Source organism: Arachis hypogaea, chromosome 16 (assembly GCF_003086295.3).
Source record: "Arachis hypogaea cultivar Tifrunner chromosome 16, arahy.Tifrunner.gnm2.J5K5, whole genome shotgun sequence".
NCBI classification, from domain to species: Eukaryota; Viridiplantae; Streptophyta; class Magnoliopsida; order Fabales; family Fabaceae; genus Arachis; species Arachis hypogaea.
Window position 1 is genome coordinate 106,363,552 of NC_092051.1, and position 60,948 is coordinate 106,424,499.

At 32.6% G+C, this 60,948-nt stretch overlaps 2 protein-coding genes, 2 non-coding genes and 1 pseudogene across 4 annotated transcripts; 3 read left to right on the forward strand and 2 right to left on the reverse strand.

Moving 5' to 3' along the window:
* Positions 1-10,883: 10,883 nt before the first annotated feature.
* Positions 10,884-10,991, forward strand: LOC112760091 (small nucleolar RNA R71). Its single transcript, XR_003180545.1, has one exon. It is a non-coding gene; the product is annotated as a small nucleolar RNA R71 (small nucleolar RNA).
* An 18,745-nt stretch (positions 10,992-29,736) lies between these two features.
* Positions 29,737-33,231, forward strand: LOC112754609 (protein FAR1-RELATED SEQUENCE 11-like). Its single transcript, XM_072220930.1, has 5 exons — positions 29,737-32,120; positions 32,208-32,256; positions 32,363-32,408; positions 33,025-33,085; positions 33,169-33,231. Exon 1 carries the CDS (start codon positions 29,751-29,753, stop codon positions 30,444-30,446), a length of 696 nt encoding a protein of 231 aa, XP_072077031.1. The 5' UTR covers positions 29,737-29,750; the 3' UTR covers positions 30,447-32,120; positions 32,208-32,256; positions 32,363-32,408; positions 33,025-33,085; positions 33,169-33,231.
* Positions 33,232-43,575: 10,344 nt separating this feature from the next.
* Positions 43,576-46,337, reverse strand: LOC112754612 (uncharacterized; the record flags this gene model as incomplete). The annotated part of the gene is made up of 7 exons (XM_072220600.1): positions 46,330-46,337; positions 45,408-45,588; positions 44,702-44,799; positions 44,514-44,581; positions 44,248-44,320; positions 43,851-43,912; positions 43,576-43,727 (listed from the first exon to the last, which is right to left on the reverse strand). Coding segments are annotated over exons 1-7 (642 nt in total), but the record flags the coding sequence as incomplete, so codon positions are not given.
* Positions 46,338-46,437: 100 nt separating this feature from the next.
* On the forward strand, positions 46,438-53,146 carry LOC112754610 (protein NRT1/ PTR FAMILY 3.1-like; annotated as a pseudogene).
* Positions 53,147-57,978: 4,832 nt separating this feature from the next.
* On the reverse strand, positions 57,979-58,086 carry LOC112760084 (small nucleolar RNA R71). The gene has a single exon (XR_003180540.1). It is a non-coding gene; the product is annotated as a small nucleolar RNA R71 (small nucleolar RNA).
* Between the last annotated feature and the right edge of the window lie 2,862 nt (positions 58,087-60,948).

Genomic DNA, 60,948 nt, shown 5'->3' on the forward strand with positions numbered 1-60,948 from the left:
GAAAATCAATTCTCATAAATTGTAAGTTTTGAAACTGGATTTATAAGTGACATAGAATCAACTAGGTTAAACTCTTATGAATTGTGTGGTTTTATAAATTAGAAACGCTCTTTAACTCTTTTTTGATTAACTAACTAAGGGATTAGCATTAAATTAGGTTAAAGAAAAATTGAATCACCAAGGGATTGGGATTTAATTACTAATGATTTGCCTTAAAAGAATTGTTGTATGGTTAGAATGGAAATTGAAAAGTATTGATCCAAACAATTAACATCTCTGAAACCTTAGCTTTCTCAAATATATATTTTTTCTATACTCACTGTTTGCTTCTATTTTACTTTATTCAATTTCTGTTTATGATTAATTGCTTTTAAAATCCTAAATCATTAGTTTGAAAAGATTAATCAATTGATTTTGCTTGCTTGATCTGTTAATCCTCGTGGGATCGACCCTCATTCACCTGAGGTTACTACTTGATATGACCCGGTGCACTTGCCGGTGTTATGTGGATTGCAAAAAAATCCGCATAAAGTTTTTGGCATCGTTGCCGAGGATCAACGTAAGGAGAGCATAGCTACATGGGAAGACTTGGTTACCAAGTTTCTAAACAAATTTTTCCCTCCTCAGAGGCTTACTAAGCTCAGAACTGATGTTCAGACCTTCAGATAACAAGAAGGAGAATTCCTATATGAAGCGTGGGAGAGGTTTAATAAAGACAAGCTCAGAAAATGCCCTGATGATATGTTTAAAAATGTCTTGGTCAGAGTGGAAAAATTCTTCCTTCCAATGGATTTTATCATTCTTGATATGGAGGAAGATGAGTATGCCTCAATCATTCTAGGAAGACCTTTCCTAGTCACTGGAAGAGCCCTTATTGATGTTGAAAATGGTGAGTTAATGTTGAGGGTGCATGATGAACATCAAGTATTTCATGTCTTTAAAACCATGCATCATTCAAGTGATCAAGAGGATTGCATGAATGCTGAAGCCAAGGATCCGAACATGAAGGAATAACCTAATGAATCACCCCCAAAGATCCCACCTTCATGCCTAAGTAGAATAGAAGAGAAGAATGAGGTACAACAAGCTGGTAATTCAATTGAAACTAACAAGAGCTTGCAACCAAAACCTCCTTTTGCAATCAACAAACCTCCCAACATCAACCCTAAGTTTGGTGTTGGGTGTGCATCAAACAAGGAGGAGGATCCAAAGAAGAAAGTACCTAGAGATTGGAGGAACAAGAAAATTCCTACTGAAGGCTTTCCACCCGGAGACAAAGTAGTGCTATCTCACCACCCACTGTTGCCATACACAGTGAGCAGAGTTCTTTCCTTTGAGCATCTCGAGCTAACATATGAAGACACAAGAAGGAAGTTCAAGGTGAGAGGAGAAGAGGTGAAGCACTATCAACCTTAGCAAGGAACAACTGTCAAGCTAGTGACATTAAAGAAGAGCTTGTTGGAAGGCAACCCAATACTTAGTATTCTTTTATTTTATTTTATTTATTTTATTTCATAATTGTTTTTCCACAATAACTATCACTTGAGTTTGTTTGTGTGTGTAGTACTTGTGATCTACTCAGGAATTCGGGGAATCTCTTCAAGCTTCAACATCATCATGACCATTGCTCTTATCAGGGTTGTGTATGTGTTTATAAAATGAGTTTGGTGTGCTACACCAACCTCATATCTCACTAGGTACTTAGCCTAGTTCACATAGATGGTATCTCACTAAGTTTAGTGTTCTCACACCAAATTTGGTATACCACATTAACCATGCAAACACATTTACAACCTCATCATTCTACCTTATTTTAGCTTCAATTTCAATCTGTCATGATTTAGGTTTCTTTTACATTAAATAGACCCCTACATTAATTAAATTCTTTCACTTTATAATCCTATTTCCATTACCATTACTTGTTCTTTTCTTTGATGCTTGAAGACAAGCAATTATTCTAAGTTTGGTATTGGAGGTCATGCTCTACATAGCCTAAAAGGTGATCAAGAAGAAGGAGAAGAAGAGAAAAGCAACAGAAATTAAGGTTGTTTCCTTCCTTTTTTTTTAATATGCATGTGTTTCAATTTTTTTTATCTTATGTAATGCATTTAAAATTTCTAAATCTCTTGTCCATCACAATCCACAATTATAATTGTGCTTGCTCCCGAATATAAGTAATGAGTCATGTGCTGAAAAGAAACAAAAAGAAACAGGAAATAATCATAAAAGAGCATGACAAAGTGAGTTTGGAAAACCAAATTAACTAAGAGTGTTCAACGAGATCTGAGCCACACTACTTGAGGCTTTAGTTTAGAGGACTTTTATGGGATCCTTATACTTGACAGTACCTTGAAGAAGCAAGAATATAAGAAATAATAAGCAAGAAAAAGGGGTTATAAGAGAAACCAAAGGCTCTGAGTACCACTGACTAAGGAAACTGAAAAAAAATAAGCTTAAAGAGAATCCTAATCAAGTGCTTGTGGTGCTTATATATCAAGCTAAAAGTTTGAAGAACAAAGCATTCAGAAGTCACGGTTAGACTCAAGGTGCAAAGCACCCCCTAAAATGAGAAAGCCAAAGGCTCTGAGCACTAATGGTGGGGAAGAATGAAAGAAAAATAAGCTCAAGGAGCTCCCCAACTATGTGCTTGTGATGTTTATGTATCAAGCCAAAAGCTTGAAAACAAAACATTTAGAGTCACGGCTAGGCTCAAAGTGCAAAGCACCCAATAAACTTAAAAGGTGAAAAGAAAGTAAATAAGCTGCTTCAAGGGGATGAATCAAGAAAGGATTCCATAATCCAATCTGGACAGAAGCCTTGAAAGATTACAATCAATTATGTTGAATTGTGCATAAGTGAAACGGTCAACCAAACTCATTTAGATTGCAATCCTTTACCCCTATTTCATAAGGTTAAGATATTTGCATTAAGCCATGATTCTTTGCATGCTTGAGGACAAGCAAGATTTTAAGTTTGGTGTTGTGATGCGTGCGCATCTTTAGTGTTTTTTCTTCTTTATTTTAATTGATTTATTAAGAATTTCTGTGGATAATTAATAAATTTAAGGTTAGAATGGATATTATTTTGATTAGTTGAATTTTATTGATTACAGGAAATTTTAGAAGAAAAACAGGAAGAAACAAAACAAAAATGAGGAAGAAGAGCAAGAAACAGAAAGCTTTCTGTAATTAACTAAAAGCTTCCTGGAAGAAGAAGCTCTCTGGAAGAAGAAAGAGTGAAAGGCAATGGACAACTCTCATGTCATGCGTACGCGTGCCCTACGCGTACGCGTGCCCCACATGTACGCGTGACCATCACACTCCACATACGACACTAGGGTTTTCATGTACTACGTTGGCATAATCTTCATGTCAAACGTACGCGTGACAACCACTTCTCACGTAGTACGCTAAAAATCTCACGTACAACGCAGCAAGCACGCATACGCGGGGGCCATGCGTACGCGCAACAAGAAACTTTTCAGAACTCACGCGTACGCGTGAGGCATGTGTACGTGTCGTTAGATTGTCACATCAACTCCAGGGCAGTTCTTGAAGCTAATTTGAAAAAGGATCACGTACAATGTAGCCCACTTCGCGTTGTACGTGAGCCCAAAAAATACCTTCCAAAACCTCAACTCAAGACCTTCTGCTTTTCAAATTTTAAATCTTTGAAGGATCATTCACAAGCTCATTAAATGCTGACGGTTACTAAAGATCACAAGCAATCAAGGAAGATCTTTTCGGTGGAAAATAATTATGAAAAGATTTGATTCTATTTAGTTTTAATTTAATTTTGAATTTTGAATTTTGAATTCGGTTATCTTTAGATTAGTATTTAAGGCAGAGGGAGACACTTTGTTGGGAGCTCTCTCTTTTTCACCACTTTACAATTTTTTAATTTCTTAGGGATTTCAAGAACAAGCATGAGTTTCTAATTCTCCTAGGTTAAAGTGAGGAGCTTTGTTAGTCTATGGATTAATGCAATTACTTTTTCTGTTTTTTAATTCATGCAATTGATTCCTCTTTAAGAAACGGTTTTCGTTTTTCATTTCAAAGAGTTTGAATGTGTTAGGAAACAATTCTTCTTTGACTTGAATTTTATTAATCTTTTGGAAATTTGATTGATTAAATTAAGCTTGAAAATTGATTCTCATAAATTGTAAGTTTTGAAACTGGATTGATAAGCAACATATAATCAACTAGGTTAAACTCTTATGAATTGTGTGGTTTTATAAATCAGAAACGTTCTTCAACTCTTTTCTTGATTAAGTGACTAAGGGATTAGCATTAAATTAGGTTAAAGAGAAATTGAATTACCAAGGGATTGAGATTTAATTACTAATGATTTTCCATAAAAGAATCGTTGTATGATTACAGTGGAAATTAAAAAGTATTAATCCAAACGATTAACATCTCTGAAACCTTAGCTTTGTCAAATATATATTTTTTCTATACTCACTGTTTGCTTCTGTTTTACTTCATTCAATTTCTGTTTATGATTAATTGCTTTCAAAATCCTAAGTCATTAGTCTGACTAGATTAATCAATTAATTTTGCTTGCTTGATCCGTTAATCCTCATGGGATCGACCCTCATTCACCTAAGATTACTACTTGATACGACTCGGTGTACTTGCCGGTGTTATGTGGATTGCAAAAACATCTGCATCAATGATATCATCTGTCGGTTATACAACCAATCCGACATATCCGGAGCAAGTGGAATCACTCCACTGCGGCACGTGGAATCATTCCACGGTAATCATAGGCAAGTAGAATCACTCTATTTCGGCAAGTGGAATCACTCCACTACAAAATATTGGCAAACGGAATCATTCCGCTGCGGCAAGTGGAATCACTCCACTACAAATAATTCATTTTCAACTTTATTCCCTTCATATCTCCATCATAATCAATCATTTATCACCACTTAACATCATAATCAATCTCATCATACCTTAATCACATCTATTCATTCTCATTCCTCAACATCATAACCATCTACCATTCATCATCACATTACCCTTTATCAATTCACCAACTCGTCTCTTAAGTCCTTACTTCCAATTTCTCTATCCTCAATTATACCAGCTCTAGACTCTTATCAGTGTTTATAAATATTTAAAAGGCTAAAAGAATGGTTAAAAAGGCTTAAAATCACACTTTTGCAAAATCTGGAGGTTGTGCGTACGCATGCACGGGTTGAAAATTTTTGGTACGCGGAAATCAACACACCCCTCTACACCCCTCTTGGCCGAAACACTCCCCACTCTCCCTCTCCTCCATTTGGTACGCGGAATCGTGATTACACTTTAATTATGTAAAATTCATTGCTCTTTCTTTCCCTGGAAATGGCGCCAAAAACATGATGCCAAGACCATGGTTTACAACTCCGTGTAACTAACCAGCAAGTGCACTGGGTTGTCCAAGTAATACCTTACGTGAGTAAGGGTCGAATCCCACGGAGATTGTTGGTATGAAGCAAGCTATAGTCACCTTGTAAATCTCAGTCAGGCAGATATAAAACAGTTATGGAGTTTTCGAATGATAATTAATAGAATAGGGATAGAGATACTTATGTAAATCATTGGTGAGAATTTCAGATAAGCAAATAGAGATGCTTTCGTTCCTCTGAACCTCTGCTTTCCTGCTGTCTTCATCCAATCAGTCTTACTCCTTTTCATGGCTGGCTTTATGCAAGGGCATCACCGTTGTCAGTGGCTACATCCCCTCCTCTCAGTGAAAAATATGCTCACATGCTCTGTCACAGCACGGCTAATCATCTATCGGTTCTCGATCATGCTGGAATAGGATTCACCCTCCTTTTGCGTTTGTCACTAACGCCCAGCACTCGCGAGTTTGAAGCTCGTCACAGTCATTCAATCATTGAATCCTACTCGGAATACCACAGACAAGGTTTAGACTTTCCGGATTCTCTTGAATGCCGCCATCATTCTAGCTTACACCACGAAGATTCCGATTAAGAGATCTAAGAGATACTCATTCAGTCGAAGGTAGAACGGAAGTGGTTGTCAGGCACGCGTTCATAGGGAATGATGATGATTGTCACGTTCATCACATTCAGATTGAAGTACGAATGAATATCTTGGAAGCGAAATAAGATGAATTGAATAGAAAACAGTAGTACTTTGCATTAATCTTTGAGGAACAGCAGAGCTCCACACCTTAATCTACGGAGTGTAGAAACTCTACCGTCAAAAATACATAAGTGAAAGGTCCAGGTATGGCCGAGTGGCCAGCCCCTCTAAAACGTGATCACAGGATCAAAATACAATCCAGGATGTCTAATACAATAGAAAAAGGTCCTATTTATAATAAACTAGCTACTAGGGTTTACAGAAGTAAGTAATTGATGCATAAATCCACTTCCGGGGCCCACTTGGTGTGTGCTTGGGCTGAGCTTTGAGTTTTGCACATGTAGAGGTCCTTCTTGGAGTTGAACGCCAGCTTTTGTGCCAGTTTGGGCATTCAACTCTGGTTTTGGCTCCTTTTCTGGCGCTGGACGCCAGATTTGGGCAGAAAGCTGGCGTTGAACGCCAGTTTACGTCGTCTATTCTTGGCCAAAGTATGGACTATTATATATTGATGGAAAGCCTTGGATGTCTGCTTTCCAACGCAATTGGAAACGCGCCATTTCGAGTTCTGTAGCTCCAGAAAATCCACTTTGAGTGCAGGGAGGTCAGAATCCAACAGCATCAGCAGTCCTTCTTCAACCTCTGAATCTGATTTCTGTTCAAGTCCCTCAATTTCAGCCAGAAAATACCTGAAATCACAGAAAAATATACAAACTCATAGTAAAGTCCAGAAATGTGAATTTAACATAAAAACTAATGAAAACATCCCTAAAAGTAATTAGATCCTACTAAAAACATACTAAAAACAATGCCAAAAAGCGTATAAATTATCCGCTCATCACAACACCAAACTTAAATTGTTGCTTGTCCCCAAGCAACTGAAAATCAAATAGGATAAAAAGAAGAGAATATACTATAAATTCCAAACTATCAATGAAATATAGCTTCAATCATATGAGCGGGACTTATAGCTTTTTGCCTCTTGAATAGTTTTGGCATCTCACTCTATCCATTGAGGTTCAGAATGATTGGCATCTATAGGAACTCAGAGTTTAGATAGTGTTATTGATTCTCCTAGTTCAGTATGATGATTCTTGAACACAGCTTCTTTATGAGTCTTGGCCGTGGCCCTAAGCACTTTGTTTTCCAGTATTACCACCGGATACATAAATGCCACAGACACATAATTGGGTGAACCTTTTCAGATTGTGACTCAGCTTTGCTAAAGACCCCAATTAGAGGTGTCCAGGGTTCTTAAGCACACTCTTCTTTTGCTTTGGACCTTGACTTTAACCGCTCAGTCTCAAGTTTTCACTTGACACCTACACGCCACAAGCACATGGTTAGGGACAGCTTGGTTTAGCCGCTTAGACCAAGATTTTATTCCTTTAGGCCCTCCTATCCACTGATGCTCAAAGCCTTGGGATCCTTTTTATTTGCCCTTGCCTTTTGGTTTTAAGGGTTATTGGCTTTTTGCTCTTGCCTCTTGGTTTTAAGAGCTTTTGGCTTTTTCTGCTTGCTTTTTCTTTTTCTTTCTATTTTTTTTTCGCCTATTTTTCTCTATTTTTTTTTCTATAAGCTTTGTTCTTTGCTGCTTTTTCTTGCTTCAAGAATCATTTTTATGATTTTTCAGATTATCAAATAACATGTCTCCTAGTCATCATTCTTTCAAGAGCCAACATATTTAACATTCTTAAACAACAACTTCAAAAGACATATGCACTGTTCAAGCATACATTCAGAAAACAAGAAGCATTGTCACCACATCAATATAATTAAGCTAAGTTCAAGGATAAATTCGAAACTCATGTACTTCTTGTTCTTTTGATTTAAAACATTTTTCATTTAAGAGAGGTGATGGATTCATAGGACATTCATAACCTTAAGACAAAGTTACTAACTACTAATGATCATTTAATGAAGACACAAACATAAATAAGCACATAACATAGAAAACGAAAAACAGAAGAAATAAGAACAAGGAATGAATCCACCTTAGTGATGGTGGCGTTTTCTTCTTGAGGAACAAATAATGTCCTTGAGCTCTTCTATGTCTCTTCCTTGTCTTTGTTGCTCCTCCCTCATTGCTTTTTGATCTTCTCTAATTTCATGAAGGATGATGGAATGCTCTTGATGTTCCACCCTTAGTTTCTTCTAATAATTGTGTGGAAGAAAATGTATCCCCTGAGGTATCTCATGGATCTCTTGATTTGCAGTCAAATGTTCTACCACTGAGCTATAGACCCTTGATGGAAGCTTTTGTCTTCCCTTTCCTCTTTCTAGAGGTTTCTCTGGCCTTAGGTGCCATCAATGGTTATGGAAAAAACAAAAAAGCTATGCTTTTACCACACCAAACTTAGAATGTTGCTCGCCCTCGAGCAAAAGAATAAAGAATAGAGGAAGAAGAAGAAGATATGGAGGAGATGGGGGGATGTGTGTATTCGGCCATATGGGTGGGATTGGGTGGGGAAAGAGATATTGAATTTTGTAGGTAAGTGGGATGTATGGATGTGAGTGGTGAATGGAAAACAGAAGGGATGGTCATGAATGGAGAGAGAGGGTGAGGTAAGTGGGGATCCTGTGGGGTTCACAGATCCTGAGATGATCCTGTGGTGTCCTACAGATCTTGAGGTGATCCTGTGGTGTCCACAGATCCGGAAGTGTCAAGGATTTACATCCCTGCACCCATTAGGCATGTAAAATGCCTTTGCACACAACTCTGGGCGTTCAGCGCCAGGTTGGTGCCCATTTTGGGCGTTCGACGCCCATTTGTTGCCATTTCTGGCGTTGAACGCCAGAACCATGCTTGTTCTGGGCGTTCAGCGCCAGAAAGCTGCCCATTTTGGGCGTTCAGTGCCAGAACCATGCTCTGTTCTGGCGTTGAACGCCAGGCAGATGCTCCTCCAGGGTGTGATTTTTCTTCTGCTGTTTTTGATTCCGTTTTCAAAAATTTTTTTTATATTTATTTTGTGACTCCTCATGATCATGAACCTATAAAGACATATAACTAAGAAAAATATAGTTAGATAAATAAAAATTGGGTTGCCTCCCAACAAGCACTTCTTTAATGTCAATAGCTTGACAGTGGGCTCTCATGGAGCCTCACAGATGTTCAGAGCATTGTTGAAACTCTCCAACACCAAACTTAGAGTTTGGATATGGGAGTTCAACACCAAACTTAAAGTTTGGTTGTGGCCTCCCAACACCAAACTTAGAGTTTGACTGTGAGGGCTTGGGTTGACTCTGCTTTGAGAGAAGCTTTTCATGCTTCCTCTCCATTGTTGCAGAGGGAGATCCTTGAGTTTTAAACACAAGGGAGTCCTCATTCCATTGAAGGACTAGTTCACCTCTGTCAACATCAATCACAGCTCTTGCTGTGGCCAGGAAAGGTCTTCCTAGGATGATGGATTCATCCTCTTCCTTTCCAGTATCCAGGACTATGAAATCAGTAGGGATGTAAAGGCCTTCAACCTTTACTAACACGTCCTCTACTTGTCCATATGCCTATTTTCTTGAATTGTCTGCCATCTCTAATGAGATTTTAGCAACTTGCACCCCATAGATTCCCAGTTTCTCTATTACAGAGAGGGGCATGAGGTTTATTCCTGAACCAAGGTCACACAGAGCCTTAAAGATCATGGTGCCTATGGTACAAGGTATTATGAACTTCCCAGGATCCTGTCTCTTCTGAGGCAATGTCAGTTGATCCAGATCACTTAGTTCATTGATGAACAAGGGAGGTTCAACTTCCCAAGTATCAATGCCAAATAATTTGGCATTTAGCTTCATGATTGCACCAAGAAACTTGGCAGTTTGCTCTTCAGTAACATTCTCATTCTCTTCAGAAGAGAAATACTCATCAGAGCTCATGAAGGGCATAAGGAGGTTCAATGGAATCTCTATGGTCTCTAGATGAGCCTCAGAGTCCTTTGGTTCCTCAGAGGGAAGCTCCTTATTGATCACTGGACGTCCCAGGAGGTCTTCCTCCTTGGGATTTGCGTCTTCCTCTCCCTCTTTGGGTTCGGCCATGGTGCTTATGTCAATGGCCTTGCACTCTCCTTTTGGATTCTCTTCTGTATTGCTTGGGAGAGTACTTGGAGGGATTTCAGTGATCCTTTTACTCAGCTGGCCCACTTGTGCTTCCAAATTTCTAATGGAAGACCTGGTTTCATTCATGAAACTCACAGTGGCCTTAGATAGATCAGAGACTAGATTTGCTAAATTAGAAGCATTTTGTTCAGAGTTCTCTGTCTGTTGCTGAGTGGATGATGGAAAAGGTTTATTAGTGTTAAACCTGTTTCTTCCACCATTATTAAAGCCTTGTTGAGGCTTTTGATCCTTCCATGAGAAATTTGGATGATTTCTCCATGATGAGTTATAGGTGTTTCCATAAGGTTCACCTAAGTAATTCACCTCTGCTATTGCAGGGTTCTCAGGATCATAAGCTTCTTCTTCATAAGAAGCCTCTTGAGTACTGTTGGATGCAGCTTACATTCCATGCAGACTCTGAGAGATCATATTGACTTGCTGAGTCAATATTTTATTCTGAGCCAATATGGCATTCAGAGTATCAACTTCAAGAACTCCCTTCTTCATAGGCGTCCCATTACTCACAGGATTCCTTTCAGAAGTGTACATGAACTGGTTATTAGCAACCATGTCAATGAGTTCTTGAGCTTCTGCAGGCGTTTTCTTTAGGTGAATGGATCCACCTGCAGAGGTGTCCAATGACATCTTAGATAACTCAGACAGACCATCATAGAATATATCCAGGATGGTCCATTCTGAAAGCATGTCAGAAGGGCACTTTTTGGTCAGTCCTTTGTATCTCTCCCAAGCTTCATAGAGGAATTCACCTTCTTTCTGTCTGAAGGTTTGAACATCCACTCTAAGCTTGCTCAGCTTTTGAGGAGGAAAGAACTTGGCTAGGAAAGCCTTGACCAGCTTATCCCAAGAGTTCAGGCTATCTTTAGGTTGAGAGTCCAACCATATTCTAGCTTTGTCTCTTACAGCAAATGGGAAAAGCATGAGCCTGTAGACTTCAGGATCTACTCCATTAGTCTTAACAGTATCACAGATCTGCAAGAATTCAGTTAAGAACTGAAAAGGATCTTCAGATGGAAGTCCATAAAACTTGCAGTTCTGCTGCATCAGAGAAACTAATTGAGGTTTCAGCTCAAAGTTGTTTGCTCCAATGGCAGGAATGGAGATGCTTCTTCCATGTAAATTGGAATTAGGTGCAGTAAAGTCACCAAGCATTCTCCTTGCATTATTATTATTTTCGGCTGCCATCTCCTCTTCCTGTTCGAAAATTTCTGAAAGGTTATCTCTGGATTGTTGTAATTTAGCTTCTCTTAATTTTCTCTTCAGAGTCCTTTCAGGTTCTGGATCTGCTTCAACAAGAATGTTCTTGTCCTTGCTCCTGCTCATATGACAAAGAAGAGGGCACAGAAAAATAATAATAATAGAGATCCTTTATACTACAGTATAGGGATCCTTGTGTTAGTGGGAGAAAAGAAGAAGAAAATCTGAACTCAGAGAGAGAGAGGGTTCGGATTTTTGGTGATGTGAGGAAGAGATGTTAGTAGATGAATAAATAAATAGAATAAGATGGGAGAGGGAGAATTTTCGAAAATAATTTTCAAAAAAAGGTTAGTGATTTTCGAAAATGGTTTTTGAAAAATGTTAGTATTTTTTGAAAATTTTTAAAATCAAAAATAAAAATAAGAATAATTAGTTAATTTAAAAAGAAATTTTTGAAAAAGAGGGAAGATATTTTCTAAAATTAGAGAGAGAGAGTTAGTTAGGTAGTTTTGAAAAAGTTAAGAAACAAACAAAAAGTTAGTTAGTTAGTTGAAACAAATTTTGAAAAGATAAGAAGTTAGGAGGTTAGAAAAGATATTTTGAAACCAACTTTTTGAAAAAGGTAAGATAAGAAGATGTTTTAGAAATTAGTTTTGAAAAAGATTTGATTTTTAAAATCTCAATTAATGACTTGATTCATAAGAAATCACAAGATATGATTCTAGAACTTAAAGTTTGAATCTTTCTTAACAAGCAAGTAACAAACTTCAAATTTTTGAATCAAAACATTAATTGATTATGTTATTTTCGAAAATTTTAATATAAAAATAAGAAAAATATTTTTGAAAAAAATTTTTGGAATTTTCGAAAATAACTAAGAATTTTGAAAAAGATTTGATTTTTGAAAAAGATTTTGAAAAAGATAAGATTTTTAAATTGAAAATTTGATTTGACTCATGAAAGCAACTAGATTTTAAAAATTTTTGAAAAAGTCAAATCTAATTTTCGAAATTTATGAGAGAAAATGGGAAAGATATTTTTTTGATTTTTTGAAATTTTTATGATGAGAGAGAAAAACACTAAAGAGATGCAATGCATGAAATTTTTAGATCAAAACATGTGATGCATGCAAGAATGCTATGAATGTCAAGATGAACACCAAGAACACTTTGAATGTCAAGATGAACATCATAGACACAATTTTGAAAAATTTTTAATGCAAAGAAAACATGCAAGACACCAAACTTAGAATTCTTTAATGCTTACGCACTAAGAATTCAAGAATGCATATGAAAAACACCATATAACACAAAACAAAAAATCATCAAGATCAAACAAGAAGACTTACCAAGAACAACTTGAAGATCATGAAGAACACTATGAATGCATGAAATTTTCGAAAAATGCAAGATGCACATGCAAATGACACCAAACTTATAACATGACTCAAAACTCAAACAAGAAACACAAAATATTTTTTTGATTTTTATGATTTTCTAATTTTTTTTGGATTTTTATTTCAAAAATTATATGAAAAAGGGAAAATAAGGATTCCAAAATTTTTAACATGAATTCCAGGAATCTTGCCGTGTTTAGTCTAAAGCTTCAGTCCAGGAATTAGACATGGCTCATGAGCCAGCCAAGCTTTCAATGAAAGCTCCGGTCCAAAACACTAGACATGGCCAATGGCCAGCCAAGCTTCAGTATGTAACATAAGAGAATATACTGCTCATTACTTATCGAAGTAACTTGCCTCTATGCTGATGGTTTGGAAGCCTCAGTCCAAAAGAATTTAGACATGGCTTTACAGCCAGCCAGGCTTCACATGCTTCATGAAACACTAGAATTCATTCTTTAAAAATTTTGAAGCCATAGAATAATTTATTTTTGAAAACATTGTTTTTATTATTAAATATTTTTTTTCGAAAACAGATGAGAAAATTTTAGAAATATTTTTGAAAAATTTTTGAAAATAAAATAAAAAGAAAATTACCTAATCTGAGCAACAAGATGAACCGTCAGTTGTCCAAACTCGAACAATCCCCGGCAACGGCGCCAAAAACTTGGTACGCGGAATCGTGATTACACTTTAATTATGTAAAATTCATTGCTCTTTCTTTCCCTGGAAATGGCGCCAAAAACATGATGCCAAGACCATGGTTCACAACTCCGTGTAACTAACCAGCAAGTGCACTGGGTCGTCCAAGTAATACCTTACGTGAGTAAGGGTCGAATCCCACGGAGATTGTTGGTATGAAGCAAGCTATAGTCACCTTGTAAATCTCAGTCAGGCAGATATAAAATAGTTATGGAGTTTTCGAATGATAATTAATAGAATAGGGATAGAGATACTTATGTAAATCATTGGTGAGAATTTCAGATAAGCGAATAGAGATGCTTTCGTTCCTCTGAACCTCTGCTTTCCTGCTGTCTTCATCCAATCAGTCTTACTCCTTTCCATGGCTGGCTTTATGCAAGGGCATCACCGTTGTCAGTGGCTACATCCCCTCCTCTCAGTGAAAAATATGCTCACATGCTCTGTCACAGCACGGCTAATCATCTGTCAGTTCTCGATCATGCTGGAATAGGATTCACCCTCCTTTTGCATTTGTCACTAATGCCCAGCACTCGCGAGTTTGAAGCTCGTCACAGTCATTCAATCATTGAATCCTACTCGGAATACCACAGACAAGGTTTAGACTTTCTGGATTCTCTTGAATGCCGCCATCATTCTAGCTTACACCACGAAGATTCCGATTAAGAGATCTAAGATATACTCATTCAGTCGAAGGTAGAACAGAAGTGGTTGTCAGGCACGCGTTCATAGGGAATAATGATGATTGTCACGTTCATCACATTCAGATTGAAGTACGAATGAATATCTTGGAAGCGAAATAAGATGAATTGAATAGAAAACAGTAGTACTTTGCATTAATCTTTGAGGAACAGCAGAGCTCCACACCTTAATCTACGGAGTGTAGAAACTCTACCGTCAAAAATACATAAGTGAAAGGTCCAGGTATGGCCGAGTGGCCAGCCCCTCTAAAACGTGATCACAGGATCAAAATACAATCCAGGATGTCTAATACAATAGAAAAAGGTCCTATTTATAATAAACTAGCTACTAGGGTTTACAGAAGTAAGTAATTGATGCATAAATCCACTTCCGGGGCCCACTTGGTGTGTGCTTGGGCTGAGCTTTGAGTGTTGCACATGTAGAGGTCCTTCTTGGAGTTGAACGCCAGCTTTTGTGCCAGTTTGGGCATTCAACTCTGGTTTTGGCTCCTTTTCTGGCGCTGGACGCCAGATTTGGGCAGAAAGCTGGCGTTGAACGCCAGTTTACGTCGTCTATTCTTGGCCAAAGTATAGACTATTATATATTGATGGAAAGCCTTGGATGTCTGCTTTCCAACGCAATTGAAAGCGCGCCATTTCGAGTTCTGTAGCTCCAGAAAATCCACTTTGAGTGCAGGGAGGTCAGAATCCAACAGCATCAGCAGTCCTTCTTCAACCTCTGAATCTGGTTTCTGCTCAAGTCCCTCAATTTCAGCCAGAAAATACCTGAAATCACAGAAAAACACACAAACTCATAGTAAAATCCAGAAATATGAATTTAACATAAAAACTAATGAAAACATCCCTAAAAGTAACTAGATCCTACTAAAAACATACTAAAAACAATGCCAAAAAGCGTATAAATTATCCGCTCATCAGCGAGCCTTTGGTCGCATACACGAGTATTGAAAACAAGGGCTTTCACTCGCGTCGCGTACTACATTCGCGTACGCGAGTGTGAAATTTGACACTCCCACGTACACATGCCTTCTCCCGTATACGCGGGACCATTGGACAGAGCCCAGTGTCCGCGTCGCGTGGAACCTCCGCGTACGCATGACATTGCCAAATTTCAAAAAGCTTATGTGTGCGAGAATTCAATTTTTGGACCCAATTTTCAAACTTTCATATCTTTTTGTACAAAATTCATTTTTCAACCATTCTTGAACCATTGGAAAGATCGATAAATAAATTTTTATAAAAATACAATTTTGAAAATTTTCCAACTCCAAGGGCCGAGTTATGACCCACCGAAGTTGATTAAAAATATATTTTTACCAAAAACACACATTTACCAATTTTCCAAAGATTCACAAACCTCAATCATTTTCAACCAACAAAATAAACCCAAACAAACTCAATCCACATATTCACACTCAACCAAATCTAAACCTACTCCATCTACACATTCCAACTCAAATACACCAATTTAACTTTACAAAAACCTCATTTTTCACTATTCCATCAATCAATTAAATTATCATGCATTTCATACCAATTCTTCATTCAATCTCATAAATTATCACACAATTCAATCATCACTTACCGTCCTTACCTTTTTCTGGCCTTCGGCCCAAGTTCACAATTCAATACATATTCCACAAACCAATAATCATTATCCAATTCACCAAATTCTTCAACACACTAATATGCAATTTCACACAACTCTTAACTCAATCATTAATTTCTACAACATATCAAGTATACATATTAATATCAACCAATTACACAATCCAAACCTAATCCTAGGGGCATCTAGCCTAGGATTTCATACTACATTATACAGTACCTAAATGAAACTAAAATCGTACCTCTTAGAAGTCAAAATTAAGCTCTCAACTTGTGAGATTTCACCAAGTCTCAGCTCGAAGCTCTACCCAACACTTCCACAAGAAATTTTCAAGTTCCAAAAGTGTACTCAACAATCTAATACACACAATTTCATACATACTTCAACCTAGGGTTTATAAAATCTCATAAATCACAAGGGTTGGAGGGTTTCTTACCTTAACCTACGAAATTGGTTGATGAAACTCACCAATGACTCATACTAGAGCACCCCTAAACAACCAAAATCACAAGATTTCCTCAAAACTCAACCCAAAAATATGAAATAGAGAGAGAAATAAAAACTGGACATGAGTTTCAAAATTTTTTACCACAATACCTAGATAAACTTGAAGAGCTCGTCGAGAGCGATGCATGGCCATAAACGGCTCGTCGATTGGAGCTCTATAGAAAAAAGATATGGTGATTTGAAGTTTTGGAAGTTAGGGTTTCTTTCTATCTTATTTTGACTTCTTCATTTCAGCATAAAAAGGGAAAATGAGTGTGTGGTTGCTGAAATGACCATTAGTTATGGCTTATATATGCTGGGTTTGGATCCAACTTGGACCCGATTCACATGTATGGTCCGTTTGACCCAACTTTGAGCCAAAACCTTTAAGATTAGCACTTTAATGTACGTTTTAATTATTTTTACCATCTCAAATACCCACTTTAACGTTTTACCCTTTCTTGCTAAAAATTAATTTTCTCAACTGCAGTACCGGACATATCTCAACCGGTACTGCCGGTCAAAATTCTGTTTTGTATTTTTACGCAGAAAATTATGTTTTTTGACTCAGAAAAATTCACTGAGTCCAATTATCATATCAAAACAGTCAAATTATGATGGTTTTATTTTCTAACCATTTTTGCCCATATTTAACTTATTATTTAATTAATTACGATTTGACCGAGTTTTACAACATATATATTAATAGGGCAAATCACAATAATAAGCCAAGGTGAACAAAATTTTACAGGAATCAGCCAAAACAAAAACTACTTCATGAATCCACCAATGCACGTTTATATGTAGTTCGAACCAGCTAAATTCGAACTCCATTTCTACATAATTCGAACCAGCTGGGTTCGAATTATACACAAACATACGCACACACTAATTCGAACCAGTTAGGTTCGAATTACACACAGTAATTCATGATATAATTCGAATTATGCTGTTAAAAAATTAATAATTTATTAAAAAAATTTATTAAAAAATTTATTAAAAAAATTAATAATTTAAAAATTAAAAAATATATATTTTATTTCATACGTTAAAAAAAGGCTAACAAAATATTTAATTACGAGACTTCTTTAAAATATTAATCAGCTATCAATTCGAATTCCATACAATACTTTTCTGTCCATTTTTAATAGCTCATGAATATTTTTTAATAAATTTTTTAATAAATTTATTTAAATTATACTACAAAAAATATTTTATCCTATGCAAAATAATTTTTAAAAAAATGGCTTAAAAAATGTTAGGAGTACTATAAAAATTTGTAATATTTTAATAACTTAGGTAAATACATGCATGTACTCAAATTTTAAATAAAATACTCTACATAGTCAATAATAATTTAGAAATGAAAGAAAATATTTTATTCTATTCAAAATAATTAAAAATATATTTTATTCTATACAAAATAATTTTAAAAAATGGCTTAAAAGATGTTATGAGTACTATAAAAGTTTGTAATATTCTAGTGATTTAGGTAAATACATGATAAAAATATTTTTTCTTTAATTTCTAAATTATTAGTGACTATATAGAGTATTTCTTTAATGTCCTAAGTCATTAGGACATTACAAATTTTTATAGTACTTCTAAAATCTTTTAAGCCATTTTTTAAATTATTTTGCATAGAATAAAATTTTTTTTGTGGTATAATTTAAATAAATTTATTAAAAAATATTCATGAGCTATCAAGAATGGGCAGAAGAGTATTATATAGAATTCGAATTGCTCACCATATAATTTGAATCAGAGTGATTCGAACTTCCCCATACGTAATTCGAATCATGTAATATCTCACCATATAATTTAATTATTAAAAAATTATCATGAATATTTTTTAATAAATTTATTTAAATTATACCACAAAAAAATATTTTATTCTATGCAAAATAATTTAAAAAAAGGCTTAAAAGATGTTAGGAGTACTATAAAAATTTGTAATATCCTAATGACTTATGACATTAAAGAAATACTCTACATAGTCAATAATAATTTAGAAATTAAAGAAAAAATATTTTTATCATGTATTTACCTAAATCACTAGAATATTACAAACTTTACTCATAACATCTTTTAAGCCATTTTTTTAAATTATTTTGTATAGAATAAAATATATTTTTTAATTATTTTGTATGGAATAAAATATTTTCTTTCATTTATAAATTATTATTGACTATGTAGAGTATTTTATTTAAAATTTGAATACATGCATATATTTACCTAAGTTATTAGAACATTACAAATTTTATAGTATTATTAACATTTTTTAAGCCATTTTTTAAAATTATTTTGCATAGGATAAAATATTTTTTGTAGTATAATTTAAATAAATTTATTAAAAAAATTTATTAAAAAATATTCATAAGCTATTAAAAATGGACAGAAAAGTATTGTATGAAATTTGAATTGATAGCTCATTAATATTTTAAAGAAGTCTCATAATTAAATATTTTGTTAGCTTTTTTTTAACGTATAAAATAAAATATATATTTTTTTAATTTTTAAATTATTAATTTTTTTAATAAAATTTTTATAAAATTTTTTTAATAAATTATTAATTTTTTAACAGCATAATTCAAATTATACCATGAATTACTGTGTGTGTAATTCGAACTAGTTGGTTCGAATTAGTGTGTGCGTATGTTTGTGTATAATTCAAACCCAACTGGTTCGAATTATGTAGAAATGGAGTTCGAATTTAGATGATTCGAACTACATATAAACATGCATTGGTAGATTCATGAAGCAGTTTTTGTTTTAGTTTATTCCTAAAATTTTGCTCTCCTTAACTTATTATTGTAATTTGTCCTATATTAATATATGATTACCAGAAAGAAAATATTTATATATTATTGAAGTTAGAATAGGCGTATTAATGTTTTAAATCAATTAATGTTAGAAATATATATGATTATTATATTATTAAGAGAAAGATAATATTTAAATTTATTACTAATTACCCTAAATATAAATTATATAATTATACTACAATCATACATAATTATTTGTTCTTAATTTAGTAATCAATGTATTATATTGTTAATTAATAATTTTTTTTGCTAATCTTAAAAGCATTTTAATTAAATGCACAGAGTCGAATTCATCAGTGTAAATATGTCTCATTAATATATAATTAGGAAATAAATAAATTCTAATTTAATATTAATTAAACTAATCATTAGCTTTATTATCGTAGTGAATGGATGGAAAAAAAAATCAATTAAACATGGTTTGTATTTTCACAAATTGTATAATAATTTTAAACTATTAATATCTAATAATTATACCATTTAAAATAATAACCGGAACCTAATTAATTTGTGTGTATCTGTGCGATGCTAAACATAATTGGAACCAAATCAATTGAAACCTAATAATTGAAATTTTAAAAACAATTTTTTATTTAATTTCTGTGAATAAAATAATATTCTATATAATACTAAATACAAATTAATATATTATATTATATAAATTTATTATATAATAAAATAAAAATAACGTGTATACTAATATGTTGGTGTACAAATAGTAAGATTTATATATTATTAAAGTTACGATGGGTGTATTAACATTGTAAAGCAATTAATGGAAGGAAATTATATGATTATTATATTATTAAAAGACAGATAATATTTTAATTTATTATTAAGACATGCATTAAACATAATTTATAAATTGTACTACAATTATATATATTATTTTTTTAAAATTAGAGAATTAAATTATTATATCAGTAATTAATAATTTCTTTCCTAAATTTAAAGTAGATTACCATGCTACACTTGGTAATGAGCTTTTAAATGAAATTCTTATATTTCTGTTAGCAGTTGTTGTGACTACTAAATTATGTTTTATCATTTAATTTAATATATTGTTAAATAAAGTATTATTTAAATTTTTTATTTACATTCTTTATTTTTTTTTTAGGTATAATTTTATTAAGAATATTAAGATAACTTTTGAGCATAAAATTTAGAAACTTAATGTTAAAGTACTTTAACTATATATTATGGAATATAAAATAATTTAAAACACGAATACAAAAAATTCTAATCAAAATTATTCTAATTAATGAAAAAGTAATTGTAATTTGTATATTAATAATAATTTAATTATTTATCTCTTTTGATACTATTTTATAAAGGTATCTGTAAAAGATATCTAAAAGAAGAATTTATGTTACGACCAACTTTGACGTTAGTCAAAACAATATTAAGTTTAAGTCAACTATGCATAAATATAGAGTTTACTTCTCGAAAGATATCATTTTACACTCAGTTAAAGACTCCTCAATTCCGGCAATTTTTTTTTTTTTTTTTGCATTGAATACTCTAAATGTAGAAAAGACACACTTAAAGATATAAGGATTATACAATTTATATTTAAATTTGTTGGACTAAATATATTTTGATGAATTTTTTAAAAATAAAATTGTGTGCTTTTAGTTTACAGATGTAATAGTACTCTAACTAAAAAAAATTAAAAATTTATAATAAATTTGACAGTGTAATATTTTTTATTGTGCTAGAATTCGATGAGTTGCGACAAAATGAAATAATTGTGAATATATTTTTAATTTTGATGTAAGAAGTTATGTTATTTCTAAATTTGTGTCTTGATGTATTATAAGAGTGGACCTAAGTTGAGATTCACATTGTGAGAAAATTTTCCAAAACAGTTAATAAATTATATATATAATAAAACAAATGAAAAATATATTAAATAAGTTAAGGACATTATTCATAAAAAAAAATTATTTTTGAATCATACTTTGAATCTAATAAATACAAAAAAAAATAAATATTTTTTATGCATTGTACAGATACATATATTAGTATTATCTTACAACGATATTATTACTGATACCAAATATGTTGATGTGACACGTTCTAATGCTTGTGCATACCTTTCTATTTCCAATCATTTTTAGAAAAAGTATCTTTTATTTAATTATACGCAAATTAATATTTAATGTTCTAATTGTAATAATTCTTCTAATCATCCTAATTCATATTTTTCTTATATTAACACATAATTTAATAATTAGATGTCTATTCTCATAAATGATTAAATCTTTTTCACACAAATATATAAAATAAAGTTTTAATATATACTTTTAATGATTGAATGAATCATGACTAACATATACATTTTAGTAATTATTATGATTTTTTTTATATTTTTGTGGATCAATAATTCTAATAATTCTAATATAGACAATCTTTTTAGAAAAAAAAATCATGTATTAAATAAATAAACTTATTAATATTTAAATAAAAAATAATGATTATGTGATGTAATTTAAATATATATAATAACATTAATAAGAAAAGAATCAATTATCCATAATGAGATTTAATATATTATTCTATTGAAAAAATCAATCACATTATATAAATTGAAAATATAATGAATTAGAGATTTTATTTATAAAAAAAATCAATTATTAAAGTAACTAAGATATAATAGAGTATTAATATTAGATATAAAGAATTTAATATGTAGAATTGAAAAGAAAACTAATAATATGTGACACATTTTGGTGCAAATAATTAAATTAGTTATTTCTATAGATCTACTTAATAGAGAAATCAATTACAGTATATAATTAAAAAATCGTAATGTAATTAATTTATTTTTTTTAAAAGAAAGAAGGAACTTAAGATGTAAAGAATATAAAACAAAAATCAATAATAGGTAATACATTTGAAGAGGTAGAGTCTGGAAAAAAAACTTGTGGACATGTAATATTCTGATAATAATTTTTTAATCGATTCTTTCATAATCAATTTAAAAAAAATCAATTGTATGATATAATTTATAAATTAGAATGTAATAAATTAGATATTATATTTATAAAAAGAATTAATTAAAAAATATATTTTAAATATAAGTGGAATAAATTAATTATAAGTATAGATATTTGAATATGTAAAATTGAATAATAAATCATTATATTATCTTACAACAGATAATATTACTGGTGCCAAATATGTTAACATAGCATATTTTAGTATCGGTTTGCATACTTTTATCTTTTCAATCATTTTTAGAAAAGTATATTCTATTCAATTATACGCAATTTACTATTTAATGATTGAAATGCGGCTAATAATCAATAATTTTTTTAAGAGTGATATTTACCTGTACAAGTTTTTTTATAATCAAGTCCAACTAATTTAATGCAAAGTCAGCGAAAAAAAATACGTGCATATATTATTACTTTCTTTTTGCACTTTTTGTAACACATAAATTTTCGAAGTATAATACAAAATTTTGCACATAACACAAACTTATCGATGTAGCATAAATATTTTTACGCATAACACACATTTTTACACATAGTATACGAATCTTTGCACATAATACAAATTTTTGCTGTAAATGTATTTTATTAGTTGGATAAGTAAATGTTCTAAGTATGTAGTCTTTAAAAAATTTATGTCATGCACATCAAAAATTCTATGCTATGCAATAAGATTTTGGTGCTGTTCACACAAATTTATGTATTATGCATATTTTATTGGTTAGGTATCAATGTTTTGGACATATGGTCTTTAAAAAATTTTTGTACTGTATACTAAAATTTGTGTGCTATATACCAAAATTTATGTGTTGTGTATCAAAATTTCTGTGTTTTAATTTTCTGAACATTAATAAGAGAAGAAGATGAAGACGATGAAAACGATGATAATGATAATAAAATTAAAGAGGATGATAAGAAAAAAAAGAAGAAAAAATTAACAACAACAATAACATCAACAATAATATCAAGAAGAAGAAGACGACATCTGTGGTGACAGCAACGATAACGATAATGACATTAAAAAAGAAAGAAAAAATATAAGAAGAAACACCAGCGACAAAAAAAAAAGTGACCCAAAATTTTAATTTTAATAACTTAGTTAACTTGGTTAATAGAAAACTTAAGACACTTAGCATTTTTGTCTTTTTAATCATCCTAATTCAAATATTTCTTATATTAACCCATGATTTAATGATTGAATATCTAGTCCCATGAATCATTAAATCATTTTCACACAAATATATAAAATAAGGTTTTAATATATACTTTTACGATAAAATCGTGAATAAAATAGATATTTTAGTAATTATTATATTTTTTCTTATATTTTCGTTACCCAATCATTCTAATAATTATAATATAGATGTTATATTTAAAAAAATTATTTATTAAATAATTCAATTTATTAATATTTAAATAAATAATAATTATATAATAACATTAATAAAAAGAATTAATTATCAACAATGAGATTTAATATATTATTTTATTAAAAAAATATCAATCACATGATATATTAAAAATATAATAAATTAAAAATTTTATTTATGAAAAAGAATTAATTACTGAAATAATTAAGATATAATTGGATATTAATATTGGATATAGAAAATTTTGTTGAGTTTAATAAATAAATAATAAAAATGATGATAACAAACATCATGAATTTGGATTAATAATGCAAGTGGATTTGATGATGTTGTTTAATGTGCAGACTCAAATCAAAATTATTAGTACAACCCAATATAATCAAACAACCCAAATTCAAAAATAAAATGATTCGAAAGCTGCTGAATAAAAATTGTATCATCAATCCAGTACAATACTAATCAAGCCAAAAGGAAAGAAATCTTAAGCTTCAGTTAAGTTTACTTTAGGTAAAGAACATAGAAGGAAGGGAGCTTCACTTTTTTATTTAAATACCAAAGTAAAAGAAAGTAAAAGCTAATTAAGAAAGTTAATGTCAAATCAAATTAAACAAAAGTAAGTTAAGCACAATCAGAAGTTAAAGGTAATTTGTTTTCTTTAATATACAAGTCAATTGCTTCACATTTTCTCCTATTCTCTGCACTACCATTTTGAAAAAAATGAAAAAAATGATGACTAAATTTTTTTACTATAAATCAATGTTTGAAAGTGTTTCTTGGAGCTAAAGCACAAATTTAAGGATTTGTATTTGGAAACCTCACTGAGCAAGTAAGTTATTGTTGCACTTACCTCCTCGGTAAACCCAAAGTCAGATTTTAAATTCCTAATTTTGTAGTCTGAATGAAGAAAAAGAAAAAGGAGATTGCGACTGGTTTAAGGACCAAGAAGTTGACCTTGGAGAGAAAATTCTAGCCGTGGCCAAGGAAGATACAAAAAGAAAAATATTTTTCATTTGAAGACAAGGAGAGAGAACCCGAAACAAGAAGAGAGTGAAACCTCACAAACAGAGTTTAAAGTCTTGGAAGCATTGCACCTACACTAAAAGGAGCACTCCGCCAAGATAAAGAACATTTGAGAGTTCAAAAGTTGGGTTCAACATATAGAGTCAAGGCTGTGAATCATCATCTCTTTCATAGTTTATTGTTTAATATTTTGTTTCAATGTTGTATCTTTCTTTGTTTTAATTCAATGGTAAAAGGTAAATGAGAGAGGCATTGAGAAACAGCCATTGAGAGAAAAGACTAGAGAGATACTTGGAGAGAAAAGCTAAGATTGATTTCAGATTTTTTTTTTTATTTTGTATCATGTACCTGAGAGATATTCCTTGCTAAGTTGGATAAGCACTTAGTGTGTTGAGTTTAGGTACATAGCCAAGTCAAGTTTATGTTGAAGCTTGGTGTGTCTCTAATAGGATTATGTTGAGTCCTAGGGAATTTGTGTATGTAACACTTAAAAAGATAGTGAAAATTTCACTAACGTTGTGGTAGAGACTGGATGTAGGCTATATTGTACTAGACAACTAAATCAAGATACATGATTGTGTCATCTTTTTCTTTTCTGTTCTGATTCTATTTTTCACGATTTATGAGACAAAATAAAATTATCTCCTGCATAATCCAATACGCAGACCAAATAGAAGTTAAGTTATAAGTTCTGGTTTGAAGTTCTGTTAATTAAATTAAAAAAAAATCATAAATTTAACCCTCTTCTCTAGGATATCAAGAACCTTTAAACTTAATAAATAAAACTGAGAAGAAAACTTAATAATATGTGATAAATTTTGGTGCAAATATTTGAATTAGTTATCTTTATAAATCTATTTAATGGAAGAATTAATTACAATATATAATTAAAAAATCATAATATAATCAATTTACTTTTATTTTAAAAAAAAGAAAGAACTAAATATGTAAACGATATCCAACAAAAATCAATAATAGAAATATACATTTGAAGAGGTAGATTTTAACGAAAAATATAAGAACATAACATTCTGCTAAGAATTTTTTAATCGACTCTTTCGTAGTAATCAATTTAATAAAAATTAATTGTCTGATTTAATTTAAAAATTAAAATGTAATAGATTAAAAACTTTATTTATAAAATAAATTAATCAGAGAATATTTATAAAATGAATCAATCAATTAGGATAGTTTCATCCACTTCCAGAGATGGAAGCATGTGAAAGTGACTCGACTCGGCTCATTTTATTAAACGAGCGAAGCTTTAACTTTTTAAAATATCTATTAATTAAAGAATTTAGGATATAGACTTTAAAAAAACCTACAAAATTCGTTAGGCCTTATGAAAATATTTTTTTTGTAAAAATAATTTATTTTTAATTTAGATTTTTAACTATTTATTCATATTTAAACACAAAACAAAACAAAAAAAAATTCAATAATTAAGACTAGTCAATATTGTAATTTTTTTTCAAAAAAAAATATTTATAATTATAAATTATAAATATAGTTATGATATGTAACTAACAATTGATATATAAATAAAGGCCATGGATTCCTTACTCCCACTTTTGTGTGGGAGTATGATTAACCTACAGTAAAATAATTATAAAATGTATCCCGTTTTTTTTTTTTTTTGAAAAATTTACTAATTAGATTTTGACCCCTCAAATTATTGATTTTTAATTTTGACCCCTTTCCCTTCTTTGGTACGAGAAACTGAGAGATTATTGATTTTTGGAGAGCATCAACCAGGTTGAAGCCTTTCTCTCCTTCCCTAACTCTGCCCTCACTCTCCACCCTCCTTAGAGTTCTTGAAAAACCCTAATTTTGCCATCCCCGTTCTTTTTCTTATTTCAGATTCAGGGGCATTTCAGAGAAGAGAAGCAGTTAGGGTTTTGAGACAACTGCAATCCCTGCCATTCTCATACCCTTCCTCTGCTGCAAATTTCCGCGACCTACTTCCGCCGACGCGCCACGCCTCCGCCGCCGACGCACCCTGCCTCCGCCTCGCCCCGCTTCCGCCTCGCCCTGCTTCGGCCGCCGCGCCACGCCTCCCACGCTCAATAAGACAAGAGGTTTCTGCGGCCCTAAATCGCTCATCTGGTTCATCAGGTATACATCTTGATTTCATATTCCGAATCTTAGATGTGTTGTATATTAGGTATGTTTTCAACAATTTGTTAATATAAGAGATTTATTTTACTGTTTATAGACGGTTCAATACCCGGTGGAACATGCTGAGAAGTTTGAGAAATTTGGCATGTTGCCTTCCAAAGGTGTTCTTTTCTTTGGCCCTCCGGGCTGCGGCAAAACCCTGTTTACAAAAGCAATTGCAAATGAATTCCAGGCCAACTTCATAAGTGTTAGGGACCTGCATTGCTTCTGCAGTTGGCCTGGCATTCCAAAATCCACACGGTCCAAAATTCATAAATGGACTGAGTCATTTGTTGTCCTGGGAAAAAAGAAATCTCAGCTAACAAGGGTTGAAGGATCTTAGAAATGGTGTTGCTTTGTTAATTAATGGTTGGAGATCATAGAAATGATCTGAAAAAACCAACAAAAAATTTCAAACAGTCCAAAATTGAAGCATGGACTAAGTTTTTTGTTGAAAGGGAAAAAGAAAGATCATAGCCAGTCAATTGGATGGGAGATCATACATTGCTTTTTTAGTAAAATGGGTTGGATGGTCATACAAATTAGAAATTGTGCTCACAGTGGTTTACCTTAACCGGAATTTCTCCTTTTACTCTAAATCTAAATACATTGGCTTTAATTAGATATCATTATTGTTTGCAGGTACACTACTTAAATCTACTTAGAGTTTTTTTTATAAGTTTATTATTATTATTATCTAATCAAGCTTTCTCATCATTTGCCTCCTGTGATGGGTGACAGATATCTGAGGTTGTCAATACTCAATTCCATGAAAGATCTGATAGATATCTGTCGGGAGCACAAAATTAGGGCAATTGGTAAATTTTAAATTGCTTTTGTTACTATATTACCCTATTTGGCTGCATGTCATTGTTTTCATGTCTTATCCTTAAAAAAAATGCTAGTCATTCCTCATTTGACAAGATGTTGATGTCTTTCCTGTTCAGTTCCTATGTTGATACTGAATTTTTGTTTATTATCCATTTTTTCTGGTTCACGTGTTCTAGTAATTGGTTAGTGAAAGCTGTTAATGCTATCTTATAATTGAAATTTCTTTGGTTTGTGAAAGTTGTCCTAAATTCCCCCATATTCTAACCACATTGAATTTGTTGGTCAATCAAATGGAATAGTTTCGACAGTTTTCTCTTCCATGAGTGTTTTAAATTTTGATATTATTACTTTTATCCCAGTTTAGACTTTAGTGTAAGATGTGAGTGTGTGTGTGCGTGCGTGCATGTTTTATTCTTTAATACCTTTTAAATGATGAATATTATTTTTCAAAATTTGTACTGATTTTTCATCTGTTCAAGTAATTCGTTTGTGGTTTCTTTGTCCAAGGTTAGGTCTGGTTAAGTTTGTAATGGGAATGGGTATTTTTCGTTACAGGAAGAAGAAAGTAATATATGGCTATTTAAAATTGTCAAACTCTTAATTCCATTTTCGAAAAAGTTTTTTTCTTTGATATATTTTAAGTCTCTTCTGCCTTATGAGTTTTCCATATTAGAAGAAATAGTGGGAGAAGAAAAACTGGTAAGAAAAAACAAATGAAGAATGGGTTATTTAATTGTAAATTTTTATAGTTATGTTTTCTGTGCTCCTATGAATGCACTTCATGCTCAATTTTATATTGGCAGCAGGGTCATTTTTATTGTTATATTTTAATCTCTCTTGTCTATTCTCTCATTTCTGAATTTTTTTTCTTGTAATATTTCATGTATTCAGTCTTAATTAGAGCTTGATCATTATTTGTATCCCGGATAAAGGTGATGAATCAGGGCCAATCATACTTCATCTGGATTCTTTGAGTCTTCACTCTAGTAGATCACTATTTGATAACATCAAAAGGTTAGGATGAAGTAGCACTTGATTTATTGTATACCATATATGTGACATATCTAGTTCATTTCTGCTCTGGTTATTAGTTCTTAAACATATCACAGCTTCCATATCTTGTGACTTCAATACCATCCTATGTTACAAGTAGGTGTTTTTCTTATGTTCTTGTAATTTGTAAGCATATATGTAGATTAATGTAAAATTGACCTCACCATTGTTTTATATTATTCATTCAACTTGACCCAGTATTCTTAAAATGTATAGTTACAAACAAGCTATCTAAATCCATACGTATGCTTATAGAGAAAATCATGTGTCACAAAATGGTCCTCTAGCCTTCTATCTTAATGACATGATACAAGTTTGAAAACTTAAAACATATGCAGATTTTACAGTTTGAATGAAAGGATTGAAATAATGAATAGTTATTAATTATTATAAGGCTTGTACTGTTGTTGTATTTAATGGTGCCACTGAACATGGTTTGTCCAAAATAGTTGTCATGTTGTTCCAAGTCATTAGCAATTAAGAACCCTAAGATTCCAAACACAATACTTTTAATGAATAAATTTCCTCACATCCATGTTCTATGGATTTGAGTACCCCTCTCTCTTGTAAATTTGCCACCACTCTATACAAATTGCCAAAACCACTTCTGTGTGCTGATGCAGCAGCTGGCACAGGAAAGTGCCTTTCACAATATATAAAGAGAAAATTAAACACCTCATCAATCAACTCAAAGAAAGCAGTGTGTTTAAAATAAGGTCATTTCAGCAGGAATGGCATATGCATATCTAATCTTGCGAACAATCAATTTCTATGGATTGAAGTGGCAGCCAAGCAAACTTTGCGGGGTTCTCAAAGGGGAAACGATGTGTTCTTCAGTGGCCGCGAGCGGCGGGGATTTTGTGACATGGGATCAGAAATATAGATAGATTATAGATAGAGGATATATACTCTTTAATATTTTGTTGTCCTTTGCACCCACCGCATGCATAGCTGGCATTGCCAATTGTTCTTGTCTTTCTGTTTTTACTCTTATAGTTTCACCATTAGATTTTGGATTCACGCTTCTTCATTTCCCCTTAATACAATAAATGAAACTCGTGTCCAATTTCATGATTCCTAAGATTGACACTATTGGATTGATTTCAATTTTAAAAGATTGTGATTTGTGATGGCTGGTACTCGGTGTTTGGTAATTTATTTACAAACTTAAGTTTCATTTTGAATTGTGTATTGGTGTTTAGGAAGTTATGGGTCAGGAATTTTCTCACGAAGGGGTTAATAGCGAGCATACATCATATGATCAGTATGAGCAGGAGGAAGAAAAATATGAGGAAGTTGACGTGGATTATATGGATGAGGACGACACAAATGTGGAACCAATGTTCGATTATCACGGCTTCGATGAAGGGTATAACATTGACTCACTCGAAGACATTGGGATGATTGAATTTTGGAACATCAGGGATGAAGATGTATGTCATTTTCACTTTTTTGATGTCGACATTGCATTTGAGTTCTACAATAGATATGCAAGGACAAGAGGCTTTAGTGCTCGGAAGAACAGGACTAGGAAGAGTCGTGCGGGCGCACTTAAGTTGAAGAATTTTGTATGTCATCGTGAAGGATTTAGACCGCCAAATAATTACGGCATCGGAAACCTTAAGAGAAAACCTACACCCGAGACAAGGTGTGGCTGCAGTGCAATGATGGAGATTCGTGTAGATGCACCTAGCGGTCGTTGGTTTATTTCTTATTTTTCTGATGAACACAATCATTCGCTTCTGGATCCTCGGTTGACTGGATTGCTCCCTGGGCATAGATTCATGTCCGAGGCTGATATTGGCCACATGGTTAACATGAAAAAGGGTGGGATTAGTGTTGGGCAGATATATCGGGCATTAGCAAATCAGGCAGGTGGCTACGAGTATCTCTCTTTCACGTAAAGGGACATGTACAATAAAATAGCAAAGCAGAGGTGCCAATTACCCGGTGATGCATATGCAGCTTTGAAGTATCTAGAAGATCAAGCAACAAATGACCCTTCTCTCTATTTTAATCATCACATGGATGCCGATGGTACTTTGCGCAATTTATTCTGGTGCGATGGTCTCAGCAGGGCCGACTACTCATTATTTGGCGATGTGCTGGCGTTTGATGCTACCTATAAGAGGAATAAATATATGTGTCCATTGGTGGTATTTTCTGGTGTCAATCATCACAATCAAACAATTATCTTTGCTGCTGCTTTAATTTGCGATGAGGAAAAAGACACATACAGGTGGTTGCTACAACAACTGAAGGTAGCAATGAATGGGAAAGCACCTGTTTCGGTGATCACGGATGGTGATCTATCAATGAAGTTCGCCATTGAGAAAGAGTTTCCTAATGCACATCATAGATTATGTGCATGGCATCTGATTCGCAACGCAACAAGTAACATTGGCAAGCCCCAGTTTACATCCATGTTTAGAAAGTGTATGCTAGGCGACTATGAAATTGATGTATTTCGTCAAAAGTGGTTTGAAATGGTTGAGAGATTTGGTGTCGAAAACAAGAATTGGGTCCTAGATATGTATAAAAAGAGACATCATGGGCAACTGCACATATAAGAGGGAAGTTTTTTGCTGGTTTTCGGACTACTTCTCGGTGCGAGGGATTAAACTCGATCATTGCAAAGTATGTCAACTCAAGGTACAATCTGGTTGAGTTCATTCAACACTTTAATCGTTGTGTCGACCATATAAGGTGGAAAGAGGTCCAGGCTGACCTCGCCTCTGTGAATGGGAGACCCATTATGCAAACCTGTTTTCAACAGTTAGAGAGGAGTGCTGCCAATGTTTACACCCTATCAATATTTCATATGTTCCAACCAATCCTTGTACGGGCTGCATCAATGAAGGTAATAAATATGAGGCAAACTGGCTCTTATGTGATTTACTCTGTCGGTTTGGACCAAACGCCAAATGAGATGTGGCGTGTATTCTGTTGTGACATTGAGATGGAATTCAATTGTTCATGTATGAGAATGGAATCATTTGGCATACCTTGTGAACACATAGTTTGCGTCTTGGTGCATGAAGATATAGAGGAGTTGCCAAGGTCATTAGTCTTGCCTCGGTGGACCAAGACTGCCAAAGTGGGTTTGCAAAATGCGGTCGGGCTTCATTGGGATTCTTTGATGCTAAGTCAGTACGGTTGTTTGATGATTGGTTTAGACAACTAGCCAACTTTGCTTGCCGAGATAACGAGAGATTTATCTTTACACGGGAAATGGCTATGAATTTGTTGAAACAATTTAAGGAGGAAGATGCTGCACAAAAAGGGGGGGTCAATGATGCAGATAGTGTAAGAGATGGTGTGCAAGTGGATGCTTCTGGAGCTGGGCTCGCAACCAATGATCTCGGACATAGCATGCCAAGGGACCCAAGAAAATGTAGGACAAAAGGGGGGCTTCACAGTCCAATAAAAGAAAACATCGATGTGGACATTGTGGCATGGAGGGCCACAATCGAACAACTTGTCGTGTTCGTCGTGGCATCTCACAGTCAGAAGGCCTTGGAAATGACACATTTGATAATGACTCGGATGACCACATGAACATTGAAGATGACTCATTGGTAAGTATCTTTACCAATGAGGTATGACAAAGTTTTATTTGCTACTTATTAGCTAGTACTAATGATATTATATTGCTGATATTATAGGTATATGATGAGAGTGCTTCCTACAGTAGCAATGAGGTGCTGTAATAAGGTATGGTTAATGCTTTAATTTTCTGGTATCCTCTAATTTTTAGTTGATTTGGGATTGGTGTAATTTTTAATTTATTTCTGTTATATTTAATCTTATTCGAATTCAGCTTTTGCGATGGTTGATGTTGTTCGTGTTTATAACTAAAGGTTGAGGTTCATACTCTTGTTATGGCATCATAGAAATGTGAAGCATTTGCTTTTTTATTCCATCATAGAAATGAAAAAAGAAAAAGGTATCTTGGTTGATATATGTGGAGATCATATCCCCGATGATCTGTCAAAATAAATGGAACTTGATTTTGATTTGCTTTCTAGTGTGTGTATATATATGTGCAACAATGTTAACCGATTCTTTGCCTTCTGGCTAAGGTACATGGGGTACTTTTTGCTGTTATTGGTTTTCTTTGAATTTTAGATTGAGTAGCTGAAATGATGTTTTCTTGGATCAAAACTTTATCATCTTGTAAGCAGATTACTTAAAAGTAACAGGCGTTGGGTGGTTTGCTGCTGGATTTTGTGTTTTCTAGTAAATGATGACTTAAAAGTAACTGTTGTTTCTGTTGAACCAAGGTGAACCATATGCTTGAAGAAAACTATATGCTTTTACTATTTCTAGGCTAGGATGTTTTCATCTCTGATGATATGATTTTCACTTTACACTTCTGCGCTTGTCATAGTATTGTTTAATCTATAATGCTTGTCAATTATCTAAGTTGAGACTTGTTTCTACATTCTTATTCTCATTTGTTATTTTCTTTGCTCTGAGCAGAACAGGAGTACAGGGGAGCTCAGCTTCTTAACTTCTTTGATGAATTCTGCAGGTTCAATGGGTAAGCCAGTATGTCATTTTGGAAATTTTCTTTATAGTTTTTTTTTGTTTGCAAATTAATGTTTACGTTTATATATGTTGCAGTTAGAGTATTCACAAGCCTCCAAGAAAATGCACCAAAAAGTGATATCCTTGCTTCCTTTATTTTTTCCACCCCCACTAATCAATTTTTCTGTCATTATTATTGTTACTTCCATCAAAGCGATTTTTATACTGTTCGTGTTATTTTATCAAACGAACATATGAAGTTTTTACCGTGTTACATTAGAACAAATTCATTTCAATATTTATGTTTTTGGTGGTCTTTTAATTTGAGAAAAACTCTGCGTACAAGCAATTAGGGCTTGTAAGTATTACAAGTCAATTAAACTCTAATCCCCAAAATTCGCTGTAAGTGCTACATTCTTTACACGCGCTACATCTCTTCTTCTTCTCCTTCTTTTTCGATCGTTCTTTTCTCCCCCTTTCTCACTGGTTTGTTCTTCGTCGTTGACGTTAGTTCCTCCACATACTGTTACGGCACGTTTTCATTGCACCTTCTTCTTCTTCTTGCTGCACGTTCTTCTTCCTCTTCCTCTTCTTCTTCCTCTTCCTCTTCCTCTTCTTCTTCTTCTTCTTTTCTTCTTCTTTTTCTTCATTGCACTTTCTTTTCTTCTTCTTCTTCTTCTTCTTCTTCTTCTTCTTCTTCTTCTTCTTCTTCTTCTTCTTCTTCTTCTTCTTCTTCTTCTTCTTCTTCTTCTGCATGTTCTTCTTCTTTCTTTTTTCTTCTTCTTGCTGCACCTTCTTCTTCTTTTTCTTCTTCTTTTTTCGTTATTATTGATTTCTATTATTTTTTGACATCAAGCTCTGAAATCGTTTTTGAAGAAGAAGAAGTAGCAGAAGATGAGGAGGAGAAAGAGAAAGAGTTCTGAATTATGCATGATTTTGGGTGTATTTCTTAAATCCTTTGGGTGTATTTTCTGTAATCTTTTGGGTGTATTTCTATAATCGTTTGGGTGAATTCCTGTAACCGTTTGGGTGTATTTCTTTAATCTCTTGGGTGTATTTTATGTAATCGTTTGGGTGTATTTCTGTAATCTCTTGGGTGTATTTTATGTAATCGTTTGGGTGTATTTCTGTAATACTTGCTATTTTTTCTGAAATGAAAAATACACCCATAGATATCAGTAAGATACACCCATAGATATGAGTCAGATACACCCATAGATATCAGTCAGATATCACTCAAATATACCCAAATGATTACAGAAATACACCCAAAGGATTACAGAAAATACACTCAAACGGTTACAAGAATTCACCCAAACGATTATTGGAATACACCCAAAGGATTTAAGAAAATACACCCAAAGGATTTAAGAAAATTCAGAACTCTTTCTCTTTCTCCTCCTCATCTTCTGCTGCTTCTTCTTCTTCAAAAACGATTTTACCATGAAAAATCGAAAAAAAAAAGAGAAAACAGAGAGAAAAGACGTAAATGAAGAAGAAGAAGAAGAAGAGGAAAACGAGGAAGAAGAACGTGCAGAAACGAAAGAAAAGGAGAAGAAGAGTAAGAGGAAAAAGAACGTGCAGCAAGAAGAAGAAGAAGAAGAATTTCAGAAACCATGAAAATCGAAAAAAAAAAACGAAGAGGAAGAGGAAGAGGAAGAAGACGAAGACGAAGAAGAAGAGAAGAAGAAGAAGAAGAAGACGAAGAGGAACCGTTTGAGTGGGGCGCGTGTAGTTACGCTCCATTCAAAATGAGTTAATGCGCGTGTTAATGAAGTTTGGGCTGATAACTTGTAAAACTTGTACGGCCTTTTTACTTGTATGTGTAGCAGGCCCCTTTAATTTAACTCTTTAGCAGTACTGCATTCGTATCTTAATTATGTATTTGTGACTGTTTCCTTAATTCTTTTGAAGTTGTAATGGGTTCCGCAATTGGTGTTGCTACAAATTTCACACTCCTAAGCCAGATATTGTTCTACCAAAAGCCAAGGGTCACTGAGAAAGAGAAGAAAACGAAATAGAAGAACTATACAAAGTCATGTATACTGCTACTTCCGAGTTCCTCGTGTTCATCTTTCAACAGGTGCTACATCCTTGAAGCCATACTCAAAATTTTATCACTGTTGAATTGACCTTTTTGAACATTTACCTTTTTTCAACTGCTGATTCTTAAGGTAGCCAACTTAGAATGGGTAACTGGGGGACTTGAATGGGTAATTTCGGAGAGTGATGTAATATTTTTTTTGGGTATTTTAATTGATTTCATGTAATCTTTTGTTTTGGTATTAACTTAATGCAATTTTAACATTTCAAAAAATTTTTATAAGGTATTGTATAATTAGGATCAAACAAGTGAACAACACTGATATAACTTTAAAATAATAGTTCATATAATATAATATTATATGAAATATACATCTAAGCAGCATTAAAGACCCAGAACCCTAAAATTTTAAACATGGATATTGCAAGGCATTCATGAAAGATAAAAACATAAATCACCAACTACCAGCTCAGCTGGCTGTCAACCAAAAACCTTTGATTATTAATTTTCTTCTCAATGAGTAAACTTCTGTCTTTGATAAATAAATTAAAAAAAAAACTGAACCAAACACTGGTGTCACTGGCTAGTATAGGTTTGCATTTTTTTAAAAGTTTAATTATTTTTTTAGCTACATTGTTAATTAAGATTTACGCTCCCTTTGTAAATCTATGTCAAAAAATGAAATTATGTTTATTCCATAGATTAATAAATTATAATCTAAAGTATTTAGTTTCTCAAAAATATATGTAATGTCAGTTTAATTCTCGAAAAATTTGTAATATCAACTCAATCCATCAAATATTATAAGTAATATTACCCTAATTTCCAAACATATTTATGGCATGAAATCAGTTCATAAAAAATGTGACACCTCTAATCTATTTGACCATTTTTTTATGACATCAAATAACTTTGAAAACAATTTTTTATTCTTTACACTAAACAAAATAGAGTTAATCACCAAAAACAAATTCTAAAAAGAAATTTTAAAATGATAAATAACCTTTGTCAAAAATAGTATAATCATAAATAAATTTGAAAAATGTTGTTTCATAACATTTATTTATGAATTATACCACTTTTTTATTTTTCGGACTTGATGAATTATACCAAATTTTTTCTTTTTTATATTGTATTATTAGGTGTGAAATTCTTTATAATAAACCAAACTATATGTTAAACATTGCTACTTTCATTTGTAAAATAATATTTGTTGTTACAAATTGTCAGTGATGTTTGGCTTTTTATAATTAATTTTTTTATTATAAAACGTCAATGATGTTTTGTGCTACTATCACAACCATATAAAACACTAAAATAATCAAATATTTTTATATTTCACATTAAAAAAGTTAAGAAAAATTATTGTAAAGGATCGTTAGAAAGATTTAATTATTAAAAAAGACCTTTAATATTAAAATTATTAAAAAGGACTAAATCTCTTTATAATATTTAAGAAGAAGAACTGAATTTTTTTATAAAAGACAAAAAATCTTTAATTATTTTTTATTTACTTTTTATAATTTTTATATTAACAAAATAAAATTATAGTAATTTTTATTATTTATTTATTTATTTTTTTACTTTTCCAATCTTTTGTCTTTTTTTTTTCATTGGATAAAAATTACAAAAATAAAAAATAAATAAAAATAAATAAATAATTAATAAAAATTAATAAAATTTTAAGAGAAATAAAATTTATCAAGATAAAGATTATAAAAGTTAAATAAAAAAATAATTAAAAATATATTTATTTCTTTATAAAAAGATTTAGTTCTTCTTGCATTATAAGTACAACCGCGCACTTGAAAGCAATCGCATCATTCTCTTAATACACAATCAAGTACCAGTGTTGCGATGCAACTCATTAAAGTGTTAACAACTTTGATAAGAGAAATTTATCTAATAGTTTTTATTATTCTCAAATCCTATAACAAGAGCATCAGCCCAATGAATTCGGTGCATGTCTAAAGGTGCTTTCAATAAAATTAACGCTGGGAGATAAATATAAAAAAGAAAAAAAAATAGCTAAAGCATTCCAATTTTTTTTTTTAAGTTCTTAATAGGAGAAGGAAAAGGTAGTACACAACAAGAGTAATAAAAAATATCTAATAAATAAATTCGTCTATTTTAGTAAGTCTAAGAAGAAGACATAAATAATTCTTTTCAATTTAAATAAAGATGTTATGGGTGTATCATAAGCCACCATAACTGAAACCTCTCGTTAACATCTGACCGTATCTTATTCCAATCTCCGGTGACGAAATCCAATGCTAAATACATTCTACTCCTTTCCTCATGCAGCTGTAATTTATTTTACCAAACGTTAACACATGTATTAGTGTAATTAAAGAGGGAAATTGTCTATGTTAAAAGTTACCTTTGGAGGGACCACAGGAGTGAATTCCTGTTGCAAATTCATCCACTGCATAACCCATACAGCTGAATCATTGCTGTGTGAAAACGTATTATGCAGAACAACATAAGGAAGTCAAAAACAGTATATATATAATATTAAATTAAATAACCAACAATTTGAATAATTACCTATTTGAGCACCTAGGAATACCTATTGCTTTACGGACTTCCCAACCCTCAAAACTCACTATTTCTTGTATACCACATTTTGCATACTTCTCTGAGAATATTATCTCAGAAAGAGCCACTCCCTGTAATAAGAATAGTGTGCTTTATTATTCGAGGTAATGTTATTATTAACTTTGTTTCTATAGTAGGAGAACTTACTATATTTCTAATATGATGCTTGCGTGGTTCATCATCTTCAACCTTACAGTGAGAGTCTAAATGATAAAGTATTTTGTCAGGGATGCTCATTACCATTAGATACCAGTGATCATTATCCTTGATTGGGACATATATCTGTATAACAAATATGATGTAATATGTATAAGTACAAGTTTGAGTACTTTTTATTATAATAAAAATATTCCAATAATTAATGAGAACTTACAAATTGAAGGTCACGGGTTGGTGGCATATAATGTGCATATTTTTCTAGTAGGTCATGATCTTCCATATGTAACGTAATGTCATCTTGGGAATGTTTGAGCACAATGGTTATTTATTTTACTTAGTTAATATCCAGAAAATCAAGATTTTGACTTACTGCAAATGATGGTGGAAGGGACCAAACATTTTTTAATTTGGTCATGCTGATATTTGATGTTATCTTCAATGCAATCAGCTTTATTACCAGTTCAGACACTTGCTTTCCAGGTACGAGACAGAACAGATCTTCTCTAGTTGCAGTTGTATCGTGAATATGAACCAAATCCTCTCTAACACAAAGCCAACACGTTAGCCACAGAGAGAACTAAAATTAAAAATAAAAGATTAAAAAAAATGCTCACGCTATATCATTATCAGCAGCAAAGATGTACATAGCCATGTTGACCAAATCCTCACTCAACCTCATATCTTGTGGTGGTTTGAATGAACAGTTAAGATTCTGCACAAAACGTAAAGGTTATCCACAATATACATATTTGAATACTATGCCAATAAATTATTTTTAACTAAATCAAATACCTTTAGGATAGAAGTGTTCTTGAAAGCCATTTTTTTTGTTTCGCAGCGGTCGTTAACCGTTCTTTGTCTATGGTGAAAGTTAAAGGCCCTTTGCGTACTCTAGTTTCTGCCATCTTGCTTGATAGTTGACCTTTGTGCTCAATTTTTGGCATTTTAGCTGGTCGTGCAAACGCCATATTTTGGATAGATGATGGATTATTAAATCTTGCCAATTTGTCCTTTTGCCTTAGACACGTACTCGGAAGTTCTTGCACAGTTTTATTAGTTTTGCTATTTCTATGAATACCGAATCTTGACTTTGGCTTCGATTTTTCTTCTCCATCCAGGCATGTTTGCATGCCTTTGTAGAACGATGATGGCAGATTGTGCAAAATCTCAACGTCCTTATTCTCGTCGGATAAATTCGTGAACACACAATTTTCGGACTTTACTTGCAACGGGCTAGAGTTTTTCTTCATTACATCATCACAGGGTTTATTCTTCATCTCATATAGGTCCGTATTGTCGAATTTCTCATGCTTCTCATCAGTTTTATATTGAAGGGCGGTTAATTTATCAAGTGACTTCTTCGCCATCCACATTGCCTTCTCCATCTCATCAACTCTCTTGGATAAAGACTACAGTATAAAATAGAAAATTAGCATTGGTATATATAAATAACATTGCAATATTATCATGAGTTGGATATATTACCTCTATGGCATGTAGTATTTGTTTCAACGGAGAATTTTCAATAATTTCTATCGAAGAAGATCCAATGTGATCGTCTACTACTTTTTCTTCCATTGCTCTATTAGATTGTAATTTTAGTTTTAGTAGAGAAAGTTAATAGTGTTCTATGCTTGAGCATTTATATATAGGAATAAGATTATGTTTCACACAACTAATTCTCTTTTAAAATTTAAAACTAAATTTGATAACAAAAAATTGTCATTATACTTTAAATTAAAAAAAAATATATACCCAAAATTAAAATAGTTTCCACGGCATAAATTACCCAGCCTTTATCTTGTATTAAATTAATAATAAATTTTTGTTTTATAATTCTAATATTATTTTTTGAAAAAGATAATATTAGATTTTTTTATGCATTCTTATTATTCTTAACTTATCTTCTTACTCTAATTAGATAACTTTTAAAAAAAAATGATAAAAATAAAATATCTTAAAATTTGTATTATTTTTATCTTATCTTATCTTTTATAACCGAATTTGCTATATATTCATCTTAAGGGGTTATATGATACCGTACAAGACAAAATACTACTATCTGAGTGAGTAGTAGAAGATGGCTCCACCGAAAAATATGCAGTTCAAGAGTATGTTTAACGATATAGCAAAAAGAATAGAAAATTTAGAATCAGTCATTCATGTTCTACACCAAAAAATTGATTTGATCATGGCACAACAAAAAACTTCCACAAATAGTAGTTCGATGTTGGATCCTACTGTAGTTGTGCATTCTTCGGAAAGTACAAAAACTAGTGATCTTACTGGTATCATACCAATTCAACCCAAGAAGTTATTCCACTTGAATATTACTCGTGAAGCTACAACTTCACCTAATGGACAACCACATGTTAGAGTAGGAGCTGTACTGCCAAAGGTAACCCTAATTTTTTTCTTCTTTCGTTTATTTTTGACAAAGTTTTCCTTATTTTTTATTGTTACCTTGAAACTATTTTTTTTATGAGCAATGGTGGACACTTATTGTATTTGAGCCTACTGCTTCGATGAAGTTAACCGATTCTCAAGCCGCTGTTGCAGCCTATATTTTTTCGGAAACGTTAGATCCGTACGTGTGGTTAATGATTATGTGTATAATGTAATGGTGTAGAAATTCTATGATTCTCTCAACTAATCACTTTATGATTTTGGCGATTCTGAAGAGTTAGTAATCTCAGATGAAAAAGGTTATAGAAGTACATTTAGATGTCTTGTGCCGGAGAGATGTGTCGAATCACGAGTAAGTATAGAGGTCAATGCATGTTATACAATTTCTTATAATTATATTTTTAAGCCTCTATTTACATATAAACATGTTTTACATATAATTTTAATATATTGTAGGTTATAAATCTGGTGGCACTTATGATGACACGTGTATTTCGACGTAGGAATGAAGATCCAATTTGCTGGTTCATGCTTGAACATTTTGCAGTAAAGTTATCCCTATAATATCTTTAAATTATTAGTTAATTTTTTCTGTCTAATAGTTTGAGTGGATATACTAATTTATAAGGAAGTTCTTTTTTCTAGACTAAACCATGCTATGTACTCACATGAGTAAAGTGTATAATTAAATTATCAATTCAAAAATAGTTGTTAAATTGAAGACATATTTTCATTTAACAATTTTTTTATATGCAGCGATATGCTTTAAGCGACAAATACACACTGGCTAAGGTTATCTTTGATTTCCTTGGAGCATATATTTCACTCAAAATTAGCCACGTCGTTAGGGTACAAGTGACTAATTTGTTTCCCATTAATATGCCTAAAATTTTTTTTAGTGTTTATAATGGTTTAAGGTTTATCGCAGGTTTTTATCCCTATCTGTGAGGAACTACATTGGTATTTGGTCATTGTCGACTTTACGAGTCGTCGTCTAATCATATTAGATTCACTGCCTTGTGTCGAAAAACATCAGCAACGCAAAAGAAACGCAATTAAAGTGGTAATTATTTGTTCTAAATCAGTACTCAATCATCTAGAATCACTTAATAAATTAAATAACCATTTGTTGTAACTAGTACTCTTAGTCAATTTAAATCAATTACAATTCACTCTTCTTCTTTTTTTTGTCATGAATTCACTCTTGTACAGGCAACTTATTTAGAAGCGATGTTAGATGATCATATTTTTGATGATGATAAGTCTAAAGTTGTAGATTGCTCCACTTTTTGGCCTATGACACCTTTTGGCCTACCCACTCAAAAAAATAGATCGTAAGTCTAATATTATATATATTTTTTTTAAATATCATAAATCGTTCAATAGATTATATCTTATATGTATATAATAACTATTTGTTGAATGCTTTTTATCATAGGAATGATAGCGGAGTTTGGGTGACCAGTTGGATGAGAGAATGTATTTTACAAGATGACTTCAATATTCAGGTCATATTTATAAGAAAGTATTTTTAAAATAATTTTTCCAACAAACTTCTAATTAGAATTATATCGTTGGTGCTCTAAGCAGATTAACGACTCCACACGAATGAGACTTGCCGTGGATCTGGTTTTAGAGGAGTACAACGATTTGTGTCTCGTAATACAAGAAAATGCTTGGCAATATAAGACCAAGGTGGAAGCAGAGCATAAAGACATTTTTGGGAATGAGGAATTATCTTTTTAGATATTTTTAATATTTTCTTGAAAGACAAAATACTAAGCTATGTTTCACAAGTTATTTACACTAATTTATCCTTCTATGTTTTACAATTCTATATTACTAGTTCCCTTTACATTATCGGTTACAAAAAATTAATTATTCACTCAACCACTATATATTTATATATTAATTGATAATTATTTTTATATATATTAATTTATACAATTTTTTTAACTAAATAATTGATTACCAGTATACCTTGGCTTGATTTAAAACAAAATGGAAATTCAAATCGCCAAGACTTGATGGTAGACATGCTAAACAATTATTAATATTTTATAAATTTAATTGTGGTAAAGTCAGATTATATCTTGGGAGAATAAATAAGAATGTTCACGTTACATGCAATTATGCAAAGATGACCTACATTGTTCAAAAGTCAAAACTAACATGCTATAAAATTACAAGTAAAATGTTCTTATTTCTTCTTCCAAGACACTAACCCCAACCCTGAAAGAAGCTTCACCATTGCTTAACATCTTTTGTAGAATGTTGGGGGTAAGGAACAATGCGATAAAGGGTTTTTTTAAACCTATACAAAAATTGTGCTTTTTGGCAATATTAATAACAATCATCAGCACGCACAATGAAACACAGAATTTCCAAAGCATTTTGCTTTATTTGCAATTTTTTTTTACACCTGTTTCATTATGGGAGAATCCTCCATTAAGAGGAGATAGGTGGATTCTGACCATGATGTTAATTTTAGGGGCATCAAGAATTGCCTTGGGCAATGTTAATGCATATTGCATACCCCAATTTGAAAGTGACCTCATGTAGGTGAGAGACCTGTAGTGTCCATCCATTGTCCATGCCTCTGGTGTCTGAAACCAGTACCTGCATTATGCCAAACCAGGTGAATTAGTTCATTTCATTTCTTTAGACAAAAGAGAAGAAGTTGCTTCACTCCAATTTGAGAGACTAATCAAATGTATGATTTGATGAATTCAACTAATTATCAATTTAAACAGCAAGAATGAAGCCACAGAATTATAAGTTTGGTGGGAACTTTTTGCACACAAGATGTATGACAAACACCACCACACTTTCAACCTCTAGTAGATGTTGTGACATAAAGTTAAGAACTCAAATTCAATACTTGATGACAGACGTATTTACCAAAATGCTATTATTAACAATGATGAGAGAAAAAACAAGGGTTCGCTTATTTGTTATGCTATAGATATTTTAAAATTGGATACATTAATCACGTCTTTGTAGATCTGAGTTTGGGATAAAATTAGTTTAAGGGAGTAATTTCTAATTGCGCATCCAATAATCCTAACCCTATTACGGTAAACGAGATGCAAGAAAAAATGAGAATGCTGGAAAATCACACACAATTATGGAGGACAGATGACAAGAAAGTTTACCCGTATCCATCTTCTGACCAGCCCTGCTTGAAATATACCATCGGCAGTTGCGAATGCCTCCTCTTCCATTCCTGCAAGGATCATCATAGAAGCAACACCGTAGGTCACACCTGTCCAAATTTCGCGAGACTGCATGCAGGTCTCAACATCATAGGTGCTATCTGTTGTACGCCCAGCATCTGCACCTTGTCTACGACTTACTTTGGCTTCAGTCACTTTGACTTCTGTATTTTCCAATTCTTTTACCTGATCCTGGCTTTTATTTCTCATATTTGAAGATGGCAAAGGCGAGTCTGGAAGACAGATCAAAGAGTCTTCATTTATTAGACTAATCTGACAATAGCAAGATCCACCAAAAAGCTAGAATTTATGCAGGTTACTCAATCACAAAACAATATACTTAAATGAATACATACCAATCCAAATTGTTCCTCCAGCAACAAGAAAGTAGAGTTCATTAAACAATGTGAACTTGCACCTGTAAATGAAAATTTAGTTATATTATCTAAACCAACAGAAGCTTCAAAAGTAAGAGTTGATCAAATGGAGAACAGTCTGATAAATATGGGGGGAGGATGATCTAGGAAAAATTGAGAGAAACCTTTTTTAATTAAAATAAATAACAAAAATTTACAAACAGAAGAGCTAGTCATGAACTAGCAAAGAAAAAAAAAAGAAAAGTTCTGTTTTATGTCTTTTGCACATACTGCAGAGGCTCTAAGCTAATATAAACTTGGCAATTATCCATAATAAACCAATACACAAGTTGATGCTTAAAAATTAAAATGTCTTCATGCTTAAACAGAGAATTACCATTCTGGTAGTGACTCATCCTGAAGAATAGGATTTTGCCATTTCTCAATGTCTTCTTCCCATCGTTTGTATTCTGTTTGGAATTTAAAACATAACAAGGTTTGTAAATATTACTGACAGAATCTAAAACCACTTAGAAACATTACTTTAGAAGCATTCATATCTTTTATCCCTTTTACGGTGTGTGAAGATCATAACATATAATACTAATGCAGATAAACTATAGTAAGGAAGAATATCAACTTCAATCCAATCAGACAACATACGAGTTAATGCATCATGGGCCAAGTCCTTTGCAGCTCTCTCAGAAGTCCCATAAAATTTTGTGTATCTCCTGCAGAATAAAAGAATTGAAATTATTCAAACAAAAGCGCACCACAAAAAAAAAATGGTCGGCATACTACGTCTTGCTAGACATTTACTATATACAATATTCTTACATAATTTTGATTACCTATGAAAAGTGCTGCCTTTTGAGAACTTTACTTTTGGAGATGACCATGCAAGACTAAATGCCACAGTGCATTTTCCATGGGGTTCCACAAGATTTCCCTCCAAACAAAATCACTAGAATCTTCTCTCATTTTCTATTTTTTCCTATAGAGATTTACAGAAAGATTACAGAACAAGCCCATAGCAATTTTCAACGAAGATTTTGAATATAAGGACTTGTTAAGATTCTTAGACGTGTTAAATCAGCTCAAATCCCTTCCTACTCTAGCAGTATTCTACTAATTCAATATACAAACAACAAACACAATCTATTTACACAGCAAAGGAAAAAGCTGTGATCCTATCAAATTAATTCATGCAATTTACTTAAGTCCTAACCAATCAAAAAGTGAACCACAATGAGGAAGAAACTTACAGCAGGATCCGTTGAAATGAAGAGTTCAACACTGAGAGATTTTAAAATCTGTAGTTCTGTACCTTTTCATCTTTCCTAAAACTGGGTTATGCAATGGTTCAAAATTAGAGCACATCCAAAACTAAGGGTTCGGTTTGAAGAAAACAGAAGAAAACTCGGAAGTTGTTTGACAGAACACAACAGAACAAAATAGAAGAAAGTCAGATGCGACGGCAGAAAAAATCTCAGGAGAAAACTCAGAACTCTATTTCGTAAGGAGATTTATTCAGTCTCGTTGATGCTCTCCAAGAACTCTAATCTCTCTCAGTTTCTCGTCTTGTGCGGCGGCGGCGGCGTCTTGCGCGGCGGGGCAGGTTGCGCGGCGGCGGTATGTTGCGCGGCGGCGGGCGCAGGTTGCGGCAGCGAGGGGAAGAGGAAGATATTGAGATTTGCAGTGGGGGAAGTGGAAGAGAGGGAGAGAGTGATTGAAAATCCTAGCAGAAATTGATAAAGAGAGGAAACCCTAGCAGACCTTTCTTCTCTAAATGCCTTTGAATCTAGAAATGAAAGAGAAAGGGGACAAAATTAAAAATCAATAATTTGAGGGGTCAAAATCTAATTAATAAATTTTTCAAAAAAAAAAACGGGGTACATTTTATAATTATTTTTATGAAGGTTAACGATAAACCTACAAAAATGTAGGAGCAAGGAATCCATAACCATAAATAAATTGTGCTTATAAATTATAAATTATAAATTTTAAAATACATTTAACATCAATTTATATAATTTACGAAACACATTTTTTAAATAGGTTTGTAGATTTGTGAAACTTTTAAATAAACCAAATTTAAACCTAAAAAAATGCCTATAAAAATAATAAATCTAAACTTAAACCACCTATTTATATCATTGATTAAATTTGTCGAAGTCAAAATCCGGCTCGAACCATTTTTACCATGTTGCACCGATTTGATGCTATGGTAGATGAATGACTAATTATTTATTAAAAAAAATTTTGGACTGGCTTCACTTATAATTCAATTCATTTTATTTGTATTTAAATTCATTAAGGCTTATATTTTATTTACTAGATAAATCAGAACTTTTTATTTATTATATTTTATATTGGATAAAGTTTAAAAGAATAACTTGATAATCATGTTAATCATATCTTCCTTACAAAAAGATAAACAAAAATATTAACACCCATAATGTAATATTTTATTTATTACCTCACCATATTTTCTGAGAGCAATATACTCTATTCTTTTCCTGAAATATATTAGCCTAAAAATTAAACATAAATTAAATAGTTTTTGTATTGCGTTCCAGACATTCCCCTCTATAAATATTTGCAGAGCGAGACTGGAAACAGATAATGTAATTAAGTTGTAGGCAAACAAAAGAGAGAAATATAGAGAGAGAGAGAGAGAAAGAGAGTAGCATATGGAGATAGAGAAGAATGTTACAAAGGGCAATGGGGAAAGCGTTGCAGAAGAAGAGAGAAACAAAAATATGAAGAGGAAGCAGTGCCGTCAAGGAGGCATAAGAACTTTACCTTTCATCCTTGGTTAGCACTCACTCATCACTCACTAACTATATATAATAGCTTTTAATTTAGTATCTTCTTCAAATTCCTTTAATTTCCTTTAATTAGTTTCAATGGTGTATTCTTCTCTGATTCATCACCTTCTTCTCATCCATTTCCTCTGTTTTCTCTTGCCTTTCTGCACTTTCAATCATAGTTCCTCTGTTATATATTGTTTATAACATTTTCTGTGGCCTTATGGGTTTTTAGTAATAATAATAAAGGATTTTGGTTTCTCATTATGGCTCACTTTTGTATCAAAACATTATGTACCCAAAGAAAAAAAAGATTATTAATTAATTTTTTTTGTTAAAACTTTTAATATTTTTCTTTTGGCATAGTGTAAAACTTTAATATTAAGTTTACAAATCTTTCGCTTCAGTTTTACCTCCAGCGAACCTTATGAGAAATTGAGAATAGTAAAAAAAAAAGTAACTAAATCCAGTATTCCGGTGAAGCATATTTTCTATGTGCTGGTAGATAATTACTTTGAGTCTAGTACTCCACTCCGTATATGCTTTGCATACATTATTTTAAAAATGTTTTGATTAATTAATTTGAAGAAATTCTTTATAAACATAAGTTCAAAGAACTTCTACAGTTGATGGAATCTATGAATTGTAAATGTATCCTGTCTTAAATATAAGATATAAGACAATGTTAAAACTTAGTTTTGTCCTTGTTATTAATGTCTATTTAGTGTATGTATCGTTGATTCATTGTCCCTCGATTTACTCCCTCCATCCAACAAAAATGTAAGTCATTAAGAGTTAGGATTTAAATATTCTAAATTTTGAATTTTATTTTAGAAGGTAAAGTGTCATTTTTCATTATTTATTTTATAGGTCAAATAAAAAAAATATAAAAAAATATTTAAAAATAAAAAATTACATTTTATCCTCTCAAATAAAAATTTAAAATTTAGATGATCTAAATTCTAAGAGTTAGGATATTTATTAATGTTTTAAAAATAAAAATTAATTGATAAGCTACAAAAATTTAAGATTTTAAAATATTTATTAAATATTAAAAATATTAAGAACTTACTTTAGTAGTACCGTTAACAAGTATATATCAAAACTCAAAAGGGTATCTGTTATCCACCATTTTGGATTTTGATGAGAATACTAACTAAAGATTAAAAATAGAAATATACAAAAATTGTAGAAATTGGTTAATAAGTACATAAGACCGTTAAAATAAGAGAAATTTTAGCTAATCAATACTTTTATTATTTTTGTCTTGTTTTCAAACTAACATTAATTAATTTTTTATATTTTTATATTAAAAATATGACCCTAACATTATTTAATAAAAATAAAGCTTAATTTTGATAAATTGATAGTATATAATATTTTATACAATTATTTAATTATATTCGTTTTTTCGGTTAATTATTCATAAATTATTTTTGTTTATTGAATAAACTAAACATCAAAATTAATTTCATAAAAATCAAGTTAACAAATTAAGTCTTATAAGTACAATTGTTAGCAAAACCCAAATTTCTATTCTTGATTAGTGTCTTTAAAAGTTAAAATACTGGTTATTAATAAGTAGACTAGAGTAACAGACGAGTTGACGTGACAATAGTTAGGCGTTAATTTGTTTGGGAGTGGATTCTTTCCAGTAAATAAAAAAATGGATGATGTGTAGTATTTAATTTAACTATTTATTATTTTCTTTCTTATTTATTTTTGGTCCCATTTATAGAATCAAAGGTGAGAGATCACACTAGATTCTGTCAAATATTAATAAAAAAACCGGAGATAATCCATTTCCAATTTGTTTCGTATATGAACGCCGTTACATCTAAATGGTATGTGTATGTACGAATAAAGCCATGAACATGGTACCCTCAAATTTAAGTAATTGAGGCAATGTATGAAAGGGCACAAGAAACAGAATTCTGGTGTGAAAAGGATAAAACGACCTACCTTTGCATTATTGTCATTCGTCCAGCATCAATAATTTTCAATTCATACCAATCATTTTTCTTTTATTTATTTATTTATTTTTTGCTACTTCTATTAAAATGTCTTTATGTGAAGATAGTATTATAAATCATTACATGAGTTCATATATTTAATTAAATATATTTGATTGAACTATACTATTTTTTACATAAAAATATCTACATGAAAGTAACCACGCCATTTTCTTTTATTTTAGGTTCTTATAAGCTATGAAATATAAATATTTTTAACTTTTTATATTTATTTATATTACTCAATTCTCTAATAGTGGCTATTTTTAATTTTTTAAATAACTATACACTTTGAGAGTTTTATTTCTTGAAAATAAATTTTTTCAAAAGTTAATAATGACATTAGTTAATTTTTATTCATATTCCTACTAACAAAAGTGATGGAAATCAGAATAATTTTATGAGAATATGATTAGTTGTATAAAAGATGAAAAATTTCTCTAATTATATATTTCTTTAACTCCATGGGGTCCTACTCCTAGTTTATAAAAGTTTAATCCTTTTTTATGATTAAGGTTCCAAACCTTATTGTCATTAATTATAAAAAAAAATTATTTAATTTTAATTTGTATGTATTTAATGATACTTATTTTTTCTTTGATACGTATATATCACCTAACCGTCCTCCCGTATTTAAAAAGTTTAGTTTTATATTTTTAAATAAATTTTCAATAATCATGTGAAGGTGAAACTAGACTCTACAATTTTCACGTGCAAATGTGCTGTAATTGATTCGTCTATAATACCTGTAGGTATTGTCCATTTATGGATAAGCGAAAAAGAAAACAGAGGACAAATGATCAATAATCTACAAAGAAATAGTAACATATTAATTCATAAAGCTATTTAAATAGAAAGCAAAAAATGGAAAACACTTCACATGCTCTACATAAGATTGAAGCATCCTTTGTATAGTCACGGATGATATTTCTTCCCCTGGTTGCTTATAGTTTAATACCTGATTTAATTTCTCTAGAACTCTGTCTTATAGATATTTTAGCTAGACTAATAAAGAATAATTTTCAAAACCGAACAGAGTTGCAAAAAGTTGTTGCGTATACATGGCTGCTTGTAGTAGAATTATATCTACAAACTAAAAATAAAAAATTTCAAACGTATATTAATACATGAAATACTATATTGACTCTTAGATTTAACTACTAAATAAGATATAAATTTTACTGAGTATAGATCCGTTAAAATTGGTTAAATTCGTTGAACTAATTCATTTACTTGTTAAATAGACAGATTTTTGTCTTTAAAATTAGGTTTACTAAAATTTCGAACTAAATGGACTGAGATCGATTAATTTAAAAAAAAATAGTGGATTAAACGGATTAACCTGACAATTAAACAAGTTGTTTGTTTAATTTGTTTGTTTGCATTTTCTAAAAATAAAATCAATATTTTCTAATATTTCTTTTAATTTAACTTGAAGATCTGACTCACCCACATTGAAAAAATTCTGTCGTTTAAAGATTTTGGCCAAAAAGTAATATTTTTTTTCAATTTGTTTTAGTTTAGAAATGGATTTTTTGTCCAATTTTTTTTAAAAGATAATAAAAAAAATACAAACGAGTTAACTTGTATAATCTGTCGAATTTGGCATAAACGACTCGAGCTTGAAAATTGAGGTTGATGAACAAATAAAAAATAAACGAATCAATTCATATAACCTACAAACTTAGATGTGAGTCAAGCCTAAACGGGTGGAAGTGACATATTTCATTGTCTTATTGACTCCATGTTATATCAATGATAAATAAGATACAAGTACTTTTTTTAAATATTTTATATTGTGTTAATTTGACAACTACAACATCTCAATGCAACAATCAATAGCTAAGTATATTTTTGGAGAGATCATTATTACATCTATACCACCATCAATTAGGTATATTGCACAATTGTCCCAAAATCAATAGCTAAGTATATTTTTGGAGAGATAATTATATCTATACCAAGAAATAGACATATTTCCACACGTGTCCCATTAGTGCACGAAGTGTTAGTTCAATAGTTGCTCTATATAGACAACTCTTAAAAAATTTAACTAAACAAAATCAGCAGGAAAAAAAGGAATAATAAAACATAACCAATATATATAAGATTTATCAGAATATATAGTAGAATATCTTAACCTTTTAACTGAGATCAGATATTCGAAATACTATGAAAGCGAAATAGTTTAAATTGTACAAAAATAATTCAACGATAGAAATGGAAAACAAAATCTTAGAAAACTTGATTAATATTGAATATGAGATGTTTACCCTATATCTATATACATTTTATAGAAGCCTCCTTGTATATGTAAAATTAATTACATGGAGATGGTGGGTGATATGCAAATATGTTTGCAGCAAATGAAGTGTGTGATAGATTTGCGGTGGCTGGGTTCTCTGGCAACTTGATAAGTTACCTGACACAAGTGATGAACATGCCATTGGTAGCTGCCTCCAACACACTCACAAACTTTGCTGGAACATCAAGCTTCACTCCTCTCCTTGGTGCTATCATTGCTGAGTCTTTTGCTGGCCGCTTTTGGACCATTACTATTGCTTCTCTCATCTATGAACTGGTTTCATTTTCCCCCTTCTCTTCTCTCTATAATCTCATTCTTGTTTCAGTTTTTGAATTTATGTACAACATATTCAATAGCATTGCAACTAATTATTGTTTGACATGCAGGGAATGATTAGCATGACATTATCAGCGATACTTCCACATTTTCGTCCACCACCATGCCCAAAACAAGTGAATTGCCAAGAAGCCACATCCTCACAGCTATGGATATTATACATGTCTCTACTCCTCACATCTCTTGGCTCAGGTGGCATTAGACCCTGTGTGGTGCCCTTTTCAGGAGACCAATTTGACATGTCCAAAAAGGGTGTGGAATCCAGAAAATGGAACCTGTTCAATTGGTATTTTTTCAGCATGGGCTTTGCTTCACTAAGTGCTTTGACAGTTGTGGTTTACATCCAAGACAACATGGGGTGGGGTTGGGGACTTGGGATTCCAACCATTGCAATGATGATATCCATTGTTGCATTTGTGGTTGGCTTCCCTCTCTATAAGCATGTCAAGCCAGAGGGCAGTCCTTTGATTCGTTTGGCACAAGTGGTTGTGGCTGCTATCAAGAAGAGGAAACAACCTTTGCCTTCTGATGCTAAGCTTTTGTACCAAAATAAGGAGCTTGATGCTGGCATTTCCACAGAAGGAACTCTTCTACACTCTGACCAATTCAAGTAAGTCATACTAGATCAATCAACTGATTTAAGCAGTTTTCAGTTAGTTGAAAAGCCTATATTCTTTCTCAATGACTCTTGAATTTATATTGTTACAGATGGTTGGACAAGGCTGCAATTGTAACAGAGGATGATAGCAGAGACCCAAACGCAGAACCAAAGTTATGGAAACTAGCCACTGTCCACAGAGTAGAAGAGCTGAAATCAATCATCAGAATGCTTCCAATTTGGGCATCAGGAATTTTACAAGTAACAGCCTCATCACACCTCCACAGCTTCGTCATCCAACAAGCTCGATCAATGGACCGCCACCTCTCTCCCTCCTTCCAAATCTCCCTGCCAGCATGTCCATATTCAGTGTCCTAACCATGATGGTCGGCGTCATACTCTACGAGCGCCTCTTCGTTCCCTTCGCCCGCAGGTTCACCAAGAACCCTGCAGGCATCACATGCCTGCAGAGAATGGGAGTAGGCTTCGTGATCAACATTGTAGCAACTATTATCGCCGCCTTCGTCGAAATCAAGAGGAAGTCTGCCGCAGCAAAGCACCATTTATTGGACGATCCCAAAGCCACGATTCCAATCAGTGTTTTCTGGTTGGTGCCGCAGTATGTAATTCATGGAGTAGCTGAAATTTTTTCGTCTGTTGGACATTTGGAATTCTTGTATGATCAATCGCCTGAAAGTATGAGAAGTAGTGCTACTGCTTTGTATAGCATAACTTCGGCCATTGGGAATTACATTGGAACGTTGTTGGTATCACTGGTTCATGCGTACACTGGTAAAGAGAGAAATTGGTTACCTGATAGGAATCTCAATAGGGGTAGATTGGAGAATTACTACTTTCTTGTTTGTGGGATTCAAGTTGTTAATCTCATTTACTATTCCATTTGTGCTTGGTTTTATACGTACAAGCCTGTGGAGCAGGAAAGTACTAGTGAAATGCACAAGGAGTATCATGATTTGGAACGTGCCAAAGAAAATGTGTCATCTGTTGTTGTAACAGATGGTAGAGAAGAAAATGGAGATTTATAGTAGATATAATGAGTAGTTTATCTTATTGTCTATGGTATTAGTTAGTTAGTTATCTGGCACTGGTGAATAATGATATGTAGCATATATAGAACAGAAGCATTGGTCGGAGCATGTATATTGTTTTATCTACCATATTTTACTATGTACCTTAATAATTTGACATAAGAGCTACTCTCTTAAAATACTAAATTATTATTATTATTATTATTATTATTATTATTATTATTATTATTATTATTAAAACAAAGTGATAATTAGGTCCCTAAAGATTTTGTATTTTGACTATTTAGCCTCTGAAAAAAAAAGGGTAACAATTACATCTCTTAGAATAACTTATAGTGAACTGGATATATTCTTTTGTCAGTTGCTAATGTAAAACTTATAAGCTCTTTTGACGTGTACTATTAAAGTAAATGAGGTGTTCGTTAAATACCAAAGTAAAATAGTCACACAAAAAAATGCCAAGGTAAAATTATCTAAAATAATGAGGACAAATTGATCCTTTGATGAGTTTGGAAAACTCCATTTGAATTTAAGTGATGATCAAACATTATAAATATGATTAATTGCAAGATTATTATTTTGATATTAATTTTCATATGTTGATTAAATAATTTTGCAATGCAGGTTTATATTGTTTAATTGATGAGACCATGGCTGAAATAATTTTTGTTTCTTGGGCCGAATATAAAAGGAAAACCAAAGCCCAGTATGAAATCAAAATTCAGCCTTATAGGAAATAAATGGTGGCTGAATTGTTTAATTGGACTAGTTTCTATCAACATCATCATTAAGCCCATAGTAAACCAAAGATCCAATGCTTGGTCCGAAACATATTGAGGGAAAGCAAATATTTTGCCTCCAACGGATCTCAATCTTTACCATGTGGTGGAATTCAAATTTCATTAAAGTGAAGTTAATGCATTGGGAACCATGAGAGAGAAAATGTGATTGACATGATTGATTGCATCTAGCTACACACTACTCAGCAAAGGGAGTGGGAAAATTAATTCACTATTACACTTTTTCTTTATTTCATTAATTGTTAATAGTTTCTCTTTTCTCTCTTTCATTTCTTTCTTCTCTGTTCGGTCTTTACACAGCAAACAATGGAGGCTATGGCTAGATACCGAAAGGAAGAACAAGCAACAAAGACCATCACTATGATGGCAAGAAAAAGTAAACTAAAAGTATGTAGTGGCTGAGATTCCCACCAAGAATGGTAAGATTTGGTGAGGTAATCTCGAGCTCTTTGATAAGCGGATAATTTATACGCTTTTTGGCATTGTTTTTACATAGTTTTCAGTATGATTTAGTTAGTTTTTAGTATATTTTTATTAGTTTTTAAATAAAAATCACATTTCTGGACTTTACGATGAGTTTGTGTATTTTTCTGTGATTTCAGGTATTTTCTGGCTGAAATTGAGGGACCTGAGCAAAAATCAGATTCAGAGGTTGAAGAAGGACTGCATATGCTGTTGGATTCTGACCTCCCTGCACTCAAAGTGGATTTTCTGGAGCTATAGAACTCCAAATGGCACGCTCTCAATTGCGATGGAAAGTAGACATCCAGGACTTTCCAGCAATATATAATAGTTCATACTTTTCCGGAGTTTAGACGACGCAAACTGGCGTTGAACGCCAGTTCCATGCTGCATTCTGGAGTTAAATGCCAGAAACAGGTTGCAAAGTGGAGTTAAATGCCAGAAACAGGTTACAAACTGGCGTTCAACTCCAAGAGAAGCCTCTACACGTGTAAAGCTCAATGCTTAGCCCAAGCACACACCAAGTGGGCCCCGGAAGTGGATTTCTGCATCATTTACTCAATTCTGTAAACCCTAGTAACTAGTTTAGCATAAATAGGACTTTTTACTATTGTATTTACATCTTTGGATTATCTTTTGATCCCTTGATCACGTTTTGGGGGCTGGCCATTCGGCCATGCCTGGACCTTATCACTTATGTATTTTCAACGGTAGAGTTTCTACACACCATAGATAAAGGTGTGGAGCTCTGTTGTTCCTCATGAATTAATACAAAGTACTACTGTTTTTCTATTCAATTCAAGCTTATTCCTATTCTAAGATATCCATTCGCACCCAAGAACATGATGAATGTGATGATTATGTGACGCTCATCATCATTCTCACTTATGAACGCGTGCCTGACAAACACTTCCGTTCTACATGCAAACAAGCTAGAATGAATATCTCTTAGATATCTAATACAGAGGACCGAGTCCGAGATATTAGAATCTTCGTGGTATAAGTTAGAACCCATGGATGGCCATTCTTGAGATCCGGAAAGTCTAAACCTTGTCTGTGGTATTCCGAGTAGGATTTGGGAAGGGATGGCTGTGACGAGCTTCAAACTCGCGAGTGCTGGGCGTAGTGACAGACGCAAAAGGATAGTAAATCCTATTCCAGTATGATCGAGAACCGACAGATGATTAGCCATGCAGTGACAGCGCATTGGACCATTTTCACAGAGAGGATGGGATGTAGCCATTGACAACGGTAATGCCCTACATAAAGCTTGCCATGGAAAGGAGTAGGAATGGTTGGATGAAGACAGCAGGAAAGCAGAGGTTCAGAGGAACGAAAGCATCTCTATACGCCTATCTGAAATTCTCACTAATGAATTACATAAGTATCTCTATCCTAATCTATGTTTTATTTATCTTTTAATTATTAAAACTCCATATCCATTTGAATCTGCCTGACTGAGATTTACAAGGTGACCATAGCTTGCTTCAAGCCGACAATCTCCGTGGGATCGACCCTTACTCACGTAAGATTTATTACTTGGACGACCCAGTGCACTTGCTGGTCAGTTGTGCGAAGTTGTGACAAAGAATTAAGATTATGAACGTGCGTATAAAGTTTTCAGCGCCGTTACCAAGGAATGGAACCGTCACGATTTCTGCGCAACAAGTTTTTGGTGCCGTTGCCGGGGATTGTTCGAGTTTGGACAACTGACGGTTCATCTTGTTGCTCAGATTAGGTAACTTTATTTTAATTTTAACCTTTTTGTTTTTATTATTCTTATTTTCTTAAAAAAATCAAAAATTTTTCTTTTTTTCGTTTTTCCCAATTAATTTTCAAAAAATACAAAAAAAAATTTACAAAATCATAAAATCAAAAATATTTTGTGTTTCTTGCTTGAGTCTAGAGTCAAGTTTTAAGTTTGGTGTCAATTGCATCTTTTTAATTTTCTAAAAATTATTTTCGAAAATTTCATGCATTACATTCTTCATGATCTTCAAGTTGTTCTTGGCCAGTCTTCTTGTTTAATCTTCATATTTTCTTGTTTTGTGTCTTTTCTTGTTTTTCATATGCATTTTCAATTTGTTAATGTCTAAAGAATAAAAATTTTTAAGTTTAGTGTCTTGCATGTTTTCTTTTCTTGAAAATTTTTCAAAAATAAGTTCTTGGTGTTCATCTTGACATTCAAAGTGTTCTTGGTGTTCGTCTTGACATTCATAGTGTTCTTGCATGCATCACATGTTTTGATCCAAAATTTTCATGCATTGAGTCTTTTTGATGTTTTTCTCTTTCTTTATTAAAATTCAAAAATCAAAAAAATATATTTCTCTTTTTCACTCATAAATTTTCAAAAATTTGAGTTGACTTTTTCAAAACTTTTTAAAATTTAGTTGTTTCTTATGAGTCAAATCAAATTTTCAATTTAAAAATCTTATCTTTTTCAAATCTTTTTCAAAAATCAAATCTTTTTCATTTTTCTTTCATAATTTTCGAAAATTCCAAAATGATTTTCAAAAATCTTTTTCTTATTTTGTTTCATAATTTCAAATCTTTACTAACAATTAATGTGATTGATTCAAAAAAATATTAAGTTTGTTACTTGCCTAGTAAGAAAGGTTCAATCTTTAAACTCTAGAATCATATCTTTTTAGTTTCTTGTTAGTCAAGTAATCAACTTTAATTTTTAAAATCAAATCTTTTTAAATTTCTTTTTCAAATCTTTTTCAAATTAAGTTTCAGTCACATCTTTTTCAAAATCAATTTCAAAATCTTTTCTAACTTCCTTTCTAACTTCTTACCTTTTTAAAATTGATTTTCAAATTTTTTTAATCAATTCTATCTTTTTGTTTCAATCATATCTTTTTCAAAACTACCTAACTAATTCTCTCTCTCTAATTTTCGAAAATCCCTTCCCCCTTTTTTCAAATTTCTTTTTTTATTAACTAATTGTTTTAATTTTTAATTTAATTTGATTTCAATTTTAATTTTCAAAATTTAACTTTAAATTTTATTTTTAATTTAATTAATTTTCGAAATTTCCTCTCTCTCATCTCCTTCTAATTATTTATTTATTTACTAACACTTCTCTTCATCTTAAAATTCGAACCCTCTCTTCCTCTTAGTGTTCGAATTTCTCTTCTTCTGTTCTTCTATTCTTATACTCACATACAGGAATCTCTATACTGTGACATAGAGGATTCCATATTTTCTTTTCTGTTTTCTTCTTTTTCATATGAGCAGGAACAAGGATAAGAACATTCTTGTTGAAGCTGATCCTGAACCTGAAAGGACTCTGAAGAGGAAGCTAAGGGAAGCCAAAGCACAACTCTCTGGAGAAAATCTGACAGAAATTTTCGAAAAAGAAGAAAACATGGCCGAAAATAATAACAATGCAAGGAAGATGCTTGGTGACTTTACTGCACCAAATTCCAATTTACATGGAAGAAGCATCTCAATGGCAGGGAGCAAACAATTTTAAGCTTAAACCTCAATTAGTTTCTCTGATGCAATAAAACTGCAAGTTTCATGGACTTCCATTCGAAGATCCTTTTCAGTTCTTAACTGAATTCTTGCAGATCTGTGATACTATTAAGACCAATGGGGTTGATCCCAAGATCTACAGGCTTATGCTTTTCCCGTTTGCTGTAAGAGACAGAGCTAGAGTATGGTTGGACTCAACCTAAAGATAGCCTGAACTCTTGGGATAAGCTGGTCACGGCTTTCTTAGCTAAGTTCTTTCCTCCTCAAAAGCTTAGCAAGCTTAGAGTGGATGTTCAAACCTTCAGACAGAAAGAAGGTGAATCCCTCTATGAAGCTTGGGAGAGATACAAGGAACTGACCAAAAAGTGTCCTTCTGACATGCTTTCAGAATGGACCATCCTGGATATATTCTATGATGGTCTGTCTGAGTTATCAAAGATGTCACTGGACCATTCTGCAGGTGGATCTATTCACCTAAAGAAAACGCCTGTAGAAGCTCAAGAACTCATTGACATTATTTTTATACGCTTTTGGCATTATTTTTACGTAGTTTTCAGTATGATTTAGTTAGTTTTTAGTATATTTTTATTAGTTTTTAAATAAAAATCACATTTCTGGACTTTACGATGAGTTTGTGTGTTTTTCTGTGATTTCAGGTATTTTCTGGCTGAAATTGAGGGACCTGAGCAAAAATCAGATTCAGAGGTTGAATAAGAACTGCATATGCTGTTGGATTCTGACCTCCCTACACTCAAAGTGGATTTTCTGGAGCTACAAAACTCCAAATGGCACGCTCTCAATTAGTTGGAAAGTAGACATCCAGGGCTTTCCAGAAATATATAATAGTCCATACTTTGCCCGAGTTTAGACGATGCAAACTGGCGTTGAACGCCAGTTCCATGCTGCATTCTGGAGTTAAACGCCAGAAACAGGTTGCAAAGTGTAGTTAAACGCCAAAAACAGGTTACAAAATGATGTTCAACTCCAAGAGAAGCCTTTACGCATGTAAAGCTCAATGCTCAGCCCAAGCACACACCAAGTGGGCCCCGAAAGTGGATTTCTGCATCATTTACTCAATTCTGTAAACCCTAGTAACTAGTTTAGCATAAATAGGACTTTTTACTATTGTATTTACATCTTTGGATTATCTTTTGATCCTTTGATCATGTTTTGGGGGCTGGCCATTCGGCCATGCCTGGACCTTATCACTTATGTATTTTCAACGGTAGAGTTTCTACACACCATAGATTAAGATGTGGAGCTCTGCTGTTCCTCATGAATTAATACAAAGTACTACTATTTTTCTATTCAATTCAAGCTTATTCCTATTCTAAGATATCCATTCGCACCCAAGAACATGATGAATGTGATGATTATGTGACGCTCATCATCATTCTCACTTATGAACGCATTCCTGACAAACACTTCCGTCCTACATGCAAACAAGCTAGAATGAATATCTCTTAGATATCTAATACAGAGGACCGAGTCCTAGATATTAGAATCTTCGTGGTATAAGTTAGAACCCATGGATGGCCATTCTTGAGATCCGGAAAGTCTAAACCTTGTCTGTGGTATTCCGAGTAGGATCTGGGAAGGGATGGCTGTGACGAGCTTCAAACTCGCGAGTGCTGGGCGTAGTGACAGATGCAAAAGGATAGTAAATCCTATTCCAGTATGATCGAGAACTGACAGATGATTAGCCATGCAGTGACAGCGCATTGGACCATTTTCACAGAGAGGATGGGATGTAGCCATTGACAACGGTGATGCCCTACATAAAGCTTGCCATGTAAAGGAGTAGGAATGGTTGGATGAAGACAACAGAAAAGCAGAGGTTCAGAGGAACGAAAGCATCTCTATATGCCAATCTGAAATTCTCACTAATGAATTACATAAATATCTCTATCCTAATCTATGTTTTATTTATCTTTTAATTATTAAAACTCCATATCCATTTGAATCCGCCTGACTGAGATTTACAAGGTGACCATAGCTTGCTTCAAGCCGACAATCTCCGTGGGATCGACCCTTACTCACGTAAGGTTTATTACTTGGACGACCCAGTGCACTTGCTGGTCAGTTGTGCGAAGTTGTGACAAAGAATTAAGATTATGAACGTGCGTATAAAGTTTTCAGCGCCGTTACCAAGGAATGGAACCGTCATGATTTCTGCGCACCACTCTTCATACCCAAAAAAGAAAGAAGAAGATCTCGGCCAGCAAGGAGAAGATCCTTGGAGAGGATGGCTTGTCTCTGATTCGGCTCAACCACCACAGGAGGTAGCTACAGTGGCTACGTGATGGAAGAGGCAGAGATTGGAAAAGATGAAGCTATCATCATCTTGAAGCATCAAGGGCCAGAAGTTCATCTTGGAGAGCAAGGCAAGGATGAAGGGCTCGGATTGATGAAGAGTGGTGACCAAGGAAGGACTAGAGGTAATTGCATGTTGGGTTTTGCATGGGTTATCTCTTCTCTCTCTCTGGCCGAACTGGTTCTAACTTGAAGAAGAAGAAGATTGGCTTGGTTTGCTTGGTTTCAACCTTGGAGGCTTCTCCCTATAAGTATGGGTGAACAGTCAGGGTTTGATTCAAGGAGTAAGAGTGCAAAAGCACAGGGTTCTCATAGCTCTCTAAGCTGACAGAATTTATTCTCCTTCAATGTTCTCATTTTTTAATTTTTCTGTTTAATTTTATCATGTCTTGAGTCTCATGGAAAAAGGAAAACAGTGAGGTTTGTATGAAAAAGCCATAGAGCGGAAAAAGGCAGAGAGTGCAAAATTAAAAGAAAAAGCCATAGATGTCCTTAGAGTTCCTTTGTATATCTGTGTTGCGTTTCATGATTCTGTGGGAATCCTCTTGTAAGATGGGTTAGCACTTTACAGTTGAAAGCTTGGCTACGACCAAGTCAAGTTCAGTTTGGGTTTAGATTCTGTACTTGTCCCGGATAGGAAGGGTAGTTCCTAGGGAGAATTGGTGTTTGTAATCAAGGATGATTATAGTGAAATTCCATCATTATTGTGATGGAGACTGGATGTAGGCTGCCTTTCACTTAGCAGCTGAACCAGGATATATCTTGGTGTAATTCTCTCTTTCTTCTACTCCATTTCTGTTTTTACTGCCCAGGAGATAAAACTGAAAATATCTCGTGATGACTGACGAGACAAAAAGAAAAGTCTCGTGGCTGGGGACGAGACAAAAGAAAAAGTCTTGTGGCTAGTTACAAGATAAAAAGATAAAAAATTTC

Excerpts from the sequence above, each read along its gene's own strand:
- LOC112754609 (XM_072220930.1), top strand. The coding sequence starts at position 29,751 with ATGGGTCAGGAATTTTCTCACGAAGGGGTTAATAGCGAGCATACATCA.